Source organism: Oncorhynchus tshawytscha, linkage group LG19, assembly GCF_018296145.1.
Source record: "Oncorhynchus tshawytscha isolate Ot180627B linkage group LG19, Otsh_v2.0, whole genome shotgun sequence".
Taxonomy (NCBI): Eukaryota; Metazoa; Chordata; class Actinopteri; order Salmoniformes; family Salmonidae; genus Oncorhynchus; species Oncorhynchus tshawytscha.
Window position 1 is genome coordinate 11,715,139 of NC_056447.1, and position 72,089 is coordinate 11,787,227.

General features: G+C 42.7%; 1 protein-coding gene across 1 annotated transcript; it reads right to left on the bottom strand.

The window, feature by feature from the left end:
- Nucleotides 1–19,403: 19,403 nt before the first annotated feature.
- LOC112218373 (junctional adhesion molecule A) lies at nucleotides 19,404–40,121 on the bottom strand. The gene is made up of 10 exons (XM_024379106.2): nucleotides 39,855–40,121; nucleotides 32,602–32,661; nucleotides 32,281–32,397; nucleotides 31,944–32,084; nucleotides 31,063–31,265; nucleotides 30,016–30,118; nucleotides 23,608–23,715; nucleotides 21,129–21,141; nucleotides 20,812–20,869; nucleotides 19,404–19,985 (listed from the first exon to the last, which is right to left on the bottom strand). Exons 1-10 carry the CDS (start codon nucleotides 39,901–39,903, stop codon nucleotides 19,950–19,952), a joined length of 888 nt encoding a protein of 295 aa, XP_024234874.1. The 5' UTR covers nucleotides 39,904–40,121; the 3' UTR covers nucleotides 19,404–19,949.
- Nucleotides 40,122–72,089: the final 31,968 nt, after the last annotated feature.

Sequence of the window (72,089 nt, forward strand, 5' to 3'; positions counted from 1 at the left end):
CAGTCTCTACGGGGGTGCCACAGGGTTCAATTCTTGGACCGACTCTCTTCTCTGTATACATCAATGAGGTCGCTCTTGCTGCTGGTGAGTGTCTGATCCACCTCTACGCAGACGACACCATTCTGTATACTTCCGGCCCTTCTTTGGACACTGTGTTAACAACCCTCCAGGCAAGCTTCAATGCCATACAACTCTCCTTCCGTGGCCTCCAATTGCTCTTAAATACAAGTAAAACTAAATGCATGCTCTTCAACCGATCGCTACCTGCACCTGCCCGTCTGTCCAACATCACTACTCTGGACGGCTCTGACTTAGAATACGTGGACAACTACAAATACTTAGGTGTCTGGTTAGACTGTAAACTCTCCTTCCAGACCTATATCAAACATCTCCAATCCAAAGTTAAATCTAGAATTGGCTTCCTATTTCGCAACAAAGCATCCTTCACTCATGCTGCCAAACATACCCTTGTAAAACTGACCATCCTACCAATCCTCGACTTTGGCGATGTCATTTACAATATAGCCTCCAATACCCTACTCAACAAATTGGATGCAGTCTATCACAGTGCAATCCGTTTGGTCACCAAAGCCCCATATACAGTGCCTTGCGAAAGTATTCGGCCCCCTTGAACTTTGCGACCTTTTGCCACATTTCAGGCTTCAAACATAAAGATATAAAACTGTATTTTTTTGTGAAGAATCAACAACAAGTGGGACACAATCATGAAGTGGAACGACATTTATTGGATATTTCAAACTTTTTTAACAAATCAAAAACTGAAAAATTAAGCGTTGCAAAATTATTCAGCCCCCTTAAGTTAATACTTTGTAGCGCCACCTTTTGCTGCGATTACAGTTGTAAGTCGCTTGGGGTATGTCTCTATCAGTTTTGCACATCGAGGGACTGAATTTTTTTCCCATTCCTCCTTGCAAAACAGCTTGAGCTCAGTGAGGTTGGATGGAGAGCATTTGTGAACAGCAGTTTTCAGTTCTTTCCACAGATTCTCGTTTGGATTCAGGTCTGGACTTTGACTTGGCCATTCTAACACCTGGATATGTTTATTTTTGAACCATTCCATTGTAGATTTTGCTTTATGTTTTGGATCATTGTCTTGTTGGAAGACAAATCTCCGTCCCAGTCTCAGGTCTTTTGCAGACTCCATCAGGTTTTCTTCCAGAATGGTCCTGTATTTGGCTCCATCCATCTTCCCATCAATTTTAACCATCTTCCCTGCCCCTGCTGAAGAAAAGCAGGCCCAAACCATGATGCTGCCACCACCATGTTTGACAGTGGGGATGGTGTGTTCAGGGTGATGCGCTGTGTTGCTTTTACGCCAAACATAACTTTTTGCATTGTTGCCAAAAAGTTCAATTTTGGTTTCATCTGACCAGAGCACCTTCTTCCACATGTTTGGTGTCTCTCCCAGGTGGCTTGTGGCAAACTTTAAACAACACTTTTTATGGATATCTTTAAGAAATGGCTTTCTTCTTGCCACTCTTCCATAAAGGCCAGATTTGTGCAATATACGACTGATTGTTGTCCTATGGACAGAGTCTCCCACCTCAGCTGTAGATCTCTGCAGTTCATCCAGAGTGATCATGGGCCTCTTGGCTGCATCTCTTATCAGTCTTCTCCTTGTATGAGCTGAAAGTTTAGAGGGACGGCAAGGTCTTGGTAGATTTGCAGTGTCTGATACTCCTTCCATTTCAATATTATTGCTTGCACAGTGCTCCTTGGGATGTCTAAAGCTTGGAAAATCTTTTTGCATCCAAATCCAGCTTTAAACTTCTTCACAACAGTATCTCGGACCTGCCTGGTGTGTTCCTTGTTCTTCATAATGCTCTCTGCGCTTTTAATGGACCTCTGAGACTATCACAGTGCAGGTGCATTTATACGGAGACTTGATTACACACAGGTGGATTGTATTTATCATCATTCGTCATTTAGGTCGACATTGGATCATTCAGAGATCCTCACTGAACTTCTGGAGAGAGTTTGCTGCACTGAAAGTAAAGGGCCTGAATAATTTTGCACGCCCAATTTTTCAGTTTTTGATTTGTTAAAAAAGTTTGAAATATCCAATAAATGTCGTTCCACTTCATGATTGTGTCCCACTTGTTGTTGATTCTTCACAAAAAAATACAGTTTTATATCTTTATGTTTGAAGCCTGAAATGTGGCAAAAGGTCGCAAAGTTCAAGGGGGCCGAATACTTTCGCAAGGCACTGTACTACCCACCATTGCGACCTGTACGCTCTCGTTGGCTGGCCCTCGCTTCATACTCGTCGCCAAACCCACTGGCTCCATGTCATCTACAAGACCCTGCTAGGTAAAGTCCCCCCTTATCTCAGCTCGCTGGTCACCATAGCATCTCCCACCTGTAGCACACGCTCCAGCAGGTATATCTCTCTAGTCACCCCCAAAACCAATTCTTTCTTTGGCCGCCTCTCCTTCCAGTTCTCTGCTGCCAATGACTGGAACAAACTACAAAAATCTCTGAAACTGGAAACACTTATCTCCCTCACTAGCTTTAAGCACCAACTGTCAGAGCAGCTCACAGATTACTGCACCTGTACATAGCCCACCTATAATTTAGCCCAAACAACTACCTCTTTCCCTACTGTATTTAATTAATTAATTGATTTTGCTCCTTTGCACCCCATTATTTTTATTTCTACTTTGCACATTCTTCCATTGCAAATCTACCATTCCAGTGTTTTACTTGCTATATTGTATTTACTTTGCCACCGTGGCCTTTTTTTTGCCTTTACCTCCCTTATCTCACTCATTTGCTATGACTTTTTATACTGTATTATTGACTGTATGTTTGTTTTACTCCATGTGTAACTCTGTGTCGTTGTATGTGTCGAACTGCTTTGCTTTATCTTGGCCAGGTCGCAATTGTAAATGAGAACTTGTTCTCAACTCGCCTACCTGGTTAAATAAAGGTGAAATAAAAAAATGGCATTGCTGCCCTGAATTTATCAGGCACTATCGACAAAGGACAGTGGGAAAAAGTTGTGATAGACTACATTCTGAACGACGATCGTGCTATGCAATGCTGACTCCCATTGCATAACAGGTTTTGAAACCAGTGAAACACAACAGGCCAAACAAGCTGTGCAAACTAAACGGAAACACAGGATGTCTGATAAAAGAGGTTGCAGTCTGCCGTGAAGCGTTCATCCATGTATACAGGTAAGAATCTAGCTACAGATATTATACATTTCTAATTTGGTCAGAAAGTTGTTTTCATTGCAAGCTAAAGCTCGCTGTTAGCAAGTCAGCTGGAGTTTGATCGCTGGCTTGCTAACTAACAATAAACCTAACGTTATTTGGTTAACTTTAGCTAGCTATGACAATTGGTTTGTATTGCTAGTAACGTTACTCTATGGATTGGGATTATAGTTCCTTTAGCTACCTAGCTAACGTGACCTGTCTAAACAAAAGACCCCAAGTTAAAGCTTGCTGTTGGCTAGTTAACGTTAGCTGAGGTTAGATGGCTGGCTTTGCTAGCTAACACTAACTTATGTGTATGAACTGTGTGTAACGTTAGTGATGTTTTCTCAGAATGCCATTTTGCATTGCTAGTTATAGCCTAATGTTAGCTAGCTAAAATTGAACCTATTTGGTTAACTTTAGCTAGCTATGACGATCGGATTGTACTGCTAGTTAAAGCTTGCTGTTAGCTAGCCAGCTGACGTTAGATGGCTGGCTAGCTACAGTAGCTAACATTACCCGTATGAACTGTGTGTGGTGATATCTCAGAATGCCATTTCGCATCTATTGTATAATAATGCTAAAATATTTCTCTGGAATTTGTCTTTCAGCATGAATCAGTAGAACACGCCTGACTCTAATCCACCATCAAAAAGAGAGCTGCCACAGATCAAGCATTTCAGGTGAAAAACATTTATTGTATTGCATGAGGTTCTTTTTTTAAATCTAAATTTGGGAGGTGAATTGATGTTATGCAGGTTTGTAATGTCTTCTGAATTTGGTCCTCCTGACAGCCAGCTTCATCGTAGCGCTTGATGGTTTTTGCGACTGCATTTTGCGATGGAAACTCCAAAGTTCTTGAAATTCTCCAGATTGACTGACCTTCATGTCTTAAAGTAATGATTTATTGTTGTTTCTCTTTGCTTATTTGAGCTTTTCTTGCCATAATATGGACTTGGTCTTTCACCAAATCGAGAGCTATCGTCTGTATACCACCCCTACCTTGTCACAACTCAACAAACACATTAAGGAGGAAGGAAATTCCACAAATTAACTTTTAACAAGGCACACCTGTTAAGTGAAATGCATTCCAGGTGACTACCTTGTGATGTTGGTTGAGATAATGGCAACAATGTGCAAACCTGTCAAGGCAAAGAGGGGCTACTTTGAATCATCTCAAATATATCATTTTAATTTGTTTAACAACTTTTTGGTTACTACATGATTCCATATGTGTCATTTCATAGTTTTGATGTCTTCACTATTATTCTACAATGTAGAAAATAGTCACATTTCAAGAGAAACCCTTGAATGTGTAGGTGTGTCCAAACTTTTTCACTGGTACTGCACCTCTACAGAAACTGCACATCGAGCTCAGAGAAGAAAACCGAACAAAATGGAATTCAAATATTTGAACCAATGTCGGTCAATTAGTGGTTTCATGAACTAAAAAAAAAACATTTTGGTTAACCACTCAGCACTACTTTTTGTCCTGAATACCAAGTGTTATGTTTGGGGCAAATACATTACAACACATTACTGAGTACCACTCTCCATATTTTCAAGCATAGTGGTGGCTGCATCAGGTTATGGGTATGCTTGAAATCGTTAAGGACTGGGGAGTTTTTCAGGATACAAAAAAAGAGCTAAGCACCAGCCCTGGCAACTATTATTACAAAAACCTGCTCCCCGTCATTAAGCACACCTGGTCATAATTTACTCTGTGATTACGCCCCCTTTATTTAGCCCTCAGTTGACATCAGTCATTAGGTAGTATTGTTTCGTCTTTCTGTATGCTTCTCATGTTTGTTCATCGGAATTGATTCTTTATTATGCTCACCTCCTGGACCTGCTTCCTGACTCCCAGCGTATGTTACACCAACAGCCAACTATTTCATCACACTTTCCCTCACATTTCACCCCACCTCCCCCCTATTTCTCGCCATTCTCCACAGAGGCTAGATACCTGCAGTGTTGGCCTGAGGACGTGAGGAGATGGGGAATTAATGTATAAGTGAGGAATTGCTGGGGATGTTGTTGAATGTTTAATCTACCAAAGGAAATGGGTGAAACTTCATCACATTTGTTATTAGGAGCTGTCTGCACTCTGAAATAGGATGCTATGTGAGATAATGTAAATGGTGAAGTGATTGTGTTTGACAGAAAAATCTGCACAGGAGACTTGGTGTTAATGTGGGGTATAATTGCCTCTGCTCATTATTTATGCAGCATGGGTAGTTTAGTGATTAACTGGCAGATATGAACCATAAGAATGAAAACTAAAACAGTTGGCTTATTTTCTCATGAATTAAATATTGCACTAATAATTATATTTGAGAAGGGGATAAAATACTTTAACCTCTTAGAATCGATTGACACACTGGTGCGTCAGTTACATAAATAAATCCCCATCAAAATCCATCAATTTAAGGTAGAGAGGCATGGGCCCAAGGGATGAGGACCTACACATGAACTGATCAGTATATTGTCTGAACGTCATGAAAATGAAGTGAAAATTCTGATTTGTGAGTAAGACACAAACTCAGCAAAAAAAGAAACGTCCCTTTTTCAGGACCCTGTCATTCAAAGATAATTCGTAAAAATCCAATTAACTTCACAGATCTTTATTGTAAAGAGTTTAACCACTGTTTAACATGTTTGTTAAATGAACCATAAACAATGAACGTGCACCTGTGGAACGGTCGTTAAGACACTAACAGCTTACAGACGGTAGGCAATTAACGTCACAGTTCTGAAAACTTAGTAGAAAGTCCTCTTTACTGTCCTGACTGAAAAACACTAAAAGAAAGATGCCCAGGGTCTCTGCTCATCTGCGTGAATGTGCCTTAGGCATGCTGCAAGGAGGCATGAGGACTGCAGATGTGGCCAGGGCAATAAATTGCAATGTCTGTACTGTGAGACGCCTAAGACGTGCTACAGGGAGACAGGACGGACAGCTGATCGTCCTTGCAGTGGCAGACCACGTGTAACACCTGCACAGGATTGGTACATCCGAACATCACACCTGCGGGACAGGTACAGGATGGCAAGAACAACTGCCTGAGTTACACCAGGAACGCACAATCCCTCCATCAGTTCTCACTCTGTCTGCAATAGGCTGAGAGAGGCTGGACTGAGGGATTGTCCTCACCAGACATCACCGGCAACAACGTCGCCGATGGGCACAAACCCACCATGCTGGACCAGACAGGACTGGCAAAAGTGCCCCTCACTAACGATTTGCGGTTTTGTCTCACCAGGGGTGATGGTCGGATTCACGTTTATCGTCAACAGAATGAGCATTACACCGAGGCCTGTACTCTGGAGTGAGACCGATTTGGAGGTGGAGGGTCCGTCATGGTCTGGGGCAGTGTGTCACAGCTTCATCGGACTGAGCTTGTCATTGCAGGCAATCTCAACACTGCGGTTACAGGGAAGACATCCTCCTCCCTCATGTGGTACCCTTCCTGCAGGGTCATCCTGACATGACCCTCCAGCATGACAATGCCACCAGTCATACAGCTCTTTCTGTGCGTGATTTTCTGCAAGACAGGAATGTCAGTGTTCTGTCATGGCCAGCGAAGAGCCCGGATCTCAATCCCATTGAGCACGCCTGGGACCTGTTGGATCGGAGGGTGAGGGCTAGGGCCATTCCCCCCCACAAATGTCCGGGAACTTGCAGGTGCCTTGGTTGAAGAGTGGGGTAACGTCTCACAGCAAGAACTGGTAAATATGGTGCAGTCCATGAAGAGGAGATGCACTGTAGTACTTAATGCAGTTGTTGGCCACACCAGATACTGACTGTTTCTTTTGATTTTGACCTCCCCTTTGTTCAGGGACACATTATTCAATTTCTGCTAGTCACATGTCTGTGGAACTTGTTCAGTTTATGTCTCAGTTGTTGAATCTTATGTTCATACAAATATTTACACATGTTAAGTTTGCTGAAGATAAATGCAGCTGACAGTGAGGACATTTTTTGCTGAGTTTTTGTTTTACTGTCACACAATGCCTTCGAAACATATTCAGGCCCCTTGACTTTTCCACGTTACAGCCTTATACTAAAATGGATTAAATGTTTTCCCTCAACAGTCTACACACAATACCCCATGATGAGAAAGTGAAAACAGGTTCAGAAATTCTCAAATGCATTAAACATTAAACCAGAAATACCTTATTTACATAAGTATTTAGACCCTTTGCTATGACACCCGAAATTGAGTTCAGGTGCACCCTGATTCCATTGATCGTCATTGAGATGTTTCTAGAACTTGACTGGAGTCCACCTGAGGTAAATTCAATTGAATGGACATGATTTGGAAAGGCACACACCTGTCTATATAATGTCCCACAGTTAACAGTGTACATCAGTGCAAAAACCAAGCCATGAGATTGAAGGAATTGTCCGTAGAGCTCCGAGACAGGATTGTGTCAAGGCACAGATCTGGGGAAGGCACCATTGAGGGTCTCCAAGAACACAGTGGTCTCCATTCTTAAATGGAAGAAGTTTGGAACCACCAAGACTCTTCCTAGAGCTGGCCACCCGGGCAAACTGAGCAATCGGGGAGAAGGGCATTGGTCAGGGAGGTGACCAAGAACCCGATGGTCACTCTGACAGAGTTCCTCTATGGAGTTCCTCTATGGAAATAGGAGAACCTTCCAGAAGGACAACAATTTCTGCAGCACTCCACCAATCAGGCCTTTATGGTAGAATGGCCAGACAGAAGCCACTCAGTAAAAGGCACATGACAGCCCGCTTGGAGTTTGCCAAAAGGCTCCTGAAGGACTCTCAGCCCATGAGAAACCAAGATAGAACTCTTTGGCCTGAATGCCAAGCGTCGTGTCTGGAGGAAACCTGGCACCAACCCTACGGTGAAGCATGGGTGTTTGAGCATCATGTAGTGGGGATGTTTCTCAGCGGCAGGGAGACTAGTCAGGATCGAGGGAAAGATGAACATAGCAAAGTAAAGAGAGATCCTTGATGAAAACCTGCTCCAGAGCTCTCATGACTGTCACCTTCCAACAGGACAACGACCCTAAGTACACAGCCAAGACAATGTATGAGTGGCTTCGGGGCAAGTCTCTGAATGTCCTTGAGTGGCCCAGCCAGAGCCCGGACTTGAATCTGATCGACTAATACCAGGCCGGTTAAACTTTGTACCCAATTGTTGTGCACAACCAGTATTTTACATCAGGGAGGGACGCTTACTATGGCAACAGAGACTGGGCAGATTGCTCCTCCATAAAATCACAGATAGTGAGAATCACACATACAGAGAGAGAGAGAGACACAGTCGTACACAGACAAAGAGTCCCTCAAGAAAACAGTCAATGAGGCTGTGTTGGACATAACTGATCTCACACCTCAGTGAAGCTCTACTGTGAGAAAAGTGAGAGACAGAGTATACGCAAACAAGTTTGCTTCTCCAGGCAGCTATTACACAGAAACATTCAAAAGTGAGCTATTCACTCAAACAACTTTACATTAAGACAGGCTGAAGCCCCTACTTTAGAATACTGTTTGTATCTTGTAGAATGCACTCTTATTATTTGCATCTTTTTATCCAGTTATAATCAGGGTAGCCTAGTTGTTAGAGCGTTGGGCTAATAACCGAAAGGTTGCAAGTTCAAATCCCTGACAAGGTACAAATCTGTCGTTCTGCCCCTGAACAAGGCAGTTAACACACTGTTCCTAGTCTGTCATTGAAAATAAGAAGTTGTTCTTAACTGACTTTCCTAGTTAAATAAAGTTCAAATAAATAAAAATATCCTTACAAGCTATGGAGTCCCTCTGGCATCACCTCTGCTAATCTTGAAAGGACACGCTGGGCTTTGAGATGCTACAAACACACACGCGTCAAAGCTTTAACCTTTCTCTTCAATTTTTCATCTCTCCTAGCTGGAAATGGAAAGTGGTTATTTCTCGAAGACCTTCATAAGCTTTTTAAAATTAACTTCATATTCAAGTGAACAAATGTTCCCCAAACGCAGCAAAGAAGTCTGGTTTACATCCGACAGCTGATAAGGAAACTAGAGGAGGCAAAACTAGACCGTTTAAGAATTTTGTGTTGTGGAACAAACAGCTGACATAAGACGGCTGCAGCAGAAATGTAGTAGAGTCCATTTCCATGGTAACATGGACTTATTTTGTATTTCTTTTTTGGCCCATCCACCACCTTTGGAGAACAAAAGTAACATTGTTATATATTTTTACAGTTTTTTTGTTAAATATACATTTTACATATATTGTACTTTTATACACAGTAGTTACAAAACAAATATATACATTTTGGATAGACATTACTGAAAACACAACATAGATTTCTGAGAACTAAGCATTACTGATCCTGAGTTTTTTGCTACTCTTAGCACATCTTAGCACCCATCTCCATAGACCACGCTCTTTTGATTTCCATGTGCCATATATTTTAACTGTCCAGTGATGTCTTACATTCATTTTGAACCTTTCTAATCGCATAGTATTGTTGGGTTCTGATTTCTAGACTTATGAAATATACGTATTCCTTTCACTGAGGGAGAGGGGGTCATTTATATTATTTACATGATGTCAGGAGACGTTACAGTTAGCTATCAGGGATCCAATGGGAGGAGGAAATACACCGTCTGGTACGAGTCAACATGACAACCTGTGAGTTGTGGAGGAGTGAGCAGATATCACAGATATCACTAAGGTTCTGTCTAGCAACAGAGATACATTGCCTGTTCAGATGTGTAGGGGGAGACTCAGCATAAGAGAAAGGGTGAAATATCAGTGCTTGTGTGAATATTTATTTTGTCTGTCCAGCTGTTCGATCCTTTGGTGTGAATAAACTTGGTTTTAAGCTTTTGTAGTGTCTGTCGAGTTGTTACTCTGATATTTAGAACCTAACAGTATCCAAAGATTATTAATCTTCAACATACATTTTTGCTAGAGTATTATTATATTGTTAATTTATTGACTATGGCTTTCCAAATCCCTCCAACACTGCTATTTGTAAGGTTCATTTTAAGGTATTGTTGTGATTTTTCAGCCATTCCTGAACCTGTGACCAGAAACAAGATGTATGGGGACAATATCAGAATAAATTATTGTTTCTCCTCAGAAAAAAATCTGCAGAGCTGAGATTGCCCCATATACTGTGTGTATATATAACATACAACATTCTGTTGGTAGCAAGAATTTGGTATAATCATTTAAAGGTGCAATACATATTCAGAAATATTCGTCTCGGGCCGGCAAACCGTGCCAACATTTCCTCCAAACACCGGCTTCGAGGGAATTATCACTTTTATACAACGGGTTTCAAACATATTCAAATAAAGACGTATTTTCATTCAAATCTTTATTTTGATTAATGTTTTCATACTATTTCATCGTTCCACAAGATATAGTCCCGACACAAATTGGGTAGGGTTGCTAGAGACACGACCCAGTCGGTCAGTCTTTTTGTTCTGTATCTATGGACGCGACCCAGTCGTTCATTCTAAATGTTCTATTGCCATACTGGCTGTCAACATTCTTATCCCTTGCTAGCTAGCCAACTACGGATAACTTACAGTCACGTCAATTAGTATAGCCAGAATAACTGCAAAGTAGCTGCATTTGCATAAGCTTGTAGAGACATTTATTTGGATACATCCATAACAATGAGCTAATGAGGCTTGATTTCACCTGGCATAGAAAATGTGCTCTCTCGTCAGGACACTGTTATTCAGAGGAGCTAGCCAACGACACAGCTACAGTAACACAATCACTTCAAACTGAAGCTGGAAAGACTGCAAATTAGCTGTGTTTCTTTTTGCCCCTTTTATATTGACATTTGTGTGTATATATAGCAATAAAAATGATGCCAGCTGATTCATGATTTCGACTGGCTGAGAAACGCTGCGTGCCTGTCTCATCCTGACACGTTCATTACTATGGGACAGCAGGAGATTGATTTTGAATATAGAAACAATGTAAATGTCGGAGAGACAGACAGCAAGTTTTATACGCTGTTGAAAACAAAATGTTAGTCTAAAAGAAATTAGAGATAATGTCTAGATGCTTCATTTTATAGTGGAGATCAAGTTTATAAATTGCCTGGCTGGGCTGATGAGACAGTGGATTGCGCAGTCAGATGGAACAGAGTAAATAGGCATTTTAACATCATAGATTTAGCCGGTGGCAACTTGTGGAAGAGACAGTCTATCCCACTCAGCCCCTCTCCATTCACATGGACGTTGGAGCACTGGACGGGTGCTCTATAGGCCGCGTCACCCACAATACCCCCCCCCCCCATCAACCTATGTGTGTCAGGGAACCACAACGAGACGATCCAGTTCCTTTACATCAAGTCTGACATTCTCAATAATCTGATATAAAGCACAATTCATGGCTCCTCTATTAAGGCAGGTATTCCCGGTGCTAAGGCATCAAGCATCCCCAAACCATCACACTACCACCACGCTTGACCGTTGGTATGAGGTTCTTACTGTGGTTTTTACCAGACATAATAGGACCCATCTTGTCCAAAAAGTTGACTCAAGTTGTAGAAAAAGTCAAGGGGTCTGAATACTTATTGAATGCACTGAATGTCACAACAGGTGTAAACATATGAGTCATGACAGTGTTATGACCATATTATGACACGTTATGCCAGCTGTTATGACATGACGTGGGTGTCAAACAAAGTGCTACCCAACTAACTAAATTTGCTCTCATTCAGCGCTATATCAAAAATACATACAGTTACACGTCTTTAAATTGAGTCTTTTGAAATCGTCTATTGGTGCGCTCATACAAGGAAATTACATTTGAGGTCCAAGGTTCCTTGAAGGGTTTTGTATCTTTAGACCTTATTATTACAATTTTTTCTTTCTAATATGGCCTACCCCGTCCAAACCCAGATGACGCCTGGCCAGTTGTGCAGTGCCTTAGACCGCTGTGCTACTCGGGCGCCATGACACACACACACACACACACACACACACACACACACACACATATATATTCAGAACATTAACCATGGTGTGTTCTCTTGTTTTGTACTGTTCTGTAGTTTATAACAATTGGATGACTTTGGGTGTTCCAGTAAGTAACAATTTGTTACTTTCATTAGCCTACTTTATTCTGCATTGTAATTCGTTATGGATCCATAGTGAAATAAACATCTGCATTTTGAAAGAGTCTTTTTACCATCATTTTATTAACGAAAGCATAAAGATATTGATGAAGAAATTCTGTACACTGCTTTATCTAACATTTTGCGGTTGCATGAGGTGGCCCACTCGCACTTTAAACAAAGCTGGCAAGACATTCAATGACATCTTCAAGAGATATGCTGGACCCTACTTCAGCTGTTTTTGGGACAACATTGTGTCTATTGTCCTGCTAATAGCCCTTTTAAAAAATAAGAGTTTGAAAACATACCTTTTCCCCCTGCCACTTGCCTCTTCCACTTTTGCAGTAATGCTGCAATTAGTTGGTTGTACTTTTGGGTAGAACAGACATTTCTAGTGATGCACCGATATGACATTTTTGTCCGAATCCGATATTTTCCTTGACAAAAAAAACTGATATCGATATTAAAATATTTTGCGGCCTTTTAGTACAGTTAAATAGTTGACACACACACACACACATATATGGACGCAGTGGTCTAAGGCACTGCATCTCAGTGCAAGAGGCATCACTACAGTCCCTGATTTGAATCCAGGCTGTATCACATCCAGCCGTGATTGGGAGTCCAATAGGGCGGCGCACAATTGGCCCAGCGTCGTCCAGCTTTGGCCGGGGTAGGCAGTCATTGTAAATAAGAATTTGTTCTTAACTGACTCGCCTAGTTAAATTAAGGTTACACACAAACACACACACACACACACACCACACTGACCAAAAAGTTTTTAATTTTTAACATTTTAAATGCACCCCCTTTTTCGTAGTATCCAATTGTTAGTAGTTACTGTCTTGTCTCATCGCTACAACTCCTCATGCATCCTCCGAAACACAACCCAACCAAGCCGCACTGCTTCTTAACACAGCGCGCATCCAACCCGGAAGCCAGCCGCAACAATGTGTCAGGGGAAACACCGTACACCTAGCGACCTGGTTAGCGTGCACTGCGCCCGGCCCGCCACAGGAGTCGCTAGTGCGCAATGAGACAAGGATATCCCTACCGGCCAAACCCTCCCTAACCCGTACGACACTAGGCCAATTGTGCGTCGCCCCATGGACCTCCTGGTCGCGGCCGGTTGCGACAGAGCCTGGGCTCGAACCCAGAGTCTCTGGTGGCACAGCTAGCATTGCGATGCAGTGCTTTAGACCACTGTGCAACCCAGGAGGACATTAATATACATTTTCCTTGGCATAATGTCTGGTGAGGGAAATGCTTGTATATTTTTCCATTGTTATGGACGCTCACAAAAATCTTACTAAAACATTAAGAAATACATCTTTAAGTGCTAATAAAACAAATATGGTAAGAGCAGATTACCATCCAACAAATGGATTGTAAATGGATTGTAGATTTTCACATGGTTGAAGTGGTATGGCCTTATTTCCTATACATTTTTTTTTAAACACCACCAGTCTCTTCTGATCTAGTCTCAATTATCTAGGCTTTTGAACAAGACATCTAATCTAGAAGGCAAGAGGTGAGCTTCCACATCAGGTGCTGTCTGATAACTCCACTAATCATATCAAATTGTACTTGTCACATGTGCCGAACACAACAGGTGTAGACCTTACCGTGTAATGCTTACTTTACAAGCCCTTAACTCTATTTCTTGAACTGCATCGTTGGTTAAGAAAATATACTACCTCTAGTTTCTACCAAAAGTAAATTAACAGTCAGTCCAGCCATCCCAATGCCGGACACTTGGGAAGGGTGTGTTTTAGGCTGATTACATTGCAGACGCCTGCCATTGATTGATGCAATACCACTTCTGCAATATAGTCTGCCTGGAACGAGACCTTGATCTTCCTTGTGACCCGTCTGGGGTTAGAGGTCAGAGATGAAATTCTAGAAAGTGAAAGTCAAATGCTAATTGGCTAGATTGGAAGATTGGCTCACATTCATCATATTATTGAATTATCTTTCACCCAAACCCAGTCTTCCCCAATATAGACTGGCTTATTATTATTTTACACAACAACGTTGCAGTACAATGTTTCAGTAGTGTAATGCACTCCAGAGTACAGTAGGTTATTAGCAGGTGCATTGGAGCTTCTCTACTTAAAATATGCTATATAGCAGACAAGTTATCTGTAAGGCAATTTAGGGTAGGCTAATCAGGTGAAAGTTGAAAGAGATGTTGTGGCCTTTTGTTCTATCAGCAGAGTCTAAAAGACATCTGACTACATGAGTAGTGTTTGTTGTCGGGGGTTACCGGCTGGTATACAAATACATGCTGACATTTACATAATTTATTCCCCTAATGCAAATATTAACTTGTCGAGTGCACTTTAATTATACAGCATTCAATCACTAATATGAAACCTCTCCATAATATGACAGAGATGGAGTTATACAGATGATTTATAGTCATCTGACATCAATCCATAAACTCTTAGGAGAAGCAATACATTCAGTTACATGCAATTGGCATAGTAGGACAGCTGGGGCAGACAGATTATGTTTGAAAATCTGTTTAATCAGTCTCTCATGCCAAGGCAACCAATTCCACTCCTATACCCATTTTTTAGACCGAGGACAAGTTGGTTTTATATTCACACATTCAGATATTCAACAGACATTCGCCAAAAGCCATTTACAAATGTAAAAATCATACAGCAAAGCCGTGCGACAAAACAACAACACAGAGTTACTCTGTCTTGTTGTTTAGTCGCACTGCTTTGCTTTATCTTGGCCAGTTCACAGATGTAAATGAGAACCTGTTCTCAACTGGCCTACCTGGTTAAATAAAGGTGAAATAAAATTCCTGATCAATTTGATGTTATTTTAATGGGCAACAACATTGCTTTTCTTTCAAAAACAAGGGCATTTCTAAGTCCTGTGTTCCAATGGCACGTTGTGTTAGCTAGTCCAAGTTTATCATTTAAAAAAAGCTAATTGATCATTAGAAAACCCGTTGCAATTAAGTTAGCACAGCTGAAAACTGTTGTACTGCTAAAAGAAGCAATAAAACTGGCCTTCTTTTGTCTAGTTGAGTATCTGGAGCATCAGCATGTGGGTTCGATTACAGGCTCAAAATGGCCAGAAACAAAAGTACTTTCTTCTGAAACCCGTCAGTCTATTTTTGTTCGGAGAAATGAAGGCTATTCACTGCGAGAAATTGACAATAAACTGAAGACCTCAAACAATGCCGTGTACTACTCCCTTCACAGAACAGCGCAAACTGTCTCTAACCAGAATATAATGACGAGTGGGAGCACAAGAGCAAGAGGACGAGTACATTAGTGTCTAGTTTGAGAAAAAGATGCCTCACAACTGGCAGCTTCATTAAATAGTACCTGCAAAATACCAGTCTCAACGTCAACAGTGAAGAGGCGACTCCAGGATGCTGGCCTTCTAGGCAGAGTTCCTCTGTCCAGTGTCTGTGTTCTTTTGCCAATCTTAATCTCTTATTTTTATTGGCCAGTCTGAGATATGGCTTTTCCTTTGCAACTCTGCCTAGAAGGCCAGCATCCCGGAGTCGCCTCTTCACTGTTGACGTTGAGGCTGGTGTTTTTGCGGGTACTATTTAATGAAGCTGCCAGTTGAGGATTTGTGAGGCATCTGTTTCTAACTATGAGATTACATTAATTTTCAACTGTTCTGCCTTATTATTATTCGACCATGCTGGTCATTTATGAACATTTGAACATCTTGGCCATGTTCTGTTATAATCTCCACCCGGCACAGCCAGAAGAGGACTGGCCACCCCACATAACCTAGGAAGAAACCTAGAGAGGAACCAGGCTTTGGCCTTCTAGGGAGTTTTTCCTAGCCACCGTGCTTCTACACCTGCATTGCTTGCTGTTTGGGGTTTTAGGCTGGGTTTCTGTACAGCACTTTGAGATATCAGCTGATGTACGAAGGGCTTTATAAATACATTTGATTTGATTAATTGACATAAAATTCTGAAATTGTAACAGTTTACTTAAAGCCCGCAGGTATAATACATGTGTGCAGTTTAAGGCATATGCTTATTACCTGCCATTATCATCTCATAATGATGATTTGTTATTGAAGGGGTTCAAGACCTGTCCAAGGTGGATGGTTGATCTGTCTAACATGACATTAGAGTCATCTCCTAAATGGGTCTGTGGGCATATGTCTGAATTTGGCAGGTGCTTGGGAGTTTGATGACTTCCCTGCAGCCCAGGATGGTGGTGCGTGCTAAGGCTTGGCAGGAGTGCACCGGCATGGTGGTGACCCTATGTTGCGTGCGGCCATAGTTGTCAATCGTTGCAGTGCATATGGGAATGAGTAGATTGCGGAGAGTGTAACTAACAGCCAAGAAACACGGTGGAAGCTTTTATAATATAAACGTGTGGATAGAAGTTACCTTTCGTCGCCTAAATTAGAAGCTCTATAAACACTTCAAGTCATTCTACCGAAAGTGGAGAGTTGATCTGTTTGTACATCTTTGATCATTTAACACCTTTATGGAACAATATTGCTCTGCAGATGCGCAGCTTAGTCTACAGTCTAAAAATAGACAGCATTAGCTAGGGAAAGTGGTCAAACGGATGGCAGCAGTAGACGAGAGATCAGATACTCACGTCCTGGTCTTGGCGAATCCCATGGACAGCAGCACGTCCAGACTGGCCCCAATGTTTAGCAGTGCCCGGTCGGTTCTGGCACTGCCTCTGTGGGGTGACTTGTGTAAAGATGTTCTTTAGCTGCCATCTTAACACTCTTACCATTACATTGGTATTTCAGCCCTCAGTTCCACTTAGGCTACACCTTCCTAATCAGCCCTACAAAACGTAACAGTGAATACAATGCACTGTTTTGTTTGCAAGTGTGCCTTTCAATAATCAAGATCTAGGACAAACCGATTATTGTGAATGACAGATAATCATCTGGTGTGTGTGTGTGTACAGATGCTACAAGAAGAATGTAAGATGAAAATGTTAACATCAACAAATAACATTTTATTATTAAATAATATTATGCACAGTCAATATATGGAAAGCGCAATTTTATTACAAAATGAGTCCTTCAGAGACAATGTCCTCCATGTAAGCATTATGCAAATCTACAAATTAAGTAATGTGTCAATCTTAAAATTCTCAAAAATATACAGTACCGGTCAAAAGTTGACAACTATTCATTCCAAGGTTTTTCTTTATTTTTTAAAACTATTTTCTACAGACAACTATCAACTATCAAATAACACATATGGAATCATGTAGTAACCAAATAAGTGCTATATTTCAAATTCTTCAAAGTACCCTTTGCACACTATTGGCATTCTCTCAACCAGATTCATGAGTTGGTCACCTGGAAGGCATTTCACTTAATTTTTAACCTTGTTAAAAATTAATTTGTGGAATTTCTTTCCTTAATTGATGCATGAGAGCCAATCAGTTGTGTTGTGACAAGGTAGGGGTGGTATACAGACGATAGCCCTATTTGGTAAAAGACCAAGTCCATATTATGGCAAGAACAGCTCAAATAAGCAGAGAAACAACAGTCCATCATTCCTTTAAGACATGAAAGTAATTCGATGCGGAAAAAGAACGTTTCTTCAAATGCAGTCGCAAAAACCATCACTATGATGAAACTGGCTCTCGAAGGGTCTTAGGGTCTTCCTCAGGAAAGGAAGACCCTAAGTTACCTCTGCTGCAGAGGATAAATTAGCCTCAGAAATTGCAGTCCAAATAAATGCTTCAAAGTTCAAGTAACAAACACAAACACATCTCATCAGAGGAGAATCAGGCCTTCATGGTTGAATTGCTGCAAAGAAACCACTACTAAAAAGAACAGACTTGATTGGGCAAAGAAACACGAGCATGGACATTTGGTCTGATGAGTCCAAATTTGAGATATTTTTTTCCAACCACTTTATCTTTGTGATACGCAGAGTACGTGAACAAATGATCTCCACATGTGTGGTTCCCACCGTTGTGATGGTGCTTTGCTGGTGACACTGTGATTTATTTAGAATTCAAGGCACACTTAACCAACATGGCTACCACAGCATTCAGCAGCCATACGCCAACCCATCTGGTTTGCGCTTAGTGGGACTATCATTTGTTTTTCAACAGGACAATGACCCATCACACCTCCAGGCTGTGTAAGGGCTCTTGACCACGAAGGAGAGTGGTGAGTGCTGCATCAGATGACCTGGCCTCCACAATCACCCGACTTTAACCCAATTGAGATTGTTTGGGATGAGTTGGACCGCAGAGTGAAGGAAAAGCCGCCAACAAGTGCTCAGTATATGTGGGAACTCCTTCAAGACTGTTGGAAAATCACTCCAGGTGAAGCTGGTTGAGAGAATGCCAAGCGTGTGCAAGGCTGTCATCAAAGCAAAGGGTGGCTACTTTGAAGAATCTCAATTATAAAATATATTTTGATTTGTTTAAACATATTTTTTGGTTACTACATGATTCCATGTGTTATTTCATAGTGTTGATGTCATCACTATTACTCTACAATGTAGAAAACAGTAAAAAATAAAGAAAAACCCTTGAATGAGTGGTGTCCAAACTTTTGACTGGTACTGTATATTGCTTAAACCTGACTCGAATTCATCACCTTGTGTGATTTTTCTGTGAGCACAATATCATTTCTTTGGAATGCTCAACCTGATCAAACTTACAAAGAAAGAGACCATGTACAGCTCCACAAGCCTGGTTGCCAGTCTGTTCCTGGTGTCTTGACAACTCCTCATGAGTTGTCATGACAGCACAAACAGATCTGGGACCAGCAACCTCGCAACAAGCAGATGCAATAACAACACAATGGAGTTTGATTCTAATACTAACACAATGCCAAACAAATGTCTGTATCTATCGTAAACAAAACATTTCACATTACAACTCACTGAAAGCATGGATTTAGAGTAGACGTAACACACAAGGTATGTGTACCACAACTGCACCAAATACCCTACACAATGCACTACTGTATGAGCCCTGGTCCAAAGTAGCGCACTCTGTAGGGAATATTTTGCAATTTGGGAAAAGCCATAAAAGAAAGCAAGGCATGTAGTATTAGGATTAGAAAATGAATGGCCAGTGTTCTTTAAGATTTCATAAATTCATTTCCAGTCCCCCCCCCCCCATTACATTTCCTTGAATGCGAGATTTCTTTCACAGAACGGAGGCACTTGAAAAATATGAAGTATAAGCGGAAGTATTTTTTCAAATCTATACAGTCACCACAAAACAGTACAGTTGTAGGTAACTGCCAAATTCATGTTGTTTTTAGAATCATATGGAATAAAAATGTTAAAAATCAAACCACACCAATTCACACCTATCCACAGTGAGCAGGTATAAGGGGCAGTGGTATTGTCATTTATAGGCTATGTCCCAATTATCTCTTCTACCCCCAAAGTGTGCACTTGTTCACTTCCCTTCGCTGATTTGAAAGAAAATGACTGGTTTAAGAAATTCGGTGGAAACACCCACTAACCCATGCATCCAACAACCCAATGCTTTGAGATTTGTAGGAAGGAGTGAACGACAGCACACTTCAGGAGAAAGGGGAGATGTTATTGGGACGCACCCATAGTCACTAGTTGCTGTAGACTCCTGGGTATATCCGGGACATGTGTTGCACGCCCTGGCTATACCACGAAAGAAGACTTCTGTCTGAATTCCCCCTGAAACAGACACAGAAGATTGCGGTTACGAAACGAGGCTACACCTTTTCACTGAAATACAAAAGATGAAAAGACAGCAACAATTAACTCTTTAGAGATGGTACTGCATGTGGTCCTCTGTAACACAGTTGATAGATCATGAAAAGAACAGCAACCATTAACTCTTTAGAGATGGTACTGCATGTGGTCCTCTGTAACACAGTTGATAGATCATGAAAAGAACAGCAACCATTAACTCTTTAGAGATGGTACTGCATGTGGTCCTCTGTAACACAGTTGATAGATCATGAAAAGGACAGCAACCATTAACTCTTTAGAGATGGTACTGCATGTGGTCCTCTGTAACTCAGTTGATAGATCATGGAGCTTGCAACGGCAGGATAATGGGTTCCATTCACGAAAAGCACCCATAAGTAAAATTTCTGCACGCATGACTAAGTCACTTTGGATAAAATAATCTGCTGAATGCCATATATTACACATTACAGGAAAGGGAACTCAGTAAAAATAATTTCCCTGACAACCAAACCATATAACACACTACGATCACAATAATGATCTAGGGATACAAAGGGCTTTGTTTATCAAAAATGGAATTTCCCTATGAGAGCAAACCGAGAGGAGAACTAAGCATACACAAATGATTTTCAGCAGCTGAGAGTTCCTCCTAAATAGACAAATACTACTGTCTGTTCTTTTCAATAACATTTTCTGTTTGCAAAAACTATACAAACATAAGATGGAAGAAATACTCCTGAAATTAAAAGGCCAAAAAAACCAAAAGCCTCAGACTTGTAACAAGTGGGAAAATACAGATGAAACTAACATCTTCTTCATCGCCGGACTCCGATGATGGCTGGTAGACCACTGAGGGTTTGGGTTTGCTGCAAGAGAAACAACATATGAAGGCAGCAGAAACATCTGTATATCTATCAACTTCTTTACAGTGTACCATACTGTTGTATTATCAACTGTTTGTAAGATGTACAAGGACATGTTATCACAAAACGTGGAGGCAAACTGTACACAACACAATTGAAAAACCTACAAACTAGTGTAAGCCCTCAACTCTGGCACTGTAAAACCAATCTGCTAAGTCATGCATTAACAAGAAGATATCGCAGATAGAAAGTAATCAGTTACCTTTCACTCTTTTCTGTAAGGGCAAAAGAAAAAAAATGTATAAATAGTGAGACAAATGTGACATTTGAAGGTTAGAGACATTATGAACCGCAAGTTATCAGTCCCTGATCTGGCCCTGTATTTATAGTGTCTTAAAGTAGGAGTATAGATCACGGATCAGGTTCCCTCTGTCCATGTCGTATTTTTATTTAACTAGGCAAGTCAGTTCTTATTTACGATGACGGCCTCCTGCGGGGACGGGGCCTGGGATTTTAAAAAACAATATAAGACAAAAACACACATCACAACGAGACAACACTACATAAAGAGACCAAAGACAACAACATAGCAAGGCAGCAACACAGCACGGTAGCAACACAACATGACAAGATGGTAGCAACACAACATGGTAGCAGCACAAAACATGGTACAAGCACCGTTGGACACAGTGAACAGCACAAAGGTCAAGAAGGTAGATACAAGAATACATCACACAAAGCAGCTACAACTGTCAGTAAGAGTGTCCATGATTGAGTCTTTGAATGAAGAGACAGCAATAAATCTGTCCAGTTTGAGTGTTTCTTGCAGCTCGCTCCAGTCGCTAGCTGCAGCGAACTGAAAAGAGGAGCAACCCAGGGATGTGTGTGCTTTGGGGACCTTTAACAGAATGTGATTGGTAGAATGGGTGTTGTATGTGGAGGATGAGGGCTGCAGTAGATATCTCAAATAGGGGGGAGTGAGGCCTAAGAGTGTTTTAAATAGGCATCAACCAGTGGGTCTTGTGACGGGTTGTTGGGGAAAAATCAGAATTAGTTTGTAACATAGGTAAGATGTTTTATATTCATCTTATGTTTGTAAGTTACTTCTCATCAGAATGTTATTTTTGTATAATACTGTGGCGGGGTTGCAGTATCTGTTCTATGTCAAGACTAAGTTGCTTGGGCCGGAGAGAGGGGAGAGGTCAAGCGTGTATCTCTTGGCTCCACAATGTCTGTGTGCCAGTCAGTGTTTCTCTGTGATCTTGTCAAGATAGGATGGATTTGATATATGGTTGTTGATATGGAGGATTTGTTTATGGTTCTGAGTTTGAGAAGAGAACATAGTATAGGAGACAAAGCTGAACGATAAATTATGCCTATGCTGTGTGAGACTATGTGACTATAGTCTCATATGTGTCTTTGCTATAAAGGATCTCAGTTGAAATGTGTGAGGGACTCTCAGAGAATTCATTGATAGACACTGAATTGATCTGAGTCACAGGGTTGTGATAGAGCTCATATAATTAAAGATGGACTTTGTGATAACTAACTCTGACTTGTGTGTGGTTTGCTCTCATGATTTGGTAAATAGAGGAAATTTCCACGACAGGGTATACAGAGATGACCAGTTTACAGGGGAGTATACAGTGCAGTGATGTGTCCTATAAGGAGCATTGGTGGCAAATCTGATGGCCGAATGGTAAAGAACGTCTAGCCGCTCGAGAGCACCCTTACCTGCCGATCTATAAATTATGTCTCAGTAATCTAGCATGAGTAGGACTGTCATCTGAATCGGGGTTAGTTTGGCAGCTGGGGTGAAAGAGAAGCGATTACAATAGAGGAAATCAAGTCTGGATTTAACTTTAGCCTGTAGCTTTGATATGTGCTGAGAGGAGGACTCCCAAGTACTTGTATTAGGTGACTACCTCAAGCTCTACACCCTCAGTGGTAGTAATAGCACCTGTGGAAAGAGGGGCTTTCTTCTTACCAAACCACATGACCTTTGTTTTGGAGGTCTTCAGAACAAGGTTAAGGGTAGAGAAAGCTTGGACACTAAGAAAGCTTCGTGGTAGAGCATTCAACACAAAATCCAGAGAGGGGCCAGCTGAGTATAAGACTGTTTCATCTGCATATAAATGGATGAGAGAGCTTCCTACTGCCTGAGCTATGTTGTTGATGTAAATTGACAAGAGCGTGGGGCCTAGAATTGAGTCTTGGGGTACTCCCTTGGTGACAAGCAGTGGCTGAGACAGCAGATTGTCTGACTTTGTCTGACTTTATACACTGCACTCTTTGAGAGAGGTATTTAGCAAACCAGGCCAAAGAACCCTCAGAGACACCAATACTCCTTAGCCGAATGAATGGAATGGTCTACCGTATCAAAAGCTTTGGCAAAGTCAATAAAAATAGCAGCACAGTATTGCTTAGAGTCAAGGGCAATGGTGACATCATTGAGGACCTATAAGGTCGCAGTGACACATCCATAACCTGAGCGGAAACCAGATTGCATACCAGAGAGAATACTATAGACATCAAGAAAGCCAGTCAGTTGATTATTGACACGTTTTTCAAACACTTGATAAACAGGGCAAAATAGAAATAAGCCTATAACCGTTAGGATCAGCTTGATCTAATTCATTATCATCTAAAAGGCCAATTGGATTCTAGATCAGCATTCCTACTAGACACTTTCTTAACACAGGATGAGGAGTCCTTAGGGTGAATAGGGGATATAAACTCACTGGGCATGTATCCTTTGCGGTGGGCGTACCACAGTCCGAAGCACAGCAGGGCCAGGGCCAGGAGAGCCACGATCACCCCAGCAACAATACCTCCAGTGTTTATGTTGCCTAGAGAGAGAGAGAGAGACAGAGCATTATAGAAAGTGGGAGGGAAATGAGATGTGTTACACTGGCTCACATTTCTAAACGACAAAGTCAAAATGGGAGGGTGAAATAGTTTCAATATCTCAGGTTCAGTTGAACACTATGGTCCTCGTGTGGAAAAGCAATATGTGAGTTCTGTATGCAATAAAGAACAAAGCAAACAATACATCTAGACCAAACCGCTGATGAAAAAAGGCTTTAGAAATACATTTGATGGATTTGATTGATGAAAACAGTGTGTGTAACAACTAGCACCAGCACCAACTAGCACTGTTTATGATTTCAAAAGGTTGTTTGGCAACATCACTACCAGCCCAACCAGCATGGCAACATTTGAGGTTTACAGGTCACATGTGAATCTGCTGCAACAGCAGGGCTGCACACTAACATTTCCCCCACTATCCTGGCAGTCCCGGGAATAGACCCCACTGTCCCGGGAATAGAACCCACTATCCTGGCAGCCCCGGGAATAGAACCCACTGTCCTGGCAGTCCCGGAAATAGACCCACTGTCCTGGGAATAGAACCCACTGTCCTGGCAGTCCTGGGAATAGACCCCACTATCCCAGCCCCGGGAATAGAACCCACTATCCTGTCCTGGCCCCGGAAATAGACCCACTGTCCCGGGAATAGAACCCACTGTCCTGGCAGTCCCGGAATAGACCCCACTGTCCTGGGAATAGAACCCACTGTCCTGGCAGTCCCGGAAATAGACCCCACTGTCCTGGGAATAGAACCCACTGTCCTGGGAGTCCCGGAAATAGACCCCACTGTCCTGGGAATAGAACCCACTGTCCTGGGAGTCCCGGGAATAGACCCCACTGTCCCAGGAATAGAACCCACTATCCTGGCAGCCCCGGGAATAGACCCCACTGTCCCGGGAATAGAACCCACTGTCCTGGCAGCCCCGAATAGACCCCACTGTCCCGGGAATAGAACCCACTGTCCTGGCAGTCCCGGAAATAGACCCCACTGTCCTGGGAATAGAACCCACTGTCCTGGGAATATAACCCACTGTCCTGGGAATAGAACCCACTGTCCTGGGAGTCCCGGGAATAGACCCCACTGTCCCGGAAATAGACCCCACTGTCCCGGGAATAGAACCCACTGTCCCGGGAATAGAACCCACTGTCCCAGGAATAGAACCCACTGTCCTGGCAGTCCCGGGAATAGACCCCACTGTCCCGGGAATAGAACCCACTATCCTGGCAGCCCCGGGAATAGACCCCACTGTCCCGGGAATAGAACCCACTGTCCTGGCAGTCCCGGAAATAGACCCACTGTCCTGGGAATAGAACCCACTGTCCTGGCAGTCCCGGAAATAGACCCACTGTCCCAGGAATAGAACCCACTGTCCTGGCAGTCCCGGAAATAGACCCCACTGTCCTGGGAATATAACCCACTGTCCTGGGAATAGAACCCACTGTCCTGGGAGTCCCGGAAATAGACCCCACTGTCCCGGAAATAGACCCCACTGTCCCGGGAATAGAACCCCACTGTCCCGGGAATAGAACCCACTGTCCCGGGAATAGAACCCACTGTCCCGGGAATAGAACCCACTGTCCTGGCAGTCCCGGAAATAGACCCCACTGTCCCGGAAATAGAACCCACTGTCCCGGGAATAGAACCCACTGTCCCGGGAATAGAACCCACTGTCCTGGCAGTCCCGGGAATAGACCCCACTGTCCCGGAAATAGAACCCACTGTCCTGGCAGTCCCGGGAATAGACCACACTGTCCCGGGAATAGAGCCCACTGTTTTGGTGCGACTAAATTATGAGCATGTGGCACCAACTGAAAAACTTAGTGGCACGAGGGCCACCAGCCCATGATTTGGTCACACCCCAAAAAATGGTGGGGTTGCGAGCATGGCTCCGTTGGTAGAGCATGGCTCTTGTAATGCAAGGATAGTGGGTTCGATTCCCGGAACCATCCATACGTAAAATGTATGCACGCATGACTAAGTCACTTTGAATAAGAGCATCTGCTAAATGACATTTAACATCCTCCTCATTATCATCAGAAAGTCATACAGAGTTCTTCATTAAAAAGTGTAATAGACTACTGAAATGGTATTCAAGAAATAAGTTATTTTTTCATATTTGAATGTGCAACCTAATCCAGTGATGGGGGGGTAAAAAAGAAAAGAAAAACAGTCAGTATCTGGTGTGACCACCAGCTGCAATAAGTACTGCAGTGCATCTCCTCCTCATGGACTGCACCAGATTTGCCAGATCTTGCTGTGAGATGTAACACTCATTCCATTGACAATAAACGCAACTCCGACCATCACCCCTGGTGAGACAAAACCGCAACTCGTCAGTAAAGAGCACTTTTTGCCAGTCCTGTCTCGTCCACCGACAGTGGGTTTGTGCCTATAGGCGACGTTGTTGCCGCCTACAAACCCTCAGTCAAGCCTCTCTCAGCTTATTGCGGACAGTCTGAGCACTGATGGAGGGATTGTGCTTCCTGGTGTAACTCGGGCAGTTATTGCCATCCTGTGCCTGTCCAGCAGGTGTGATGTTTGGATGTACCGATCCTGTGCAGGTGTTGTTACACGTGGTCTGCCACTGCGAGGACGATCAACTGTCTGTCCTGTCTCCCTGTAGCTCGGTCTTAGATGTCTCATTGTACGGACATTGCAATTTATTGCCCTGCCTATATCTGCAGTCCTCATGCCTCCTTGCAGCATGTCGAAGGCACATTCACACAGATGAGCAGGGACCATGGGCATCTTTCTTTTGGTGTTTTTCAGTCAGTAGAAGGGCCTCTTTAGTGTCCTAAGTTTTCCTAACTGTGACCTTATTTGCCTACCGCCTGTAAGCTGTTAGTGTCTTAACGACCGTTCCACAGGTGCATGTTCATTAATTGTTTATGGTTTATTGAACAAGCATGGGAAACAGTGTTTAACCCTTTACAATGTTTTATTTTATTTTACCTTATTTAACCAGGTAGGCAAGTTGAGAACAAGTTCTCATTTACAATTGCGACCTGGCCAAGATAAAGCAAAGCAGTTCGACACATACAACAACTCAGTTGCACATGGAGTAAAACAAACATACAGTCAATAATACAGTATAAACAAGTCTATATACGATATGAGAAAATGAGGTGAGATAAGGGAGGTAAAGGTAAAAAAAGGCCATGGAGGCAAAGTAAATACAATATAGCAAGTAAAACACTGGAATGGTAGATTTGCAGTGGAAGAATGTGCAAAGTAGAAATAAAAATAATGGGGTGCAAAGGAGCAAAATAAATAAATAAATGAAATACAGTAGGGAAAGAGGTAGTTGTTTGGGCTAAATTATAGGTGGGCTATGTACAGGTGCAGTAATCTGTGAGCTGCTCTGACAGTTGGTGCTTAAAGCTAGTGAGGGAGATAAGTGTTTCCAGTTTCAGAGATTTTTGTAGTTCGTTCCAGTCATTGGCAGCAGAGAACTGGAAGGAGAGGCGGCCAAAGAAAGAATTGGTTTTGGGGGTGACTAAAGAGATATACCTGCTGGAGTGTGTGCTACAGGTGGGAGATGCTATGGTGACCAGCGAGCTGAGATAAGGGGGGACTTTACATAGCAGGGTCTTGTAGATGACATGGAGCCAGTGGGTTTGGCGACGAGTATGAAGCGAGGGCCAGCCAACGAGAGCGTACAGGTCGCAATGGTGGGTAGTATATGGGGCTTTGGTGACAAAACGGATTGCACTGTGATAACAAATTGGATGCAGTCTGAGTAGGGTATTGGAGGATATTTTGTAAATGACATCGCCAAAGTCGAGGATTGGTAGGATGGTCAGTTTTACAAGTGTATGTTTGGCAGCATAAGTGAAGGATGCTTTGTTGCGAAATAGGAAGCCAATTCTAGATTTACCTTTGGATTGGAGATGTTTGATATGGGTCTGGATGGAGAGTTTACAGTCTAACCAGACACCTAAGTATTTGTAGTTGTCCACGTATTCTAAGTCAGAGCCGTCCAGAGTAGTGATGTTGGACAGGCGGGCAGGTAGCGATTGGTTGAAGAGCATGCATTTAGTTTTACTTGTATTTAAGAGCAATTGGAGGCCACGGAAGGAGAGTTGTATGGCATTGAAGCTTGCCTGGAGGGTTGTTAACACAGTGTCCAAAGAAGGGCCGGAAGTATACAGAATGGTGTCGTCTGCGTAGAGGTGGATCAGAGACTCACCAGCAGCAAGAGCGACCTCATTGATGTATACAGAGAAGAGAGTCGGTCCAAGAATTGAACCCTGTGGCACCCCCATAGAGACTGCCAGAGGTCCGGACAGCAGACCCTCCGATTTGACACACTGAACTCTATCAGAGAAGTAGTTGGTGAACCAGGCGAGGCAATCATTTGAGAAACCAAGGCTGTCGAGTCTGCCGATGAGGATGTGGTGATTGACAGAGTCGAAAGCCTTGGCCAGATCAATGAATACGGCTGCACAGTAATGTTTCTTATCGATGGCGGTTAAGATATCGTTTAGGACCTTGAGCGTGGCTGAGGTGCACCCATGACCAGCTCTGAAACCAGATTGCATAGCAGAGAAGGTATGGTGAGATTCGAAATGGTCGGTAATCTGTTTGTTGACCTGGCTTTCGAAGACCTTAGAAAGGCATGGTAGGATAGATATAGGTCTGTAGCAGTTTGGGTCAAGAGTGTCCCCCCTTTGAAGAGGGGGATGACCACAGCTGCTTTCCAATCTTTGGGAATCTCAGACGACACGAAAGAGAGGTTGATCAGGCTAGTAATAGGGGTGGCAACAATTTTGGCAGATAATTTTAGAAAGAAAGGGTCCAGATTGTCTAGCCCGGCTGATTTGTAGGGGTCCAGAATTTGCAGCTCTTTCAGAACATCAGCTGAACGGATTTGGGAGAAGGAGAAATGGGGAAGGCTTGGGCGAGTTGCTGTGGGGGGGTGCAGTGCTGTTGACCGGGGTAGGGGTAGCCAGGTGGAAAGCATGGCCAGCCGTAGAAAAATGCTAGCCTTGGCTTTTCTAACTGCCTGTGTATAATGTGTACAATGAAGATTATGAAGTTATTTGGATTTTTATGAATTATCTTTGAAAGACATGGTCCTGAAAAAGGGACGGTTCTTTTTTTGCTGAGTTTATAATACCCACTGCTAGTAGCCATGTATTAATCTAACAGTAAAATGTAATGTCCCAAAAAACCTTGCAGTTGTAGCCTACCGCCCCAATGAGGCTTATGCGCTCCCAATGGCATATTCACATTTTGCATGCTCCGTATCACAAAGGCATATAAAATATCTTGTTTGCAAAATAGTTAGAGCTCAAAATTGAGAGTTGTGAAATAAACAAAAGTATACCTACAGAAACCGGAGAACCTCCTCACTCCAACCATGACAGCTGTGTTTTCCAAGCAACTGGATATTTAAATGTTATTCAAATCAGGACACTTTTTCCCCCGGGAAAGGGGAGAGAGTGGCTCACGTGACACACCATGCCACAGCAAAATAGGTACAGGGTCAGGGAGGCTTTTATTACAGGAATCATGAGGATAATGTTCTATACTGTTTGACCAAATCATGGTTTTAGAAAAAGGACGTTTTGAGTGAAGTGACCATGTAGAATGTGCAGCTCGCACCGATGTGACCAATAAAAATATTCCCTCGCACAGCCAAGTCAAAGGGTGTCAAAATGCGACTAAATGGTCGCAGTCTGGAGACCTGAACAGGCCGGAGGATTAAACGGCCCGTTTCTGAATGTAAAATGCACCCAGTCAATTGAGATGCGTCCAGCCAATGCGCCGAAGAAGGGGAGAAACCTAACGCTGGTAATATGGTCAATCTTTGAACGGTTTAGGCTAGAGACAAGCGGTTATCTCTGATGTAATGGTGCAAACACTGCTTGCTTTTTTTCTCTCTCTAGGGCACTCAGAAACAGTGGTACTGTGAAGCCTAATCATTAAAACAATTATATCTGGTAGATTTGTTTTGTAGGAGCTAAACATTCCAAGCCGCACAGTAAAATATTTAGGAGCATATGCGACCGGTCGCACTTTAGAGCCTTGCCTATGACCTATATTTCAGTGTGCAGGAAACACTTTCCTTTATCGCCTTCCTATAAATATTTTTTTATTTGTCAGTGAGCTTTCAACCAAACCATAGTGTTTTACATCGAGTTGATGGCCCAGTAAATAAGTTAGTTGAACAATTCTATATTTCTTTTAATTTTGGTAAAATGTTTATTCTTATCCCCGGTTTAGCCCAGGCTAGTCTGCAATGGGCTTTTCCCCATAGAAAGTAAAGGGCACTTACGGACTTCCATCCTCACAGCTTGACAGCGTTGAACAGGGCCGGCATCGTTCATAGCTTCACAGCTGTAGTCTCCTGTATCTATCACCAAAGCAGAGGGAAACTCCTGCAGTAGAGATGTTTACAAATCACTGATTTAAAATACAAGGTGAACAACTGTGAAGTTGCCAAACAGTACTGTTGTGTTAAGGGCATTCGCATGCTTCCCAGCCAAAACAGTTCGTAACAGTTTGTGCATATGACAACATTTTGGTCTTCGGCAAGTTTTTTTTTTCTTGGTTGTTTGTCCGCACAACATTTTTTCTCTAGGCAAGCCAAAGTCCTCAGCCAAAGTCCTCAGCCAAAGTCCTCAGCCAAAGTCCTCAGCCAAAGTCCTCAGCCAAAGTCCTCAGCCAAAGTCCTCAGCCAAAGTCCTCAGCCAAAGTCCTCAGCCAAAGTCCTCAGCCAAAGTCCTCAGCCAAAGTCCTCAGCCAAAGTCCTCAGCCAAAGTCCTCAGCCAAAGTCCTCAGCCAAAGTCCTCAGCCAAAGTCAACTCCCCTTCGTCGGTGATTGGTCAACAGTAGAGATTCTTCAATTAAGTGTTTGTTGTCATTCAACGTAATAATAAATAATTTATCCACATTTCTTCACTACTGCACCAAAAATATTAGCAAGATGTAAAATCGCACGACTAAGATCTCCTCGCCAAAAACGTCCAAATTAATGACAGATGTCTTGAGTTATCAGATTAAATTTGACTATTTTGAGGCGTCTCAAGATGGAAAAAGTACTATTGCCGCTTTTTAAAAATGTTTTTCAAGCAAAGGTTTTTTAAGGGAGTATGCAAGCAGTTGTTAGTTTCGCCTAGCTGAGTTTGGCTAGCCGAACTGAAGCATGATGACTCCTTTAGCCTGCCGAGTTGACCATTCAGCACAAACACATCTGGGACCTGGATTGTACTAATTAGGCTCCTCCCAAAAATATATTGTTTTTGTTGTCCATTGCAAAATGGTTTGTTACAGTGTGCCCTAATGAATATGATCCAGGTGAGGTGTATTCAGCACCACTGACCAGGTTGCCATTGAGAGGATTGATCTTGTAGGTGTAGTTCTTGAAGGCAGGGAACTGGCTGGGGTTCTCAGGAAGAGGGGTCTTGTCCTTATACCACTTGTAGGTGGGGGAAGGAGACCCCTCTGCATCATGACAGGACAGTAGCACGCGATGCCCCGTCGTCACAGAGGTAGGGATCCTACACATGGGCACGGATGGAGGTACTGCAGGAGGATGTAAGAGAGGTAGTGAGAGGCAGCAGAGAGTGAGAGCAGAGAGGCACTAACCTGTTTTAGTGACTCAGCAACCAGCTAGAACCTGTTCTGTTCTGTGTGTTTTTATTGTGTATTTATATTGGCTGGTGCAATCATCAATTAATAAAGTACTCTTATTTGATTAAATAATATTTACATCTTATGGCCGTGATATCACGAATCAATTCACTCATATTGTCATAGCATCATGGAAACATGAAATGGTTTCTCAGTTTCTCACACTGGGATGAATGCAGTCCCACAAATAATCTTTCAAAAGCAGTGTCTAGCTCTGTTCTAGAACAATAATAATTATAAACTGGGTGGTTCTAGCCCTGAATGCTAATTGGCTGAAAGCCATGGTATATCACACCGTTTACCATTGGTATGACAAAACATTGATTTACTGCTCTAATTATGTTGGTAACTAGTTTATAATAGCAATAAGGCACCTCGGCGGTTTGTGATATATGGCCAATATAACACGGCTAAGGGCTGTGTCCAGGCACTCCGCCTTGCATCGTATGTAAGAACAGCCCATAGCCGTGGTATATTGGCCATATACCACACCCCCTCAGGCCTTATTGGTTAATTCACCGGAAATGATAGATATGTTGCGCAACAGTTAGATGATACGACTCTCCTTACCTAAAACAGTGAGATTCACGTTGACATCCCCAACATACTGTTTGTTCGACACCTCACATTGATACTGCCCGTTATCTTTGCGGGTCACCTTGCTGAACCTCAGCATCCCATCAAACTTGGTGACACGGCCCTCATAAAGTGCTGAGAGAGAGAGAGAGAGAGAGCAAGAAAATCAGCGATTATAAAAAAAAGTCATTATTATGACAGGTAACTCATTTGTGAAGAAGTATATCTAGCCCTAATTGTAGAAAAATGCAGAAGTAATCACGACACAAATACAAGAAGTCATAGGTCATGCATTTCTTTGGAATCAAGTCTGAACAGTTTGTGTACTTACTGGTGGGTTTCCCATCGAAAATGACATAGGTCGTAGAACCCTTCATGTCCCTAAACTTCCACTCCACTCTGGCATCTGCCCCAAAGTCAGCCGAGGGAGTACAGTAAAGATCAGCCCCTGTAGAGATGAGATCGATCATTATAACTACATTGCTTGGGGATAAATATGCAAAATAGCATATAATATATACAAATAATAAATACATTTTCTAAAATACATTATTCCTTGCTTGTAACACACACACGCACAATGACAGGTGAAAGCTCTTGGTTATTTTAGAAACTGCCCATTTAGAGCTCATTTCCATTCTCCAGGACTTACCCTCATTCTCTTTAGCCCTCACATTTGGATTTTTGGTTGTAACCATGAAGGCCTCTACACCTGGGGAAAGGGAGAGAAAAGTAAAGCGAGCAGTCAGGGAAATGAAGGAGATGACATTGCATCTTTGGAATTCAAAACACCAAGTGCTCCAGTCTTACCACCACAACAGAAACACACACCTTCAGAGATGACCGGTTTAGTTTCTGCTGAACTTAGGAACAACCTTTTAATGACCCGCCCCTATCACATTTTAAAGCCCTAAGAGCATGTCTGGTGCTCTGCCAACCAATGGCCTGAAGCCTACAGCGTGTGGACTGACTGCTGACAAATTCTGGTAAATGTGACTCACTCCTCTGTAGTGAGCCAGAAACCTTCATGTGGAACTGGGCCAAAACAGTCTGAAGGGACCTTTCAGAGTGGGAAACCAACACTAGATTATTTCCCGCTTAATAGAAATTGGATGGACATTTGGACAATAAAGCCTCTTTCTAAATTTGAATTTGAATAGACTGGACTGTCAGTATGTCCACTCCAGACATTTAGAGTCTATGGTCCAGCCAGAGACCCACTGAGCAGTCACGCCATTCACCACCAAAAGTATGTCCCCGCAACAGACAGGCACCAGAGGCAGGTGGCACACATGACATTAGTAACAGTCACAACCTGGGTAGTAATACTGTACATTCCTTCGTCAGGTACATGCAGGATAGGATAGCCTAGCTAATTTCTACACACTAGTGTTGTATTAGAGGATATTATATATCCAGCCAGTGGTGTAAAGTAACTATGTAAAAATACTTGGTAGCATCTGTATTTTACTATTTATTATTTTTTGAAAACGTTTACTCCCCAGACATTTTCCCTGACACCCAAAAGTACTCGTTGCATTTCGAGTGCTCATGCAGGACAGCAATATAATCCAATTCACGCACCTATCAATATAACATGGTATAGTCCCTACTGCCTCTGATCTGGCGGATTCACTAAACACAAATACAGCGTTTGTAAATTATACCCAAGTGTTGGAGTGTGTAAATTATATCCAAGTGTTGGAGTGTGTAAATTATATCCAAGTGTTGGTGTGTGCCCCTGGCTGTTTGTATTTTTTAATTATTTTTATAATAATTGTTCCTTATGGTTTGCGTAATATAAAGAATTTGATGTATAGCATTTTCTTACCTTTACTCAAGTATAACAACTGTGTGTAGTTGTTCTACCACTGTACTTAAGTACATTTAAAACCAGATACTTTTACTCAAGTAGTATTTAGCTGGGTGACTTTCCACCAGAATAGAAAGTGCCTTTACTTTTACTCAACAGATTTTATTTGAGGGGAGTTAGTGACTGAACAACAAAGAGATAAGAGAGTTTAGTTTGCCCATTTAGGGAAATGGTTTAGTCAGATAAACCCCATTGATCGATTTCCTTGTTACGTGAGTATCGGGGGTGGGAAGGCAGAGCTTCCAAGGTGAGACATTAACCACACAGATTACAGCTGGAAAGTAGTGGCCCTTGTGTTGATGTCTGGAAGGTGTCTAAAGGCCTTCTACACCAGTCAAATGTTTAACTCTTGAAACTAAGATTATAAATCACAGTGTTTTTGTACAGCACAAAGGCTGCCCAATAGTTCAGCGTGGCCCATAAGTGTCTTGTTAAAGGACCATATCACTCGGCCGACTTGACTCACAGTGGACTACAGCTTGAAAGTAGCTACACATTCTAACCGAGATGTAAATGCTTCCACACAGCGTCACACCGTCGCTAGTGGAAAACCCGATATGTTCAGTTCGAGATTCGGAAGAATCTTGTCTCTTATAAATTACTGTGTCCAGTTACAGGTGGTACTCCAAAAAACAGAGAATATTTAGAAAGATAAATGGCGATTCCACACCAGCGGAGGAAGAAACTATTTTTGACATCTCAGGTTGTCAGAACAATTTTCACCGAGAGACTTAAATTGGGAGTAAGGCTGTTTGACGTGCTTTTTACATTTGTATCACAATCATGATGAAAGTGGCCATTTTAGGCCATTGTTAGACCTACACCTGCCTACTGTAAGACTTGATGATCTGTGAACCGTACATGATACAGACAACATCATGGTGTCATTATATTCCTTATAGTGTGTTCTCACATATGGAATATGCATAGATTCTGAAATACAAACACGGACATTCATTTACTCAACATAATATTTTTTTTAACATGAATCTCAAAAGTATCCTTTTTTGATTTGGTTCATTTTAAGACCTATACTTGTCCAAACAAATTAGTACATAACATTTCCAGAGTGGGCTCTCTGCTAATTCGGAAGTTTGAATCAGTATCAGGAGCACCACCAACAGAATGAATGGTAAATGGATTCAAGGCGAACTCCCATTGCTGGTGATTTGCTGTATGTGCAATCCTAAAGGAGGGATATGATTGATTAATTACCTATAATGTCAATTTCTATGTACAAAATGGGTAATATCATTAAAAGTACCAGAGCCTACTCTGGAAATTGTACGCGTTTGAAAAGTATATTGTTCCCTGTCAACTCTGCTTTCAAGTTAGCTACACATTGTAATGGTGCAATGAAAATGCTTCCATACAGCCGTTACAACTGCTAGCGGAAAGCCCCGGCAGCAAGATTATATTGGACAAATTCAGGTAGGTCCCTCCCCATTTTGTTTAGTTTGCTTCTATTTGGTTCTTAAAAATGGGAAAAGGGTTGCAAGACATAATGAATGAACGGGAGCACACACACACACACAGTACCTGGTGATTACTGGAAGTGATTAGGAAGCGCATGTTGTGCAATCTATATATATATATATATATATGGTTTGATGTTGTTTTTAAGTGAATTTCAAGGACATTCTAAACTACCTACATTCCCAACATGTTCATATCGCCGAGGTCCTACTGTGAAATCAGGCAATTTCTCAACTCAATTCTCCTCCCCTTCCATCCCCCCACAGGCCCAGGAGGAGGTCCAGTCTCGTCCCACCCAGAGCCACTCCTCCCAGACCAAACAGTCCTCCTACCAGCAGGTCAGCGGTGGAGAATAACACAGTTATTCTGCTAGGATATGACAGTGATTCACCATAGAGAGAGGGGAAGAATTACGGTCAGTTTCAACTCAGATGAATGGGTTGTTTCCTATACCGATATAATCAACAAATTCGTTTAAAAATGTATGAAGCCCTATTATGGCTCTGACATTGGCTTCAAGCAGGTCAACATGTTTATTCAATGATAACAGTGAAATGTGGCAGAGGGGAGTGGCCGAGACCGAGACGCACAGCAGTGTAGGCACAAATTGAGGTTACAAGACGTGTCCGCCTAAGGAATGACAATCACGAATGTCATTCATAACACTGATGTTTTGTAAGTGATGTCTCTTTGCATTTATCAAATGACACTGTTATTGATGATGGAATTATTTTAGAGTGGAGTAGTCTAATAGTTGGAATACTAACTGAAGTCTGGACACTGACTGTACACCTCACATGTAGCCTATTAGAATATGAACTCCTGCAGAATTAAGTAGTCCTCGCAGTAAAATGATAAATCAAATGGTAATTGTCACTGGAACATGAAATGTGATTTATTTCTTTCAGCAGCTTTGAGAATAAGGACGCGCACTTAGGGACTGTGTCGTGTAGCATAGATGTGCAATTTCTTTCAGTGACAAAAGCTGACAGTATTTTATTTTTAACCACATAAAATATGTATCCAAGACAAAACATGATGGATCATTTTCACAGCTTTTAATTTCCCTGAAACCGGTCCCCAAACATCCTCGCTCTGTGAGAGAAGGAGAAATTTTGTCAACTAGACTGTTGATGCATTGATCACTTTTTTTTAATACTCATTTTCTCCCCAATTTCCTGGTATCCAATTGGTAGTTACAGTCTCATCGCTGCAACTCCCAGACGGACTCGGGAGAGGCGAAGGTTGAGAGCCGTGCGTCCTCCGAAACACGACCCAACCAAGCCGCACTGCTTCTTGACACATTGCCCGCTTAAACCGGAAGCCAGCCATATCAATGCGTCGGGAGGAAACACCGTGCACCTGGCGACAGTGTTAGCGTGCACTGTGCCCGGCCCCCCACAGGAGTCGCTAGTGCTCGATGGGACAAGGACATCCCTGCCGGCCAAACCCTCCCCTAACCCGGACGACGCTGGGCCAATTATGCGCCGCCCCATGGGTCTCCCGGTCGCGGCCGGCTGCGACAGAGCCTGGACTCCAACCAAGAATCTATAGTGGCACGGCTAGCACTGCCTTAGACCACTGCGCCACTCGGGAGACCCTGCATTGATCATTCTATTGGTTTATTACATTCTGGTGAGCAAGGCTTTATTTAGTATTCTAGAAGAGCATCAAGTAATGACAGAAGAGAAGCTGCATGCATTCTAATTATAGACAAGTTGACGAACAAAGCCTTCCAAATGTCAAAGTATAAGCAGAAAAAAAAATCAAAACAAGGCTGAAAATAATTTGTTCCCCCCACACCGTGTCAGTAAAATCTTCCTGCCGGCCCTGAGTAACGTGTGCCAGTAACCTACATGAGCCTTTTGAAGTGATAGTTTGACAATCAGATGAAAACATCACATGACTGGTTGTGTTTATGCCACATTAATAAAAAAAAGATAGGCACATACATTTTAAAAGTTAGATGACATCTGGATTATTAGGCCCACAGAGATCACATTAAATTATTAGGGATTCTATATGTAATTATATGCTTAGGCCCCCAAAAAAGTATTTAAAAAAGCACGTGCAGGTCCCTGTATCTGGAAGAAATTAAATCTACTTTCATCGCAGAGTACTGTTTGGCATAGCACAGAGAATTTGTGACCAACCTTAACTAGACGATACTTCCTCAATTTTCGACTTGGAAGACAACCAATGTCTTCTAAATGTCCATGTCTAGTTTGAACTTAGAAAAAATGCTCAGTTAATAAATTAAAATGTTTTGCTCCCTGATGTAATCCAACAATGTGTACACCGACACCTTGTCCATTTTAGATCTTCTCTCATTGATTGAGACAGGTTAGGGTCATGACATGCAGCACTTTGGGGTGGGCACCCACCGGTCTCAATCAATGAGGGGATTCAAATCATCTAAGCGTGTTTTGCACAGGGTGAAAGTTGATTGCATTCGTGTTGGAACCGGGCTGACTCCCGGGCGTGAGCCAGGTGCCCCCTTCAAATCCCACGGTAAAGCTGGTTCAAAACAAAAGGGAAATAATAAACATGAGGAGTAATGAGTAGGATACTGTGTTTTCACACAAAAAAGTGATTGCTTTTGATAAACTCTTCATCTGCCTTCCCAGTGAAAACTAGCTTGACAATTCCAACATACAGGGCCTTCAGAAAGTATTCAGGCCCCTTGACTTATTACATTTTTTTTTTAGGTTATAGCCTTATTCAAAAGTTTATAGTTCCCCCCATCAAACGACACACACACACAATAAAAAAAACGGAAATATCACATTTACATAAGTATTCAGACCTTTTACTCAGTACCTTTTGGCAAATTCCAAGCGGGCTGTTATGTGCCTTTTACTGAGGAGTGGCTCCCATCTGGCCACATAAATGCCTGATTGGTGGAGTGCTGCAGAGATGGTTGTCCTTCTGGAAGGTTATCCCATCTCCACAGAGGGACTCTAGAGCTCTGTCAGAGTGACCATCAGGGTCTTGGTCATCTCCCTGACCAAGGCCCTTCTCCCCCGATTTCTCAGTTTGGCCAGGCAGCCAGTTCAAAACGTCTTCCATTTAAAAATGATGGAGGCCACTGGGTTCTTGGGGACCTTCAATGCTGCATAAATGCCTTGGTACCCTTCACCAGATCTGGGACTGGACACAATCCCGTTTCGGAGCTCTACGGACAATTCCTTTGACCTCATGGCTTGGTTTTTGCTCTGACATGTACTGTCAACTGAGGGACCTTATATAGACAGGTGTGTGCCTTTACAAATCATGTCCGATCAATAGAATTTACCACAGGTGGACTCCAATCAAGTTGTAGAAACATCTCAAGGATGATCCATGGAAACAGGGTGCACCTGAGCTCAATTTCATGTCTCATAGGAAAGGTTCTAAATAATTACGTAACTAATCTTTTTTTGTTTTTAATACATTTGCAAAAAATTCAAAAAAAACCTGTTTCGCTTTTTCATTATAGGGTATCGTGTGTAGATTGCTGGGGATACATTTTTTTTAATCCGTTTTAGAATAAGGTTGTAACGTAACAAAATGTGGAAAAGGTCGAGGTCTGAATACTTTCCGAAAGCAATGTATTTGACAGAAAAGAGATGTTTCCGGAGGAGGCATCATGTTAACAACACGACCGATCATCGCAGATCACTGTTCGATTTGAGAAGGGCGCTCCTCTCTCACCACTGTTGGCCGATCACATCACGGGCCATGGACCGGTGCCCAGCAAAATCAAATATTTGACATAGTCAAGATGGCGTACACATTGTCAGATTACTTCATGGAGCGAAAAAAATACTACATTTAATTTTCTAAATTCAAATTAACCACCTGCAACTAGACATGGACATTTAGAAGACATTGGTTGTCTTTCAAGTCAGGAAGTATTGGCAAAGTATTGAAATTCTCTGTGCTATGCCAAACCTATCTAATAACACCCCTCAGCCAGCTGCAACAGAGTATTTTTTTTTTTTACATCTATTTATTTAACTAGGCAAATCAGTTAAGAACAAATTCTTATTTCCAATGACGGCCTACCCGGACCAAACACTAACCCGGAGGACCCTGGGCCAATTGTGCACCGCCCTATGGGACTCTCAATCACAGACAGTTGTGATACAGCTTGGAATCAAACCAGGGTCTGTATTGACACCTGTAGTGACGAGATGCAGCGCCTTAAGACTTCACTTGAGAGCCCACCTAGTAATGGTCTGACTAGGTTCTATTTTTAATAGCTAGTCAGATGTATGTGAATCATTGTAGATCTATTGTTTCCTAGTTTTTAAGAACTGTGTACAAAGACTTAGCCAAGGCAAGCCCCTACTGATCCCAGGTCTGTTAATTATGTTGTTTTCTTATTTTGGGTTGGGTAAACTGATCTATGACCTGTGCCTACCTGTGGGCCTAAAGTGCCAGTTTAGAAAATATACAGCAATCAAGTGCATATCTTACTAATACAATAAACACTACATTGAAACGTAGAATAGTATAAACGCAGGGCTAGTTTAAAGTCATGAGGAGTTTAGATCGACAGAAGGAGCACTCACCTGTTGCATGAAAGAATAAAAACACCGAAACCAAGCCGCTGACAAACATGTCGGCCCCAACACCTGAAGCCTTTGTTTTAAAAGCCAGCGATGTGTCCGATTTCGGTAATAAAAAAACGATTCGCTTATTTCAGCAATCAAAGTGCAATTCAGTAATTGTTGACACGTTGGCCCACTCGGTTTGAAATATATTCTTTCGACGAACAAGAACCCTACGCCCTTCCGCACCGACCGACTGCTCCTGTAGAAAAGTATGATAGGTATTCCGTCGAAACTGTGACGCAAGCCATTACCTACGTGACGTATGTCAATATAAAGCAGTCTATTGGTTTATTTCAATAACCGGTTTCACTTGATTAGTATTTTACAGTATTTTCTTTATAGTGACATACAGTATTTGAAGTATTAGCCTATGTAAACGCCTATGTGGTATTTAAAACGAAAACATCAATCATCACAGCTGAATACAAGGTACATAGTCCACTCATGATAGTGAGATTGTAAATAATGTTAGTTGTTTTCATTTTCAGTGTAGAAGATTTACAGTGTCCCTGTGTAAATAAGCACATATCTCTTTCACAAGAATTTAATAGAAATTACAACAAATTAACCTATAACACAAAATAATATTAGATGCTGAGGGTGATATTAACTTAATAGAAAAGTTAGTCAACTTTTGGAAATATGATGGAATCAAAAATAAAACAAACTTAGAATACACAAAGAACCATCAAATTCATTATTTGCTCAGTGACTCCAATAACAACTGAAAAAGTCAACCAACAGACATGGTGTTCGGCTTAGTTTTGCATTTAAATAAGCCTTTCCATAATAATTTGTATTTCTAAGATAAAAGGCACCACTTTTTATTCAAAATAATATGTCTGCAGCAACTGAGTGTACATACACTCAGTGGTCAGTTTATTAGGTACACCCATCTAGTATTGTGTCTGACCCCCCCCCCCTTTGCCTCCAGAAAAGCCTGAATTCTTATCAAGAGACCTAACGTGTGCCAGGAAAACATTCCCCACAATAATTGTCATAACAATAACGAGGCTATATACAGGGGATACCGATACCGAGTCAATGTGCAGGGTACAGGTTAGTCGAGGTAATTTGTAAAGTGACTATGCATAGATAATAAACAGAGAGTAGCAGCAGTATAAAAAAAAAGAAAGAAAACAGGCAGTAATTATTTAGGCAGGTTACCTTCGCTTCGTTTGATACAGATCTGCATTACAAACTCGGTCAGTGAAAGGTTGAAAATGTCAGTGATGACACTTGCCAGTTGGTCCATGCATGCTTTGAGTACACGTCATGGTAATCCATCTGGCCCCGCAGCTTTATGAATGTTGACCTGTTTAAACTTCTTGCTCACATCGGCTACGGAGAGCGTGATCACACAGTCGTCCGGAACAGCTGGTGCTCTCATGCATGCTTCAGTGTTTCTTGCCTTGAAGCCAGCATAAAAGGCATTTAGCTCGTCTGTAATGCTCGTGTCACTGGTCAGCTCGCAGCTGGGTTTCCCTTTGTTGTCTGTAATAGTTTTCAAGCCCTGCCACATCTGACGAGCGTCGGAGCCGGTGTAGTATGATTTCCATCTTTGCCCTGTATTGACACTTTGCCTGTTTGATGGTTCGTCTGAGGAAGTAGTGGGATTTCTTATACGCGTCCGGATTAGTGTCCCGCTCCTTGAAAGCGGCAGCTCTAGCCTTTAGCTCTTTGAAGATGTTTCCTGTAATCCATGTGGGGACGACGTCGTCAATGCACTTATCAATAAAGCTGATGACTGAGGTGGCATACTCCTCAATGCCATTGGATGAATCACAGAACATATTCCAGTCTGTGCTAGCATAACAGTCCTGTAGCTTAGCATCCGCGTCATCTGACCACTTCCGTATTGAGCGTGTCACTGGTAATACCTGCTTTAGGTTTTGCTTGAAAGCTGGAATCAGGAGGATAGAATTATGTTCAGATTTTCCAAATGGAGGTGAGGAAGGGCTTTGTATGCTTCTCTGAGTGTGGACTAAAGGTGGTCTACAGTTGTTTTCCTTCAGGTTGCACATGTGACATGCTGGTAGAAATTTGGTCAAATGGATTTAAGTTTGCCTGCATTAAAGTCCCCGGCCACTAGGAGCGTGCTTCTGGATGAGCATTTTCTTGTTCGCTTATGGCCTTATAGTTGTAATGATAAATAAAAGGCTACGAATAATATACAGTGGGGCAAAAAAGTAGTGGCAAAATAATTACATAGTGGCAAAATAATTACAATTTAGCAATTAAACACTAGAGTGATAGATGTGCAGAAGATGAACGTGGAAGTAGAGATACTGGGGTGCAAAGAAGCAAAAATAAAGAAATAAATAACAGGATGGGGATGAGGTAGCTGGATGGGCTATTTACTGATGGGCTATGTACAGGTGCAGTGATCTGTGAGCTGCTCTGACTAACTTTAAGCTAGTGCTTATAGTTATTGAGGGAGATATGAGTCTCCAGCTTCAGTGATTTTTGCAGTTCGTTCCAGTCATTGGCAGCAGAGAACTGGAAGGAAAGGCGGCCAACAGAGGAATTGGCTTTGGGAATGACCAGTGAAAAATACCTGCTGGAGCGCGTGCTATGGGTGGGTGCTGCTATGGTGACCAGTGAGCTGAGATCAGGTGGGGCTTTACCTAGCAAAGACTTAGAGATGACCTGGAGCCAGTGGGTTTGGCGACGAATATGTAGCGATGGCCAGCCAACGAGAGCATACAGGTCGCAGTGGTGGGTAGTACATGGGGCTTTGGTGACAAAACGGATGGCACTGTGATAGACTGCATCCAATTTGCTGAGTAGAGTGTTGGAGGCTATTCTGTAAATGACATCGCCAAAGTCAAGTATCTGCAGGATGGTCAGTTTTACGAGGGTATGTTTGGCAACATGAGTGGAGGATGCTTTGTTGAGTAAATACCTTTATACTAACTTTGTTCTTATTCATATAAGTTGCCCAAAGTAAACGGACTGCTCCTCAGTCTCAGTTGCTAATATATGCATATTATTAGTAGTATTGGAGAGAAAACACTCTAAAGTTTCTAAAACTGTTTGAATGATGTCTGTGAGTATAAAAGAACTCATATGGCAGGCAAAATCATGAGGAGGAATCAAAACAGGAAGTGAGAAATCTGAGCTTAGTATGTATTCACCACAGATCCCCTTGAGATATAAATGATGTTGCACTTCCTAGGGCTTCCACTAGATGTTAACCGTCTATAGAAATTTGAATGAGACTTATACTGTGTTGTGGGACTGAATGAGAGCAGAATGTATCAGGTGTCTGGCAGTCAGCCATTTTCTGATCACACGCATTCCTCATGGTATCCACTTGCGTTCCATTGCTCATCAAGACACAAAGGAATACTCCGGTTGGAACTTTATTGAAGCTATACAGTGGGGCAAAAAAGTATTTAGTCAGCCACCAATTGTGCAAGTTCTTCCACTTAAAAAGATGAGAGAGGCCTGCCAGACTACGGTTTGCAACTGCACACGGCGACAAAGATCGTACTTTTTGGAGAAATGTCCTCTGGTCTGACGAAACAAAAATAGAACTGTTTGGTCATAATGCCCATCGTTATGTTTGGATGAAAAAGGGGGCGGCTTGCAAGCTAAAGAACACCATCCCAACCGTGAAGCACGAGGGTGGCAGCATCATGTTGTGGGGGTGCTTTGCTGCAGGAGGGACTGGTGCACTTCACAAAATAGATGGCATCATAGACATTTCATTTCTTTCCTTTTTTTCATCTCTTTTCCCCACCAACCTGAAAAACCAAAGAGGGGACAATAGACAACAGCCTTGTGCTGTTTGCCCTGATCAATAATCAGTTCCCTAATCAAGTCGCCTATTTGGTGAGCTATTCTTATTTAAAAAAATTACAATCTAGCTAACTTTAATAATGTCATACTATGTCCCCTCTGTTAGTAAGTGTAATTAAATGTTGTTTTTTACTAGAACTCAATGATAGAGACTAGACTAAACTAGATTAGATTAGATTCATTGGTTGGGTTGATTGATTGGGTTGATTGATTTATTGACTCTTTGATTTAATTTTTTGGCTTTCCCAGTACTATACCCTAACCACCACACAGAGAGAGTCAGCCCCAGTATAGTGCTCCTCGAGCAGTTTAGGGGTTCAATGTGGACAACAGCAGGTGGCACCATCTAGCAGCAAACCTGGTGAGCAGATCACATTTCATTAGATATCTTTTCTATCCAGTTGCTCAAATGGAAAGAGGGCTGGAGGAGAGAAATGGAGAGGGAGATAGTGTGAATAAAAGAGTTTGAATACAGACATGCATGAAAACACAGTGAATGTTCTCCTTAAACAGCTTGAGAAGGATACAACAAGAGGAAGAGAAGGTGAAAATAAAATGGATGAAGGACTGAAGAAGACGGCAAGAATTTAAAAAAAGTTTTATTTAAGTGGATCTGGCAAGTCAGTTATTTACAATGACGGGATAACTGCCTTGCTCAGGGGCAGAAGGACAGATGTTTACCTTGTCAGCTCGGGGATTCGATCTAGCAACCTTTCGGTTACCAGCCCAACGCTCAGGAGAGATGATTAAAAAGGAAGAGAAGGAAATGGACATGATGAAAATAGATGTGGAAGAGAAGGCAAAGGATGAGGTAGAGTGAAAGAATAGTTGGGGGACTTGAAGGAGAAGATGAATTGGAGAAAAGAGGGAGAAGAGGAGGAAGAAGTGGAGAGAAAAGAGGGAGGAGTTTGAGAAGAGGAAGGAGGTGGAGCATGTGAAGTTGCATATGGACGAGAAGCTGAAGATGGAGGTAAGGAGGGGGATGTCAGACATGGAGAAACAGAAAGAGGAGGCGGTGAAGTTGAATATGGAGGAGTAGAAAATGGAGGTAAAGAGAGTGATGACAGAGATGGAGGAGAAAAAAAGGAGGTGGATCAGTTGAAGGAGGCAATAGAGGAGAAATAGGAGAAGATGGAGAGTGTGAGCGAGTAAGAGATAAACAACAGAAATGTAATTGGAGGATGTGGAGAGAGTCCGAGAGGATTTGGAAGAAGGGATGAAACAGTTGAAAGAGAGAGAGGAAATGTTTAAGAAGAAGGTGGAGTAGGTGAAGCTGGAGAAGAAGGAGAAGGTCAAGATAGGAGGGTGAAATGAGGAGACGAGATAAGGCGGTAAGTGGAAACAGAGATGAAGCGAGTGAGAGAGTGGATTGAGAGAGCGAAGGAGAAGACGACAGAGAGAGAAGATCAAGAGGAAGAGGGAGGCGTTGGATCGAGTGAGGGGGGAGGAGTTGGAAGGTTTGAAGAAGAAAATGAAGGAGAGAGTCAGTGAGCTAGGGTAATGGAGGAAATGGAAAAGAAAGAGAAGGAGAGGCGGAGAGGGAGAAGAGGGTCAAGAAGGAAATGGAAAAGAAAGAGAAGGAGAGGCAGAGAGGGAGAAGAGGGTCAAGAAGGAAATGGAAACGAAAGAGAAGGAGAGGCAGAGAGGGAGAAGAGGGTCAAGAAGGAAATGGAAACGAAAGAGAAGGAGAGGCGGAGAGGGAGAAGAGGGTCAAGAAGGAAATGGAAACGAAAGAGAAGGAGAGGCAGAGAGGGAGAAGAGGGTCAAGAAGGAAATGGAAACGAAAGAGAAGGAGAGGCAGAGAGGGAGAAGAGGGTCAAGAAGGAAATGGAAACGAAAGAGAAGGAGAGGCGGAGAGGGAGAAGAGGGTCAAGAAGGAAATGGAAAAGATAGAGAAGGAGAGGGAGAAGAGGGTAACGGAAGAAATGGAGCAGGTGAGAGATTGACGGCGCGAGCAAAGAGTGAGAGAGAACATGGAAGGCGAGAAGGAAAGGATGAAGGAGGAGAAAGATTAAGGAAAGTCAATATTGGAAAGTAAATCGATGGAGAAGGAGATGGACACCTGTTGAATGTGAGACTGAACACAGAAAGGACATGAGATGCCTTCATAAAGAGCCAGTAGTCTGAGACTGAGATCCACACCCTGGTTTGCATACGCCATAGAAATATAATACACCGTACTGCACATAGCCACAGCCATAGGAATAGGATAAGAATATCATACAGGTACCTCTATTACCACAGCCATTACTCACTAACATTAGCTTGTATGAATAGCGAGAGCCAGTATTCAGTTGAGATTTTATGAAAAACAGGTAGCATGCTCTTGTTTGTATGCATATACTAGCTAAAATGATGCTATAACTGTAGAAACACATTTTCTTTCACTTTCAGATTCCCAGATGGGACAGCTACCATCATTTCATCGTTGACCTCATCAAAAGGGAGTAGGATAAAGAGAGGAACACACACACCCAAATTATAAATACAGGCATGCAAAGACAAATTGGTTATTGGTCCATGGCATGTGATGGAATGGTGACTGACTAGAGAAAATTGTTTATTGGGCATTTTAATGACCTATCCTACCTTTATAAGTGTGACATTGATTTATAAGTATGTCCTACTTATGAACAATACATTTACTATTGTAATCGTGCAGATCTGACGACATCGCTATTGTCCTATCCATGACCATGCACACCCGTGCCAAGTGCTTGCCACGGTTTCTGCATTGATTGACAAATGTAACAGTCTGTTCACCATGGCGGGTATACGTACAGGAAGCCTACTTGTCAGAACCTGTAATAGCCTATTCTCTCAGTGTATTTACCAAGTTCCTAACTAAAACATAGAATTTCTCGTGTTGCAATGTCATTATACATTTGTTCAATTCGGCCTATACCTTCTCTGACTGTGCCTAGATAGTCATTCAACCAGACATATGTGGTATATGACATCAACTTGTGAAACTGTGCTGACTCAACTGGAATACGAAATCAGAGACTACCACCTAGTGGCATTTGTTAGTAGTAGCATCTCTTTTACAGTCGCACACATCAAATTACAATCAATTTACAATCGCACATATCAATGCAGAGAAAACATTTATTTGCAAAAAGAATGCATACATTTCTTAAGCAGTACATGATCCTAATAATCTTCAGAATCATTATAATGGCAAAGGCAGTTTTGAAACAAAATATACATAATACGCAATCTTCTGGAACACTGTAATGCATACATCTTCAAAACATTTAAATTTAAATACATAAAAGCAATTTAACATTGATTTTTATTTTGTTTCATGTATAGTTTGTACTTCAAGTAAAGAGGTTACATTGAATAAGTGAGCTTGTTGTATTTCACGCTTTTTTGCACGCAGAGCACTTGTGGAAGTATGAGTGTAACGGTTCTCTTTAGTTGAAGGAGAGGCGGACCAAAATGCGGCGTGATGATGATTCATGTTTGTTTAATAAAGGAAAAACTATACATGAATAAACTACAAAACAATGAAATGTGAGAACTCAAAACAGCCCTATCTGGTGCAAACACAAAGACAGGAACAATCACCCACAAACACACAGTGAAACCCAGGCTACCTAAATATGGTTCCCAATCAGAGACAATGACTAACACCTGCCTCTGATTGAGAACCATATCAGGCCAGACATAGAAATAGACAAACAAGTCATCCAACATAGAATGCCCAACCAGATCACACCCTGACCAACCAAAACATAGAAACATACAAAGCAAACTATGGTCAGGGTGTGACAGTACCCCCCCCCAAGGTGCGGACTCCGGCCGCAAAACCTGAACCTATAGGGGAGGGTCTGGGTGGGCATCTGTCCGCGGTGGCGGCTCTGGTGCTGGACGTGGCCCCCACTTCACCATAGTCTTAGTCCCCCACCTTGTCCGCTTCCGTAGCTTCCTAGGCACGGCGACCCTACTTAATGACCCCACTGGACAGAGGGGCGGCAGCTCGGGACAGAGGGGTGGAAGCTCGGGACAGAGGGGCGGAAGCTCAGGACTGAGGGGCTCTGGCGCCTCTGGGCTGAGGGGCTCTGGCGCCTCTGGGCTGAGGGGCGGCCCCTGGCTGACTGGCGGCACTGGCGGCCCCTGGCTTACTGGCGGCACTGGCGGCCCCTGGCTGACTGGCGGCACTGGCGGCCCCTGGCTGACTGGCGGCACTGGCAGCCCTGGCTGACTGGCGGCACTGGCAGCCCTGGCTGACTGGCGGCACTGGCGGCCCCTGGCTGACTGGCGGCACTGGCGGCCCCTGGCTGACTGGCGGCACTGGCGGCCTCTGGCTGACTGGCGGCACTGGCGGCCCCTGGCTTACTGGCGGCACTGGCGGCCCCTGGCTGACTGGCGGCACTGGCGGCCCCTGGCTGACTGGCGGCACTGGCGGCCCCTGGCTGACTGGCAGACTGGCGGCCCCTGGCAGACTGGCGGCACTGGCGGCACTGGGCAGACTGGCAGCATTGGCGGCGCTGGGCAGATGGGTGGCTCAGGTGGCGCTGGGGAGACGGGTGGCTCAGGCGGCGCTGGGCAGACGTGTGGCTCAGGCGGCGCTGGGCAGACGGGTGGCTCAGGCGGCGCTGGGCAGACGGGTGGCTCAGGCGGCGCTGGGCAGACGGGAGGCTCAGATGGCGCTGGGCAGACGTGCGCAAGGCTGGTGCCATGTAAGCCGGCCCAAGGAGACGCACTGGAGACCAGCTGCGTAGAACCGGCTTCATGGCACTTGGCTCAATGCTCACTCTAGCCCGGCCGATACGCGGAGCTGGAATGTACCGCACCGGGCTATGCACCCGCACTGGGGACACCGTGCGCTTCACAGCATAACACGGTGCCTGTCCGGTCTCTCTAGACCCCCGGTAAGCACAGGGAGTTTGCGCAGGTCTCCTACCTGGCATAGCCATACTCCCTGTGAGCCCCCCCCCCCCAAGAACTTTTTGGGGCTGACTCTCGGGCTTCCGTCCGCACCACCGTGCTTGCTTCGCCAACTCCATTCTCCGATAACCTTCCGCGCACTGCTCCATCGAATCCCAGGCGGGCTCCGGCACTCACCCTGGGTCGACCGCCCACCTGTCTATCTCCTCCCAAGAAGTATAGTCCATACTCTTGCAGTCCAAACCGTACTCCCATGTCCATTCCTCTTTGCGTTGCTGTTGCCCGTTACCACGCCGCTTGGTCCTGTTGTGGTGGGTGATTCTTCCTGTCTCTGTGTTTGCACCAAATAGGACTGTTTAGGTTTTCACTTTTCTTGTTTTGTTTAGTTATTTCATGTATAGTGTCTTTAGAAATTAAATAACATGAATAACCACCACGCTGCATTTTGGCTTCTCCTTCACAACAGGAAAACCGTTACAATGAGAGCATTTGAACTCAGTGCAGAGAGCAGAGGAGGTGGTTATTAGTCATATTTCCTCAAATTTGTTTCTGTTAAAGGACCACAAAAACTAAAGACATAAAAGACATGCTCTGGAACTTAGGCAACTACAAAAAAAACAAAAAAAAAATCTCGCTCTTTGGGTTGGATGTGTCAACGTGTAGTTCATACATGCATAATCAAGGAGCAAGGTTACTGTCCTCAATTAGCCACGAAATTCAGAGTTTGAAAAGCAACTGTTTTTCTGGAAGCTGTGCTGTGTCATTTTCCCTGCATTTTCCCCCACATGGGCCAACCCCCAAGACATTTGAGTTTTAGTCGATGAGTTTCAGCCCGTCACCAAATGAGTGACAGCTAGCAAGATGCACACGCAGCAGAGCAAAAGAGAGACCAATGACGTGGTGCACATAAGATGATGCTGTAAGCAATTTTCAGGGACATCTTTTGGCTCGTGAGCCCTACTTCCAGAACTACTGGATAAAAAGTATAGAAAAGTACCAGAGAATCTCTTTAATGGTTATATGGGGAAGACTATGTTATCTCTGAGGGGTTGCCAATAGATTTTTATTTAACCAGTTAAGTGAATGAGAATGAGAACACATTCACAGCAACAACCTGGGCCAATTGGAAGCTGGGGATGATTAGGTGGTATTATGGCCAGATTGGGAATTTAGCAAGGACGCCAGGGTTAACACCCCTACTCTTACTCTTACGATAAGTGCCAATTGTTCCTTAGTGACCACAGAGTCAGGACACACGTTTAACATTCCATCCGATAGACAGCACCCTACGCAGAGTAACATCCCCAAACACTGCCCTAGGAGATTTGGATGTTGATTTTTTTAGACCAGAGGAAAGAGTGCTTCCTACTTGCCCTCCAACACCACTTCCAGCAGCATCTGGTTTCCTATCCAGGGACTGACCAGGACCAACCCTGCTTAGCTTCAGAAGCAAACCATCACTGGGATGCAGGGTGGAATGCTGCCAACTCAAGGAGCGATTTGGACCTAATTCTGTCCTGCCTGAGCTTTCAAAATGTAACAATGACATTTTTTGATGTCAGTGAAATTGGTTTGGAGTAAAAATGTAAATATATTCTTAAGGAATGTAGTGGATTAAAAGTTGTCAAAAGTATAAATAGTAAAGTACATATACCCCAACAAATGACGTAAGTAGTATTTTAAAGTATTTTTTACTTAAGTATTTTACACCACTGCTCATCACCTAGGGAATCACGTACATGTAAACAACTTAAATATAAAATCCTTCAACATTCAAATCTAGCAAACATAAGGAAGTGTTTTAAGAGAGTCATACCATGGATCATTTAGCTATTTGATTTGGAATTTTAGGACCCCTTTCGGTATCCCACAAAAATATAAACTAATTATTTGATCAAATATAGAATTTGGCCTTTACTACTACAGCCCATAGAAACGCATTGAATAACACATTCATAAATGGCCACGAAATTCCAAGTTTGAAAAACAACTGTTTTTCTGGAAGCTGTGCTGTGCCATTTTCCCTGCATTTTCCCCACATGGGTCAACCCCCAAGACATTTGAGTTTTAGTAGATGAGTTTCAACCCGTCACCAAAAAAACAGTAAAACAAAAAAATCACAAGGAGTAAGGTTTTTGAAGTGCCTGTCCTATATCTAGGAGATAGAGATAGGCAAATTACAATACCAGTCAAAGATTTGGACACAACTACTCATTCAAGGGTTTTTCTTTATTTGAACCATTACTAGTTACTATTTTACTTCAAGTGAAGACATCAAAACTATGAAATACAACATATGGAATCATGTAGTAACCAAACAAGTGTTAAACAAATCAAAACATATATTATATTTTAGATTCTTCAAGTAGCCACCCTTTGCCTTGATGACAGCCTTGCACGCTGTTGGCATCCTCTCGACCAGCTTCAACTGGAATGCTTATCCAAAAGTCTTGAAGGAGTTCCCACATATGCTAAAAACGTGTTGGCTGCTTTTCCTTCGCTCTGAGTTACAACTCATCCCAAACCATCTCAATTGGGTTGAGGTCGGGTGATAGTGTAGGCCAGGTCATCTGATGCAGCACTCCATCACACTCCTTCTTGGTGAAATAGCCCTAATACAGCCTGGAGGTATGTTGGGTCAATGTCCTGCTGAAAAACAAATGATAGTCCCACAAAGTGCAAAGCAGATGGGATGGCGTATCGCTGCAGAATACTGTGGTAGCCATGCTGGTTAAGTGTGCCTTGAATTTTAAATAAATCACTGACAGTGTCACCAGCAAAGCACCCCAACACCATCACACCACCTCCTCCATGCTTCACGTTGGGAAACACACATGCTGAGATAATCTGTTCACCAACTCTGCGTCTCACAAAGTCATGGCAGTTGGACCAAAAATCTCAAATTTGGACTAATCAGAACAAAGGACAGATTTCCACCGGTCTAATGTCCATTGCTAGTGTTTCTTGGCCCAAACAAGTCTCTTCTTCGTATTGGTGTCCTTTAGCAGTGGTTTCTTTGCAGCAACTCGACCATGAAGGCCTGATTCACACAGTCCCCTCTGAACAGTTGATGTTGAGATGTGTCTGTTACTTGAACTCTGTTAACTGGTGACTCAAATGAACTTATCCTCTGCAGCAGAGGTGACTCTGGGTCTTCCTTTCCTATGGCGGTCCTATTGAGAGCCAGTTTCATCATTGTGCTTGATGGTTTCAAAGTTCTTGAAATTTTCCACATTGACTGACGTTCATGTCTTAACAAGAAATTTGTGAAGTGGTTGAAAAACTAGTTTTAATGACTCCAACCTAAGTGTATGTAAACTTCCAACTTCACACCTGTTAATTGAAATGCATTCCAGGTGACTACGTCATGAAGCTTGTTTTCAAATAATCAAATCAAATCAAAGTTTATTTGTCATGTGCGCCGAATACAACAGACCTTACAGTGAAATGCTTACTTACAGGCTCTAACCAATACTGCAAAAAAGGTATAGGGTGAACAATAGGTAGGTAAAGAAATAAAAACAACAGTAAAAAGACAGTGAAAAATAATAGTAGCGCTGCTATATACAGTAGCGAGGCTATAAAAGTAGCGAGGCTACATACAGACACAGGTTAGTCGCTCTGATTGAGGTAGTATGACATCCAAGATGGCGTAGCAGTCAGACGTCCTTTGTCCTCGTCTTATCGTGTCCCGTGTATATATATTTTTCTTCGCATATCTTTTTTAATATTTTCTAAAACTCAACTTCAAAACACTGTCCTGCAACCCGCCTCACCCAATGTGGAGCCGGTCTGTTTTTTTCGAAAGTATTATTGCCCTCGAATAAGGAATCCCACAACAGAAGCTAGCCAGCTCACTAGCCAGCTCACTAGCTACTAGCTAGCAGTCAGCTAATCACTGCTAGCGGTCATCAGCTAACCTTTAGCTCAGAAAGCTCTAGCCAGTTTGTACAACGTGTCTCAAACCAGAGCATACCGGACTTTCTCTCCATATCCCTTGATTCCTACCGCATGCTCTGGACATTTTCACGTGGATCTTCGCAGCTAGCTAGCTGTTATCCGAGTACTGGCTAACGTTGGTCCCGGAGCAAGCACCACTTTGCCAGAGAGCTCATGCTAGGCCCTTTCTCCTGGCTTGCTAGAGGCCCATCAGCCACTCCTGGGCTACAATACCCGGACCCCTTCTACTGCAGGTACGGGGCACGGAACCCTGCCAATCCTTCACGACTGGACTACGACTTAATCTGCTCGAGGGGGTACTCAACTGGCCTCTACATCGCGACCACCCCTGAATGACTCGGAACCCTACTAATCCATCACGACTGGTCTATCGACGTCATCAACTCGGAGACCAAAACAGACTTTGCTCCGTCGAGACATCCCTCTAGCTTGCTAGCCCCGGTCTGCTAGCTCGTAGCCCCGACCTGCTAGCTGTCTGAATCGCCGTGTCTCTAACCCGGTTACGCATGCCTCGCCGTAATATCAATATTCGTTGTCCACTACTGTCCTGGTTAGTGATTATTGTCTTAATTCACTGTAGAGCCCTGCTCAATATGCCTTAACCTACCATTTAGATCCACGTCCCACATATGCAGTGACATCACCTGGTTTAAACATCTCTAGAGACAATATCTCTCTCATCATTACTCAATGCCTAGGTTTACCTCCAATGTACTCACATCTTACCATACCGACAAGATAGAACTGCGGTGTTGCAATCTACTGCAGATATCCATCTTTCCAGAAACAAGTCTCTCACTGTTGCCGCTTGCTACAGACCACCCTCTGCCCCCAGCTGTGCTCTGAACACCATATGTGAATTGATTGCCCCCCATCTAGATTCAGAGCTCATGCTGCTAGGTGACCTAAACTATGACATGCTTAATACCCAGGCCATCCTACAATCTAAGTTTGATGCCCTCAATCTCTGGTCTTGTGTCTTGTGGGTAAAAACTGTTGAGAAGCCTTTTTGCCCTAGACTTGGCACTCCCATACCGTTTGCCATGCGGTAGCAGAGAGAACAGTCTATGGCTGGGGTCTTTGACAATTTTTAGGGTCTTCCTCTAACACCGCCTGGTGTAGAGGTCCTGGATGGCAGGCAGCTTAGCCCCAGTGATGTACTGGGCCGTACACATTACCCTCTGTAGTGCCTTGCAGTCTGAGGCCGAGCAATTGCCCTGCCAGGCAGTGATGCAACCAGCCAGGATGCTCTCGATGTTGCAGCTGTAGAACCTTTTGAGGATCTCAGGACCCATGCCAAATCTTTTTAGTTTCCTGAGGGGGAATAGGCTTTGTCGTGCCCTCTTCACAACTGTCTTGGTGTGTTTGGACCATTGTAGTTTGTTGGTGATGTGGACACCAAGGAACTTGAAATTCTCAACCTTCTCCACTACAGCCCCGTCGATGAGAATGGGGGTGTGCTCGGTCCTCCTTTTCCTGTAGTCCACAATCATCTCCTGAGAGAATGCCAAGAGTGTGCAAAGCTGTCATCAAGCCAAAGGGTGGCTACTTTGAAGAATCTCAAATATAAAATATTTTTTGATATGTTTAACACTTTTTTTATTACTAAATGATCCCATATGTGTTATTTCATAGTTTTGATGTCTTCACTATTATTCACCAATGTAGAAAATAGTAAAAATACAGAAAACACCTTGAATGAGTAGGTTTGAACAAACTGTTGACTGGTGTTGAATATACCTATTATGACACAGTTATTATGCTGGACCCACAAACATCACATCAAGTTATTCATTTTCACATCTCTTCCTATAGTAGGAGACTGGCTCTAAGCCACCACATATTTGGGTAGTATGCAATATGTGGTTCTGGTCCTGTAGTGACATAAGGCATAATATATGAATGAATACTGGGCAGCATAAGTTAATGAGTTCATCAGCTGGGTTGAGCCGAGGTGGGAGGAGAGGAGATGGAAAGAAGAGCTGAGGAGAGGGAGAGGATGCTAGAGGAGATGGGGAGTACAGGAGAATTGAGGAGAGGAGAGAGGAGAGGAGGAGAGGATAGGTGGGTGGCTGCCTGTGTTTTGATGGCTATGAAACATAAAAGCTGTCTGAGAATGTGCATGAAAAAGACAGAACATTCTGTCTGTACACTGGATTACAGACAGCTATTTCTAGCACTGGTGTTTAGGGAGACATGATGCCATCAGGGGCAGCTGTGGCTGACTGGGCCGGGCCGGGTGGATAGGGCCATGTCTGGCTCTAACCCAGTACACAGACAGATAGGGAGAGAGAGGGGGGAGTGGGAGAGAGGGGGAGCAAAGGAAAAGGAGAGAGGAAGAGAGAAAGAGAGAGAGAGAGAGAGCGAGAGAGAGCTAAAGGGAGGGAGAGATGTGGAGATATAGAAAGAGCGATAGACAGAGAAAGAGAGAGGGAGGGGTCTCTCAGAGTTCTGCTCTGATAAGTCCTGACGGTTGTGTATTAAGAGAAAGAGACATGGTGACTGAGTTTAGTAGAAACTAGGTCAGGTGAGTTGGGCCCTGTCTGTCTACGCCCGGAACAAACTCAGCGCACTGTGGTATCGTCTGAAATGGCACCCTATTCCCTATGCAGTGCACAACTTTTGAGTGAATAGGGTGGGTTGCAATTTCTCCCGCAGACAGAGCACTGAGACTGCTCAGTGGTGCATGGCCCTTTCAGAAGTAGGGAATATGGTGTCATTTTAGACCCAGCCTGTGTGTCCTCAGGTCTGTCTGTCTGTCTGAGGGAGGAACAGGAACAGTGACAGCGGGTCGTGTTCTGAGTGAGGAGGCAGAGGCAGGCAAACTGGGTCACCACAGACACAGTCAGAGGAAAAAATAAGATTACACAGGCAGACAACGAACAGCACTGTGAGCAGAATTAGATGGTCGGGTTTTTAGGACAGCCTTTTATGTAACAGCCGGAACACGACAGAGCAGAGCAGACAGCTGAAACACTGGGAATATTTTCTCTCTCTTGCTGTTTGAGAACCACGATTTGGTTAAACACTGTCCGTTGATCACCAGTTAAAATATATTTACTTATATCTTCTGTACGTTCTTTCAATGGTCGTAGTATATCATGACATGATGCATGCATCCCAAGAAGACTTTTCTAAATGTCTCTGAACGTCTTAGTTAGCTTCTACATGTTGAACAGTGGAGGAGGTGGTTTACGGAGCCTCAAATGCAAAAAGCTGAAATGCACAAAACAATTTGTTTTTCCATTATTGCTTTATTCGGTTCCTGGTTAGAATGTATAACCCATAGACAGTGAGGTACAATCTCAGTGATATACGTACCAAAGCATCCTATTTTCAGTGCTGTTGCCTATGAGGGAAGAGTGACGTACCATATATTGTTAGTGCTAATGATGCAGAATAGACAGGGAGTTATTCTGCTGTGAGGCAGCCTTTTCTCAGCACTGCCTGTGTAAACTGTGTGAACTCAGTGAAGTGTGAGGTAGACATCTCCAAGGTTGGGGTCAATTCAATTTGAATTCCAGTATATTCAGGAAGTACATTATAATTTCATTCCAATTCTCTTCAACCTGCTTTTCAAATAGGAACATTTGGAGTTGGAATATTGTTTGCTGTCTCAATTGACTTGATTTCAAATGGAATTGACCCCAACCCTGCTCTTCTGAGTGCAGCCTTTAGGGGGAACAGTGTGGTATAGACTGTGAGGTAGACTCTTCTCAGTGCCGCCTTTAGGGGGAACAGTGTGGTATAGACTGTGAGGTAGACTCTTCTGAGTGCAGCCTTTAGGGGGAACAGTGTGGTATAGACTGTGAGGTAGACTCTTCTCAGTGCCGTCTTTAGATGGAATAGTGCAACCTGGTCTCAGAGCATTTCATATTATTCTGTACGTAATTCCTAGACACTCCATTTGGAATGATATATTACATTTCAGATGGTATGTATTAATTTGTGGATGTCCATCACCCATGTTGTATGATATGCTACCAATTACAATTCGTATTATATGTTCCGAATTTGCAAAATGTACAATGGTTCCGAATTAACGAAACATGCAATATGTTACGAATTTCACCCAACATATGATATGTTAGGAATTCTCGCTTGGTGGCTAATGTTAGCTAGCTGGCTAACTTTAGCTAGGCTATGCTAGGGGTTAGGGTTATGGGGTTAGGGTTAAGTTTAGGAGTTAGGTAGAGGGTTAAGTTCAGGGTTAGGAGAAGGATTAGCTAAATGGGTTAGGATTAGGGGATAGGTTAGCTAACATGCTAAGTAGTTCCAAAGTATACTGAACAGAAATATAAATGCAACAATTTCACGTAAGGAAATCATTAATTTGCAATGAATTCATTAGGCCCTAATCTATGGATTTGTTGTTCACTGATACCTAAAAAAATCGGCCTCACAGTGGGCCTCAGGATCTCGTCATGGTATATCTGTGCATTGAAATTGCTATAGATAGATAAAATTGTGCGTCGCCCCACGGACCTCCCGGTTGCGGCCGGTTACGACAGAGCCTGGGCGTGAACCCCCTGGTGGCAACAACAGTGTTTGTTTCATTACTCCATTGCCAACATAGTCAGGAATCAAGTTTTCAAGATATCTAACTTTCAAAATACAGAAATCCTCCCCATATTCACCAGCATTTCATTTAGTGTGGAGATGGAATAAATTGTGGTGTGTCTACAGATCCTATTTTGACCTTGACTTAATTCCATCACCTTTACGGTGAGGAAACCATGAATAAGGTCTAGCGAACCTACTGGTTCCAAGTGGAAAAAGCATCTACTTATTTTTTTCTCATAGAAATAACACCATTTCCATGCACTGTAATTTACAACTTGATAAGAGCTATTGATTAGAGCTAGGTAAATGAGTAATCCGTTTGGATAAGGGAATTGTAAACATAAATTACACTTGTTTTAGATTTATTTTACCTTCATAGAGTTGAAATGGAATGGTGTGCCGTTATGGGTAATTTAAATTATAGAGCCTTTTAACTTGCAGAGATGGGCACTCTCGAATGTGTTAATTATAGGCGTCTCTGTTTCCTATTTTTATCATGTTAAATATTAGCCACTATAAGTGTCGACCTTCAGTAGGCCTAATAGGTGGTGTAGCCTACATCATTTTCCATTTAATTACATTGTTTCGTTTACCTTCATTTGATTTCTCTGTAACCACGGTTGTTGCTGAGGATCATTAGTAACAGCTGATAATATTTAACGGACATGTAGTCTAATTAAATCGTTATGGAGCGGAGCACAGACCAAGCCATAACAGTTTGAGCCCTACGAATGTCGCAATACTTGCCTGTGTCATTACACAGTTCTATGGTTAGTGCAGGTAATAGACGAGGGTATAGCATACTATTGTACACTATTCTCCCTATTATAATTATATGCACTCTACACTAATCATCCAACATTACCATTGGTTAAAGAAATGAATGTGGCAATTTTCAGAATTAATCAAACCACTGTTTTCATTCTTTCATGCATAAAGACTCTACAAACATGTTTTTTATGATTCATAAATACTTCTCTAACCCTGAATAATCGACGAGAGCATTTTAAATCTACCAATTGGTGCTGAAACGGAGATGAATATGCATATATTTAGATGGCTTTCTTTCATTGATCTCTAATATTGTGAACCTTTTCTCTCTATATATTCTATTGAGTCTGTCAACAGAATTCTAACAAAAAGATACACCGTATTTAAAAGTATGGCTTAAGATAAATGTGCTGAAAACCCTATTGAATGAAAACTCAATTAGAAAATCTGTTGGCCAGCAAGTTGGAGGGTTTTCAGTGGTGGAACTATATTTATTCATCTCGCGCAAGGGAACCACGCCTGCAAAGCCTGTTATGCACCTTCATAGGGTAAGTCTGAATACCAACTACTGAGAAGTGTGTAGGAAAGGGGTACAAAATTGGGCCCTTGGTGCATTAATAGCAGTTGATGTTGTTTCTAGAATACTGATAAATGCACAGTATGTGTTGAATAGAAAAAAGTAGAATTGAAGTTCATTGATAATACATTCTCTGCATTGGTTCCTCTCGCAAACAACTTGAGGGAATGAGTTTGACATTTCAGGATCAAAACGTGTGTTAGCGACATTGCATACCGCTTTGAGTCTGGAATACTCTGAAGGTCGTTTATGAAAGGAGGTTCAGTTCCTCCAGTAGTCATAAAAAGGCGACACAGCAGCTTACCTTCTGTGTGCTTTACCTATCTCTTGTTGGACTGAAGATCACAATAATATTATCGACCACAAATGTTGTCCCTGCACTTTTGGTGCAGCTATTATGCTTTATGGCCATACATGCACACTCATACACAAGTACAGCAGGGCGTGCACACACTAACCCTAACCCTAACCCTAACACTAACCCACACATGAAATCATTTTATTTGTGGTACAAAACCAAAACAGTTTCAGTTACTTTAGTCTAATAATATCCTGGCGTACTGATCAGAGTTGATTGAATACGGTGAACGTTTAGCGATTGGAGGTTTTGATAAAGAAATCTGATTTACTGTCACTGTATACTCCCCCTCCGGTGCTCTAGGTCACCTGGCTGCTCATTATTACGCACACCTGTCACCGCCAGTGCCTCATCAGACTCACCTGGACTCCATCGAGGACCACTTTGGAAATAAGTGTTTTAATTAATACTTTCAAGTGATATCCTCTGGGTCCACATTGTACATTGTGTTGTATATGTCTGTTGCCCAAAATAAAGTCAATTCAATCATCTGCCTGATTTCCTTCCCTATATATGTCTGTAAGGGCCGGTGCGGGACAGGAGAAGCAGGTACAGGCAGTCAGACATTTATTGGGGAACAGACATAGAACAAGACAGGAACAGCATCAGCACATGGGTAACACGGACATATGACAGTCAATGCAGCAGCGGGGGATAGAGCAGGGGAACTGACAAATATAGGGGAGGTTATTAACAGGTGATAGGTGAATCCAGGAAGGTGTGCATAAATGATGGTGGCAGGAGTGTGTAATGCAGGGCAGCCTGGCGGGGGAAGAGCGGGAGCAGGCGTGACAATGTCACTCCCTTTGGTTCCTTCCCTATATATGTCTCTCCCTTTGGTTCCTTCCCTATATATGTCTCTCCCTTTGGTTCCTTCCCTATATATGTCACTCCCTTTGGTTCCTTCCCTATATATGTCTCTCCCTTTGGTTCCTTCCCTATATATGTCACTCCCTTTGGTTCCTTCCCTATATATGTCACTCCCTTTGGTTCCTTCCCTATATATGTCTCTCCCTTTGGTTCCTTCCCTATATATGTCACTCCCTTTGGTTCCTTCCCTATATATGTCACTCCCTTTGGTTCCTTCCCTATATATGTCACTCCCTTTGGTTCCTTCCCTATATATGTCACTCCCTTTGGTTCCTTCCCTATATATGTCACTCCCTTTGGTTCCTTACCTATATATGTCACTCCCTTTGGTTCCTTCCCTATATATATTTCACTCCCTTTAGTTCCTTACCTATATATGTCACTCCCTGTGGTTCCTTCCCCAGGCGTTATTGTTTCTGTTTCATGTCTGTGCGATGTTTCGTGTTTTGTATTGTTGGGTTTATTTATTAAATGATTCACTCCCTGAACCTGCTTCCTGACTCCCAGTGAACACATTATATTTACAGAGGTACCTTATTGTTTTATTGGTTTTATTGGAGACATCTAATCAAACAGGAAATGAGAATTGAGAAATATACTATTTTGTAATTAGGGAGAGGCCTTTTTTTATGACAAAGCTTATAGATTGAAAAACTCAGTGCCCCCATACAAAAAAAAAATCACTTTGAAGCACATTGAAGTAAGACGCTGCACCAATAATGCATAGTCACTAGTCTTGCGCTTCTAGGTCTTCTAGGATTGCATCCCAAATGGCACCCTATTCCCTGTATTGTGCACTACTTTCAACAAGAGCCTTATGGACCCGGGTCAAAAGCAGTACACTGTATTGGGAATAGGGTGCCATTAGGGAGGCAGACCCAGACATCACACCATATTCTCCTTTGAGAAATGCAGAACGACTCACATGTATGACACACATATCTTCAGTGCATATTATTAAGATGACTACAGCAGACATTTCATGGTAAAAAAATATCTAAGAACATATATAAAACACATACATGTATGCATCCTGTGCAGTGCAGTGCGCGTATACAGTACATGCTCATAAACACAGAGTATGTTCACAAGCAGACAAACACACATGCTGGACTTAAGTCTGACTGCACTCTCACTGGTGGCTGCTCTGTCGAGAGAGTCGCTGGTTGGAGCTGGAGCGGCTGGGATGGGAGGGGGAGGATAACAGAGGAGGACGAACAGCCAGGGTTGGAGTCCCACACAGGGGAGCTAGCCAGTGGGAAAAAAAGCTGTGTTCATTTCAGTGTGCCTCTCTGTTAGGAGGGCGCTCTGCTCTCTGTGGCTGGCTCTGTTTTCAGATGACTTCCAGAGTGTGTGCAGGCTCAGGCCTTTATGTGCTCTCTGCTCTCTCTGTGCTCGCTCTTTCTTTTTTCAGTCTCTGTTTATCAGGACTGTTTTGTTAGGAGCTGGTTGAGGAGTAGACCTGGCAGGAGAAGGGCAGAACTGGATTTGAACTAAAGAATAAGAAAGAAGTGGAAGAAGAGAAGAGAACAAACATCGAAAAGAGAAGTGCAGAGAGAAGAGAGGAGTTTGGAACACGTATGTCTTCCATCTTAAGAGGAGAGAAATCAGAGGAACCAACGTCGTTGGAAAGACAGAGAGCGACTGAAAGGTACAACCTGCAAACAACAAGGTAGGACGTGCATTGGAACTGTGGAGACTTCGACTATTTTCATTTATCTGAGAAAAGTTTAAAATAATGTTCAAATGTGTTCCTCGTATTCACGTGTGTACAGTCTCTAAGGTTACTTTTGATGGACATTTCTATGTTAAAGTGTGTGTGCGTGTGTGTGTGTGTGTGTGTGTGTGTGTATGTGTGTGTGTGTGCTCAGCTGCATTGCTCTCTTTCTCCCAGGGCATGTCTGTGTCTCTTTGTGGTCAGACGTTCAGACGTCTCACACGTCCAGAAATAGAAACACGCGCACGCGCACACACACACACACACACACACACACACACACACACACACACACACACACACACACACACACACACACACACACACACACACACACACACACACACACACACACACACACACACGGGAGAAGCAGCAGGCAGAGGACACAGCACCACTGTCTCTCGAGTCAGTCCACACTGTACTGAGTGAAATCCAGGGAAGAAACCCTCAGGGAAGAGTTTGGTTGGACAACATAATTGTCTGCCGGGTGAGAGAAGACCGGCGTTGTCTCCAATACACAGTTTTTAACAGACACACAAATACATTCAATCAGATGACTATCAGATATAAATAAAATTCTGCAGTCCATAAGGCTATTGTTGCTATATTCAAATGTTCTTAATATTTTATGATATTGTGTTGACATAGTTTTTTTTGTCATATTATTATTGTGGTGCCTTGGTATTTCACTAAGGTTCAGGGGGTTTATGAACTCCTTGGTCTTTCGGAGTTGGTTTCCAGTCAGCACCAGCCATAAATTATGGTGCAATGATGTGAGATGATGTAAGCGTGAATACATTCCTTAGCTCTACGCTTTTTGGTGGCTGAGAATTCACCAATCTCTAAACAAATGTTTTTTATTATGATACTATTTGATTGTTATAATAATTAATAATTATGATACACTACATGACCAAAAGTATGTGGACAGCTGCTCGTCAAATATCTAATTCCAAAATTATGAAATCATGTGTATTAATATGGAGTTGGACCACCTTAGCTGCCATAACAGCCTCCACTCTTCTGGGAAGGATTTCCACTAGATGTTGGAACATTGCTGCGGGGACTTGCTTCTATTTAGCCACAAGAGCATTAGTGAGGTTGGGCACTGATGTTGGGCGATTAGGCCTGGCTCGCAGTCAGCGTTCCAATTCATCCCAAAGGTGTTGGATGGGATTGAGGTTAGGGCACGACAAACCATTTCTATATGGACCTCGTTTTGTGCACGGGGCAGTGTCATGCTGAAACAAAAAAAGTTGCCACAAAGTTTGAAGCACAGAATCGTATAGAATCTCATTGTATGCTGTAGAATTAAGATTTCCCTTCACTGGAACTAAGGGGCCTAGGCCGAAATATGAAAAAGAGGCCCAGACCATTATTCCTCCTCCACCAAACTTTACAGTTGGCCTCTATGCATTCGGGTAGGTAGCGTTCCTCTGGCATCCGCCAAACCCAGATTCGTGGTGAAGCATGATTCATCACTCTAGAGAATGTGTTTCCACTGCTCCAGAGTCCAATGGTGGCCAGCTTTATACCTCACCAACTGACGCTTGGCATAGCACATGGTGATCTTAGGCTTGTGAGCGGCTGTTCGGCCATAGAAACCCATTTCATGAAGCTACCAACGAACAGTTAGTGTGCTGATGCAGTTTGGAAGCAACATGCTATGTGCTTTGCTATGTGCTTCAGAACTCGGCGGTCCTGTTCTGTGAGCTTGCGTGGCCTACCACTTTGCGGCTGAGCCGTTGTTGCTCCTAGACGTTTCCACTTCACAATAACAGCACTTACAGTTGACCGGGGCAGCAATAGTAGGGATGAAATTTGACGAACTGCCTTGTTGGAAAGTTGGCATCCTGGGACGGTGCCACATAGAAAGTCACTGAGCTCCTCAGTAAGGCCATTCTACTGCCAATGTTTGTCTATGGAGATGGCATTGCTGTGTGCTAGATTTTATATACCGGTCAGCAACGGGTGTGTCTGATATAGCCAAATCCACACATTGAAGGGGTGTCCACATACTTTTGCATATACAGTGTATGACGTATAATCTGTAACTGGGATGTTGGGCTAGCTAGTGTCACTGGAAGATACCTGTAAAGGTAGTGTATATACACTGAGTGTACAAAATATTAGGAACACATTCCTGATATTGAGTTGCTCCCCCTTTTGCCCTCGGAACAGCCTCAATTCTTCGGGGCATGGACTCTACAAGGTGGCGAAGGTGTTCCACAGGGTTGCTTGCCCATGTTGACGCCAATGCTTCCCATGTCTGACACCTACTACCATACTCAGTTCAAAGGCACTTGAATATTTTGTCTTGCCCATTCACCCTGTGACTGGTACATACAAATTCTTCTTTAACCTTTAACCTTCTTTAACCACTTAATCGACACCGATTTGAAGTGGATTTAACAGGTGACATCAATGATGGATCATAGCTTTCACCTGGATTCACCTTCATCAGTCAATGTCATGGAAATAGCAGGTGTTACATACACTCAGTGTATATGGGTTTTTCTAAAGAAGTTGTGCAAATGTATTTACATCGTGACTATATTCCAATTAATTCCAAGGCAATAACAAACATAATGTTACATTAATAGTACAAAGTCATTGTTAATATACCCATTTTTATTGAGAGGTGGCTGTCCCACACCCTGACTCCAAAAGTTTATTTTTGGAAATAAAGTAAAACAATATTTAACACTATTATTTCTGTACAACACCTTGAGTTGTTATGTGATTACATTTGAAGATACTGATCTGATTAGTAGTTGTGTTTGTTTTTAAACATCTTTCACTGAAACATGCTGTCCCACTTTTTGCTGTCACTACCAAAACACACATATTAAAAGACTATGGAATGAATCTGCCTTAAGCCACACCCCTAAAAATATCACCAGGCGATGGGGATGCACCCTGTAGCAACTGATAATGTAATTATTAAGTGATAATGCCCAAGAAGCTGGTGTTAGGAGGATATATTGGTATGGCAAACTATGCCAATATATCCTCCAAACAACGGCTTCGAGGGTATTATCACTTTTATACAACGGGTTACCAACATATTCAAATAATGATTGACATATTTGAATGAAAAACGTTATTTTGATGAATTTATTCATACTATTTCATCCTTTCACAAGATATAGTCCTGACACAAATCTAGGGTTGCTACCTAAGCTTTCTTATTGTTCGTTCTATCGTTTTGGTTGCCAGAGACGACCCAGTCGTACATTCATAACAATGAGCTAATGTTGCGTGATTTCGCTTGGCATCGAAAATGTGCTGTCTCGCCAGGACACTGTTCAGGAGGAGCTAGCCGGCTGCAAACAATCACTTCAATCTGAAGCTGTAATGACAGAAAACTATCTGCGTTTCGTGTTTTTTATTGGTATTTCTTTGCGTATATCCATAAAAATGATGCTGATTCATGATTTCAACTGGCTGAGAAAAGCTGCCTGTCTGTCTCGTTCAAATCCCTACCCCAACATGTTCATTACACTGGGACAGCTGGAGATCGGATTTCAGTGTTGAAACCATGTTCAATGTCAGAGAGACAAGCAAATCAGTTTATACAAAAATAGCTGTTGAAAACCAATTGCTAGTTTAAAAGAAATTGGAGATTATGTCTAGGTGCTTTTCACAGTGGATATGAAGTTTCTAAATCGCCTGGCTGGGTTAATGAGACAGTGGATTGTGCAGTGAGCTGGAATAGAGTAACGTAATAACGTTTTTGCACATAATGAAATAATGATAATAACATCATGCATTGATTATGGCATTTTATGCAATGGGTGGGTCTAATCCTGAATGCTGATTGGTTAATTACCACTGTCTAAATCTATGACATTAAAATGCCTATTTACTCTGTTCCATCTGTCTCATCGGCCCAGCCAGGCAAGTTATAAACGATCTATAAAAAGCATCTAGACATTATTTCAAATGTATTTTATACTAACATAGATTTCAATAGCAGAGATTTGTATAAACCTTGCTATTTGTTTCTCCGACATCTGCAACATTGTTTCAATATCAAATTCGATCTCCAGCTGTCCCATAGTAATGAACGTGTAGGGGTCGGAAGTTGGGACGAGACAGACATCATGCGCTCTGCACTGTTTGACGTGACTGTAAATTAGACGCAGTTGGCTAGCTAGCAAGCAAGGGCTAAGAATGTTGACAGTCAGTATGGCAATGGAACATTTAGAACGAACGACTTGGTCGAGTCCATAGATAGAGAACAAAAAGACTGAACGACTGGGTCGTGTCTCTGGCAACCAAACCAATCGAATAAATACCAGTGAGCTAGGGTAGCAACCCTAGATTTGTGTTGGGACTATATTCTGTGGAAGGATAAAATAGTATAAATATATTCATCAAAATAAAGCTTTTAATGAAAATATGTCAATCATTTTAATATGTTGGTAACCTATTGTATAAAAGTGATAATGCCCTCGAAGATGGTGTTTGGAGGTTAAAATGGCACGGTTTGCCAGTCCTCGACTTCGTCTCGGGCCTATCAACACCCATGCCAATATATCCTCCTATATACACCAGCTTCTCAGGCAATATAACTTAAATAGACAGTGAATAAGTTGTAAAGACAAAAAAACGCCACTGAAGCACTTTGCCACATGCCAGTGATAAGCTTATTTATGACAAACACAGATGGAATGTGGCTAGCTAGTGATTTTTGCCACTGATGAACAGTAGCGTTACACATGTAGCGTGTAACTTATTTACCATAGTTTGATAGCTGGCTGATGAAGTTGTAGACATGTTCTCAGATATCCGTCCTGTGCATAAACCGGATTTCAGCAGTAATATCAAGACATTCAAATTAAACAATTGGTTTATACTTATTTTGGACAGGCCAGATAGTCCATCTGTAGATGCTCTACAGATAGTCCTATTATCACCAAACTATCTGTTGATAAGCCACTGCTTGCTAAGGTTATAGTTAGGGTTAGGTTTAGAATAAGGGTAAGGTTAGGGTTAGGTCTAGGGTTAGGTTAAGGTTTAGAGTTAGTCGATAGTCTGTTGAAATGTTTCCGATAGTCTGTAGAGCATCTACAGATGGACTAATCAAATAAAGTGTTACCCACAATTGACCCCACAACCCCAGTCAGTCAGTGAATCAGTGAGTCAGTGGATGAGTAAGTCTGTCTGTCTGTGTAAATGAGAGAGATGAGAGAGATTGTGTGTGTGTATGTGTGTGTATGTACTACAAACTACTACTAAAATCTCAACTGATATGCAATGTTTTTATATGACACTGCAAAGAAGAATTTGTCGTTAGGACGGAAAAGTTGTGAAATGGTCGCCTAAAGTGGTAAGGACGTTGTGTCATGTTCCCCTTGAGGTTTTGTCTAGTTCCCGGTTTGTCAGGGGGATGTTCCCAAGGACATGTTTAGGATGTCCTTGGGACGTTGTGTCATAGTCCCCTGGAGGTTTTGTCTAGTTCCCGGTTTGTCCCACAGGTATTGTCTAGTTTCCAGTTTGTCACACAGATCTTTGTCCCGAGGTTGTTTTTTAAGACTTTCTTGGGACATTGTTTCATGGTCCCCTGGTAGTTTTGTCTAGTTCCCGGTTTGTCCCATGGACATCACCTGATGGTTGACACCTGATGGTCACAGAAAAATGCAATGTTAGACACACTGTGCTTTTAAGATACAGTGTTTTCAACTTACATATTTGACACACTTTTATATACATGATAACATTGTGTATGTTTAAATATACAGCAATTATTACTCAACATGTCCTCACCTGGGATTTGACCTCACAACCTTTTGGTTCACAGCATTCTGATCTTCCTGCCACGCCACCATGTCTGTGTCAATGACGGATTTCACATGTATTTCGACACTGTGAGCTTCAAAGTAAATTTCACGTCTGTTAAAAAATATTCTAAAAAGAAACGGTTATATTTATCATAGAGATTCAGGAATAACATAAAAACAGAATAATATGCCCCACCAACATTAGACAACTGTAATGAAAACCCAAACTCAAATTGCTGAAAGTAAATTAAATCAATAATGCGAGAATAGTCAAATTAATGCAACCGCTGTGTCAGATCTCAAAAAAGCTTTACCGTTCAGACAAAAAGTCATATTACAGTTCGTTGAAACATGTCAAACCAAGTGTCAAACGAAGTATAGAATCAATCTTTAGGATGTTTTTTTATCATAAATCTTCAATAATGTTTCAAACGGAGAAATCCTTTATCTATAAAAATGCAATGGAACAGAGCTCGCCCTCACTTGAGCGCACGTGATCAGCTCATGCCATTCTGGCAGACCTCTGACTCATTCAGCTCCTATTCCCCCCTCCTTCACAGTAGAAGCATCAAACAAGGTTCTAAAGACTGCTTCTAGTGGAAGCCTTAGAAAGTGCAATATAAACACTGTATATTCGATAGGCAATGACATGAAAAACTACAAACCTCAGATTTCCCACTTCCTGGTTGGATTTCTCTCTCAGGTTTTTGCCTGCCATATGAGTTCTGTTATATTCACTGACATCATTCAAACAGTTTTAGAAACTTCAGAGTGTTTTCTATCCAAATCTAATAATAATATGCATATTTTAGCAACTGGGCCTGAGTAGCAGGCAGTTTACTCTGGGAACCTTATTCATCCAAGCTACTCAATACTGCCCCCCAGCCATAAGAAGAGAATCAGCAATACAAACATGTAGGAAGCTAAACTCTTCTCTCGGTGGTATCTACACATCAGAGGAGGCTGTCGAGGGGAGGACATCTCATAATAATGGCCGGAATGGAGTGAATAGAATGGTATCAAACATGGTTTTTATTAGCCAATTTTTTTGTAATTCCAGCCTAGTTCTTACTCGTCTCGTAAAAATGTGAATATCTCAAAAAGTATAAAGTGCAAGAACACGGTTGAATATTATATTTGAAGAGAAAACCTTTTCCCTTTCATACTATGGTCTAATAAATCAGTTATACCTGAGCAGGCACACATAAGCCTTACATAATCAACAAGAAAAGTACAAAGCAAAAGCAAAAGTGCCATTCAATGTTTAGCCTTTTATTGAATATCTACCCAACACGTTAGGAAAACAATTAACCACTCTCAAAACATAATATATAATATATATAATATAATATATATATATATATATATTTGAACATTAATAAAGTGAACCATGAACTAGTATTTAGAACAAAACTGATTATATCTGTGTGGGGGAAAGGAAAATGGAGGTGTATTTGTGTCTGTGTTTCAAGTGTTAACACTTCTGTCCCTTCTATTCTCCTCTTGTGCCATGCCTGGTAACGGTTCCTGTCGACTGTAAGACAGAGTGACACATTGCAAGACTCACATTTCCAAGGGGTCTTGTTTTTTCAGCCTTTCCTCCACACACAGGTCACAGCACAGCCTGCCCTTGGTGGCCTTGATGTAGGCAGTGGTGAGTGAGGTGTCCACAATTGTGATGGGGTTGCAGTCCACCCGGCAGCCAATGACCCTCCTCGAGCCCCCACTACTGCCGCTGAAGCTTTAGCCTCCTCTTCCTCCGTGTCATCCTAGACAGACAAATGGATGAACATAAAGATGAATACTTTATTGATCACCACGGGGAGATTCATTATCATCAGCAAGTAATAGAACAATATACACACACCTACCTCGTCCACCTCCTCCACACCACAGTCAGCCAGCTGCATGCAGAGGACCTCTCCGTACAGCCACTGTGTCGGGGGCTTCCTCCTCTTTTCCAGGGCCATCTCCTTGTGCAGTGTAAAGCTGTTCACCACTGCAATGTCGACAAAGTGGTAGAACAACTTCTTGTACCACTTTGGCGTCTTCTGGGACTCATTGTAAAACTTCGGTAGGGCATCGGACATGTCCACTCCCCCATGAAGCTGGTCCATCTCCCGTCATGGTTCCTGACTCTCTGCTGGACTGAGTCTCCATTGAACACCTTCTGGGTGGAGGAGAGCATGGTAACATCCCGAGTGTCCTTCCACTGGACGTACAGGAGTGGCCCATCGCAGATCCACCTGATGTCCCCCCTGTCTGACTTCTTAGGCATGGGATTTCTTGGTTTTGGGGGTGAATCCAATATTGATCTACCTGACAGTGCCACAGGCTCCGTACCTCAGCCTGGGCAAGTGGAGGGCTGTGCTGGTGTAGAAGTTGTTGACATACACATGAAACCCTATTCCAAGGTATGCCACTCTCAGAAGGCCCATGACTGAATTGTGGATCAAACCCTTCCCTGAGGCAGAGAACAGCTTTCCTTGATAGATGTTAAAGTCGCAGCTGTAACCATGTACTGTTTTATACTGATAGAAAGTATTTGACACGAGCAAGCGATCATCGATGGAGAGATTCTGGTAAGGGTGGTAGTAGGCCCCGCATACCGCAATGATGTCTTCGAGGAGGGGACGGAGTTGGAACAGGCGGTCTTAGCCCTTGGTGCTCTTCTTTTGGTCGTTCTCTACGACTCTCGTTAAATCGCTCATATGCACTGTCCATCTCAAAACCTTGAATCGTGTCCTGGGCATGATGCAGGAAAGACCAGCCTGGCTCGAGTGTATATGGACAGCGTTGGCCTTCAGCAGACCCATGAAGATGACCACACTCAGGAACCTGTACATCTCATTCACACACATTGGGATCCAGGGTGTCTTCTTACCTGATGTGACTGCATTACAGGCACTATATCACTGAATTCAAGATAGAATCACTATTAGCATGCATCAAGTGGGTACAAAAAAAGAACTCAACTCTGCAAAAAAAGAAACATCCCTTTTTCAGGACCCTGTCTTTCAAATATCATTCATTAAAATCCAAATAACTTCACAGATCTTCATTGTAAAGGGTTTGAACACTGTTTCTCATGCTTGTTCAATGAACCATAAACAATTAATGAACATGCACCTGTGGAATGGTCGTTAACACTAACAGCTTAGAGACGGTAGGTCACTGTTACGAAAACTGAAAAATGTTAAGGTCACTGCTATGAAAACTTAGGACCCTAAGATGCCTTTCTACTGACTCTGAAAAACACCAAAAGAAAGATGCCCAGGGTCCCTGCTCATCTGTGTGAACGTGCCTAAGGCATGCTGCAAGGAGGCATGAGGACTGCAGATGTGGCCAGGGCAATAAATTGCAATGTCTGTACTCTGAGATGCATAAGACAGTGATACAGGGAGACAGGATGGACAGCTGATCATCCTCGTGGTGACAAACCACGTGTAATTGATGACTGGGGTAATTATGTTTGTTTTTGCTATTCTCCAAATAGCATTTGAGAGTTTTTAAATTGTGTAGAAATGCAGTAAATAAACTTCAACTTCCCAACAAATAATTTGAAGCGTACCTGTTGCGAAGCTTTCCTCTCTAGCTCTCAGAGGATGCTTGACAGCGAAGTTGCAAAGCCTACTCTGACTGGCCTGACGCAACGTATCAACTTTGCTCGCTCTGCACGCTGCTCCAATGTATAACATGTACAAATGTAACAACAAAAGATTCATCAGGGTCTGCACACCCTCTCGCCATCACGGGTAAATAATATTGATTCAGGAAAACGAATTCAGAAATAAATACCCAGGAAGCGCATGCAAAGGGAAGCAGGTGAGTGATGGCTAGAAGGGGATGCAGCTGGATGATTATCGCTGCCACACGTGATATGCGCAAACAGGTGAAGTGGATGTTATTGGACCAGTGCATAAAAGAGACAAGATAATGTTGCTTATTAAACATTTACAAAGATAAATGACCGAACAAAAGGTTTATAAGAAGTGCCAGCGTTTTTTTTTAGATCAGTAGGGACGAAACATTTGGTAGTATCATCTGAAGCGGGACTACGGTTGGTGTCATAAGTATCATGACCTTTTGGTACCGTGATATTACCCTGGTACCGGTATACCGTGCAACACTGCTTGAATGTATATTTCATGACACGACTGAATAATGTTTCTTCAGAGTGTCCTCGGTCACACACAGAACAGATCGAGTGGCTTGATCATCCACCTACCCCAGTGTGTCTGTGTGTGTCTGTGTACCAGAGGGGTTGAAAACCCACAGGGTGTCCAAAAGGATATCCTGTGTGGGAAAAATACTAAAATAGTCTGTCCCTCCCCTTGCAACTATTTTTTAACATATCTGAGCAAAGGTCCAGCTGGGGGATATTAACCAATGTGAGCCTCACACAAACCCCTTTCAAACCAAGATGAAAAACTGCCAACTTTACCAACTTTTTCTTCCCGCCTTGTACTTTTATTTCCACCAAGGTAGTCCTGCATGCAGTAAAATGTTGAAAAGTCCCGCCAACTTACCGGCTTTTGCACACAGTAAATCATGAACATTCTATTGTTGTTGCCCGATATCAAACACATAACACATTACTAGGTAATTATTTACAAGTATAGTGAGCTACTACCTTACTGTTGTGAATGTGAAGAAATGAAAAGCAGTGCATTCTGTCAGAGGAATTTATAACACGCTGCTGTCATGTCAGGTTAACATGATAACGATGCAACAACAGGGTAAAAGTTAAATGAATCTTGCTCCTTGCTGGCTAAGCAATAGCTGTATATAAGGTGGATGCCAACAAGAAAGAAGTAAACGTGCCATTTGAAAGGGGATCACATTGATCACGTACACGTTGCCAGATTGTTTTTACAGGCAACATATT

What these genes read in the sequence shown, in the direction of transcription:
- LOC112218373 (XM_024379106.2), bottom strand. Translation starts at nt 39,903, where the DNA reads ATGTTTGTCAGCGGCTTGGTTTCGGTGTTTTTATTCTTTCATGCAACA. An exon ending in TTTCGATGGGAAACCCACCA is followed by an intron (nt 32,085 to 32,280) that starts GTAAGTACACAA and finishes TCTCTCTCTCAG; the next exon opens with CACTTTATGAGGGCCGTGTC. An exon ending in CGTGAATCTCACTGTTTTAG is followed by an intron (nt 31,266 to 31,943) that starts GTAAGGAGAGTC and finishes ATCCTCCTGCAG; the next exon opens with TACCTCCATCCGTGCCCATG.